This window comes from Pelobates fuscus, chromosome 9, assembly GCF_036172605.1.
Source record: "Pelobates fuscus isolate aPelFus1 chromosome 9, aPelFus1.pri, whole genome shotgun sequence".
Taxonomy (NCBI): domain Eukaryota; kingdom Metazoa; phylum Chordata; class Amphibia; order Anura; family Pelobatidae; genus Pelobates; species Pelobates fuscus.
In genome coordinates, this window is record NC_086325.1 from 170,131,973 (window position 1) to 170,204,061 (window position 72,089).

The 72,089-nt window shown below is 45.8% G+C and overlaps 2 protein-coding genes across 3 annotated transcripts in view; both read right to left on the minus strand.

Moving 5' to 3' along the window:
- Nucleotides 1-6,932: 6,932 nt before the first annotated feature.
- GATA1 (GATA binding protein 1) lies at nt 6,933-40,342 on the minus strand. Of its 2 annotated transcripts, none has more exons than XM_063431816.1 (6): nt 40,139-40,342; nt 18,200-18,324; nt 15,046-15,402; nt 9,228-9,373; nt 8,260-8,385; nt 6,933-7,607 (listed from the first exon to the last, which is right to left on the minus strand). In XM_063431816.1, the coding sequence occupies exons 2-6, from the start codon at nt 18,300-18,302 to the stop codon at nt 7,311-7,313; spliced, it is 1,029 nt and encodes a 342-aa protein (XP_063287886.1). In that variant the 5' UTR covers nt 18,303-18,324; nt 40,139-40,342; the 3' UTR covers nt 6,933-7,310. The 2 variants fall into 2 exon arrangements, with proteins under 2 accessions (XP_063287886.1, XP_063287887.1); XM_063431817.1 differs by having other exon boundaries at nt 18,200-18,424.
- A 25,776-nt stretch (nt 40,343-66,118) lies between these two features.
- The window catches only part of CDK20 (cyclin dependent kinase 20), a 14,593-nt gene continuing 8,622 nt past the window's right edge, over nt 66,119-72,089 (minus strand). The window contains exons 4-9 of the mRNA XM_063431818.1: nt 72,019-72,089; nt 71,801-71,922; nt 71,616-71,678; nt 71,416-71,539; nt 71,147-71,302; nt 66,119-66,431 (exon numbers count right to left, since the gene is read on the minus strand). The exon at nt 72,019-72,089 is cut by the window's right edge and continues 11 nt beyond it. Of these exons, the coding sequence (XP_063287888.1) occupies nt 66,258-66,431; nt 71,147-71,302; nt 71,416-71,539; nt 71,616-71,678; nt 71,801-71,922; nt 72,019-72,089 (710 nt within the window). The 3' untranslated portion in view covers nt 66,119-66,257. The remainder of the gene's footprint in view (nt 66,432-71,146; nt 71,303-71,415; nt 71,540-71,615; nt 71,679-71,800; nt 71,923-72,018) is intronic.

A 72,089-nucleotide genomic window follows, 5' to 3' on the forward strand; every position in this document is an offset into this window, starting at 1 on the left:
CTCTATACTGACTGCCAGGTGCAAAGGGCGGAGCTTATAACAATGATTGACAGGGAGCTAAGATGGAGGTGGCTCTCTCTATACTGACTGCCAGGTGCAAAGGGCGGAGCTTATAACAATGATTGACAGGGAGCTAAGATGGAGGCGGCTCTCTATACTGACTGCCAGGTGTAAAGGGCAGAGCTTATAACAATGATTGACAGGGAGCTAAGATGGAGGTGGCTCTCTCTATACTGACTGCCAGGTGTAAAGGGCGGAGCTTATAACAATGATTGACAGGGAGCTAAGATGGAGGTGGCTCTCGCTATACTGACAGCCAGGTGTAAAGGGTGGAGCTTATAACAATGATTGACAGGGAGCAACGATGGAGGAGGCTCTCTCTATACTGACTGCCAGGTGTAAAGGGCGTAGCTTATAACAATGATTGACAGGGAGCTAAGATGGAGGCGGCTCTCTCTATACTGACTGCCAGGTGTAAAGGGCGGAGCTTATAACAATGATTGACAGGGAGCTAAGATGGAGGTGGCTCTCTCTATACTGACTGCCAGGTGTAAAGGGCGGAGCTTATAACAATGACTGACAGGGAGCTAAGATGGAGGTGGCTCTCTCTATACTGACTGCCGGGTGTAAAGGGCGGAGCTTATAACAATGATTGGCAGGGAGCTACGATGGAGGAGGCTCTCTCTATACTGACAGCCAGGTGTAAAGGGCGGAGCTTATAACAATGATTGACACGGAGCTAAGATGGAGGTGGCTCTCTCTATACTGACTGCCAGGTGTAAAGGGCGGAGCTTATAGCAATGATTGACAGGGAGCTAAGATGGAGGCGGCTCTCTCTATACTGACTGCCAGGTGTAAAGGGCGGAGCTTATAGCAATGATTGACAGGGAGCTAAGATGGAGGCGGCTCTCTCTATGCTGACTGCTAGGTGTAAAGGGCGGAGCTTATAACGATGATTGACAGGGAGCTAAGATGGAGGTGGCTCTCGCTATACTGACAGCCAGGTGTAAAGGGTGGAGCTTATAACAATGATTGACAGGGAGCTAAGATGGAGGCGGCTCTCTCTATACTGACTGCCAGGTGCAAAGGGCGGAGCTTATAACAATGATTGACAGGGAGCTAAGATGGAGGTGGCTCTCGCTATACTGACTGCCGCCCTAAACTAAACACAGCCGGTGAATTCCAATATTTAATTGTATTTATATTACTTTATTTTGGTTGAATTTTATTGCTGTGGAGCTCCGTGATACCCTCATACACACTGCACATTACTGTGAGTTTTATTACTGTGGAGCTCTGTGATACACTCTTACACAATGCACATTACTGTGAGTATTATTACTGTGGAGCTCTGTGATACACTCACACTGCACATTACTGTGAGTTTTATTGCTGTGGAGCTCTCTGATACACTCTTACACAATGCACATTACTGTGAGTTGTATTGCTGTGGAGCTCTGTGATACACTCACACTGCACATTACTGTGAGTATTATTACTGTGGAGCTCTGTGATACACTCACACTGCACATTACTGTGAGTATTATTACTGTGGAGCTCTGTGATACACTCACACTGCACATTACTGTGAGTATTATTACTGTGGAGCTCTGTGATACACTCACACTGCACATTACTGGGAGTATTATTACTGTGGAGCTCTGTGATACACTCGCACTGCATGACCCATGATTGATTTTCCAGTCTTTCTATATTTGTGAATCACGTGCCAGTATTATTACAGTGACATAGTTTAAATGGTTTATTCATCAAATATCACAATTGTTCAGGTATCCATATAATAAGATTGCACGCAAGCGACAGAAAGTGACACTTTGATCCTGAGCGGGTATTTACGTTGTATTCATAGATCGGATTGATATACACAGCACAGTGTACGGCTCTCTGCACCCCTGCCACAGTCGGCGACACTAACCCAGACTGCTTTCAGAACGCAGTTTATTATTCATTTCTCTACATATTAGTAGTCACATAACCTCTGGGACACAATACGCAGGAAATCCCTGTCAGCTTAGCTATGGGAGCCTTCTCCATGTTACTATGTGGTAGTATGTGGCCCCTGGGAGCCTTCTCCATGTTACTATATGGTAGTATGTGGCCCCTGGGAGCCTTCTCCATGTCACTATGTGTTAGTATGTGGCCCCTGGGAGCCTTCTCCATGTTACTATATCTTAGTATGTGGCCCCTGGGAGCCTTCTCCATGTTACTATGTGGTAGTATGTGGCCCCTGGGAGCCTTCTCCATGTTACTATGTGTTAGTATGTGGCCCCTGGGAGCCTTCTCCATGTTACTATGTGTTAGTATGCGGCCCCTGGGAGCCTTCTCCATGTTACTATGTGTTAGTATGTGGCCCCTGGGAGCCTTCTCCATGTTACTATGTGTTAGTATGCGGCCCCTGGGAGCCTTCTCCATGTTACTATGTGTTAGTATGTGGCCCCTGGGAGCCTTCTCCATGTTACTATGTGTTAGTATGTGGCCCCTGGGAGCCTTCTCCATGTTACTATGTGGTAGTATGTGGCCCCTGGGAGCCTTCTCCATGTTACTATGTGGTAGTATGTGGCCCCTGGGAGCCTTCTCCATGTTACTATGTGTTAGTATGTGGCCCCTGGGAGCCTTCTTCATGTTACTATGTGTTAGTATGTGGCCCCTGGGAGCCTTCTCCATGTTACTATGTGTTAGTATGTGGCCCCTGTGTGCCTTATCCATGTCACTATGTGTTAGTATGCGGCCCCTGGGAGCCTTCTCCATGTTACTATGTGTTAGTATGTGGCCCCTGGGAGCCTTCTCCATGTTACTATGTGGTAGTATGTGGGCCGTGGGTGCCTTATCCATGTCACTATGTGTTAGTATGCAGCCCCTGGGAGCCTTCTCCATGTTACTATGTGTTAGTATGTGGCCCCTGGGAGCCTTCTCCATGTTACTATGTGTTAGTATGCAGCCCCTGGGAGCCTTCTCCATGTTACTATGTGTTAGCATGTGGCCCCTGGGAGCCTTCTCCATGTTACTATGTGTTAGTATGTGGCCCCTGGGAGCCTTCTCCATGTTACTATGTGTTAGTATGCAGCCCCTGGGAGCCTTCTCCATGTTACTATGTGTTAGCATGTGGCCCCTGGGAGCCTTCTCCATGTTACTATGTGGTAGTATGTGGCCCCTGGGAGCCTTCTCCATGTTACTATGTGGTAGTATGCGGCCCCTGGGAGCCTTCTCCATGTTACTATGTGTTAGTATGCGGCCCCTGGGAGCCTTCTCCATGTTACTATGTGGTAGTATGCGGCCCCTGGGAGCCTTCTCCATGTAACTATGTGTTAGTATGTGGCCCCTGGGAGCCTTCTCCGTGTAACTATGTGTTAGTATGTGGCCCGTGGGTGCCTTCTCCATGTAACTATGTGTTAGTATGCGGCCCCTGGGAGCCTTCTCCATGTAACTATGTGTTAGTATGTGGCCCCTGGGAGCCTTCTCCGTGTAACTATGTGGTAGTATGTGGCCCATGGGTGCCTTCTCCGTGTAACTATGTGTTAGTATGTGGCCCCTGGGAGCCTTCTCCGTGTAACTATGTGGTAGTATGTGGCCCATGGGTGCCTTCTCCGTGTAACTATGTGGTAGTATGCGGCCCCTGGGAGCCTTCTCCATGTTACTATGTGTTAGTATGTGGCCCGTGGGTGCCTTCTCCGTGTAACTATGTGTTAGTATGCGGCCCCTGGGAGCCTTCTCCATGTAACTATGTGGTAGTATGTGGCCCCTGGGAGCCTTCTCCGTGTAACTATGTGTTAGTATGCGGCCCCTGGGAGCCTTCTCCGTGTAACTATGTGGTAGTATGTGGCCCATGGGAGCCTTCTCCATGTTACTATGTGTTAGTATGCAGCCCCTGGGAGCCTTCTCCATGTTACTATGTGTAGCATGTGGCCCCTGGGAGCCTTCTCCATGTTACTATGTGTTAGTATGTGGCCCCTGGGAGCCTTCTCCATGTTACTATGTGTTAGTATGCAGCCCCTGGGAGCCTTCTCCATGTTACTATGTGTTAGCATGTGGCCCCTGGGAGCCTTCTCCATGTTACTATGTGGTAGTATGTGGCCCCTGGGAGCCTTCTCCATGTTACTATGTGGTAGTATGCGGCCCCTAGGAGCCTTCTCCATGTTACTATGTGTTAGTATGCGGCCCCTGGGAGCCTTCTCCATGTTACTATGTGGTAGTATGCGGCCCCTGGGAGCCTTCTCCATGTAACTATGTGTTAGTATGTGGCCCCTGGGAGCCTTCTCCGTGTAACTATGTGTTAGTATGTGGCCCGTGGGTGCCTTCTCCATGTAACTATGTGTTAGTATGCGGCCCCTGGGAGCCTTCTCCATGTAACTATGTGTTAGTATGTGGCCCCTGGGAGCCTTCTCCGTGTAACTATGTGGTAGTATGTGGCCCATGGGTGCCTTCTCCGTGTAACTATGTGTTAGTATGTGGCCCCTGGGAGCCTTCTCCGTGTAACTATGTGGTAGTATGTGGCCCATGGGTGCCTTCTCCGTGTAACTATGTGGTAGTATGCGGCCCCTGGGAGCCTTCTCCATGTTACTATGTGTTAGTATGTGGCCCGTGGGTGCCTTCTCCGTGTAACTATGTGTTAGTATGCGGCCCCTGGGAGCCTTCTCCATGTAACTATGTGGTAGTATGTGGCCCCTGGGAGCCTCCTCCATGTTACTATGTGTTAGTATGCGGCCCCTGGGAGCCTTCTCCATGTAACTATGTGGTAGTATGTGGCCCCTGGGAGCCTTCTCCGTGTAACTATGTATGTGGCCTGTGGGAGCCTTCTCCATGTAACTATGTGGTAGTATGTGGCCCCTGGGAGCCTTCTCCGTGTAACTATGTGTTAGTATGTGGTCCCTGTGTGCATTCTCCATGTTACTATGTGGTAGTATGTGGTCCCTGTGTGCATTCTCCATGTTACTATGTGGTAGTATGTGGCCCCTGGGTGCCACCCAATAGTATGGCTGCATTCTCTGAGTTTCACCATAATAACGTGGCTTCGGTACTGAGAATCCTTATTATTTATTGGATATATTACCATATATCTTATGTATCCAGTGTATCTGTGTGCTGGATGGGTAGGGACTTAAGGGCCACCCTTTACAGTCACGGGAAAAAGAAAGCACACCCTCTTTGAATTCTATGGTTTTACATATCAGGACATAATAACAATCACCTGTCCCTTAGCAGGTCTTGAAATTAGATAAATAGAACTTCAGATTAACAACAACACATGACATATTACATTGTGTCATGATTTATTTAACAAAAATAAAGCCGAGAAGCCATGTGTGAAAAACTAAGTACACCCTTACTGCTTCCATAGGAATTAAGGCTAAGTAGCAGACAGGTGCTGCTAATCAAATGTCATTGGTTAATTGATCATCAGCCGGTGTGACCACCTCTATAAAAGCCAACGTTGTAGCAGTCTGCTGGTCTGGAGCATTCAGGTTGTGTTAACACAATGTCAAGGAGGATAAACATCAGCAATGATCTCAGAGAAGCAATTGTTGCTGCCCGTCAAACTGAGAGGCGTTATGAGGCAATGTTCAAATAATTGATAAGTCCATCATTTTACAGTGAGAAAGATTATTCAAAAGTGGAAAACGTTCATTGTTGTCAATCTTCCCAGGAGTGGACTTCCCAACAAATTCATCCCAAGGTCAGACTGTGCAATGCTCAGAGAAACCCTTGCAAGAAACCCAAGAGATACATCTCAGACTCCACAGGCCTCCGTTATCAATTTAAATGGTAAAGTTCACAACAGTAAAATTTGAAAAAGACTGAACAAGCATGGTTTGTTTGAACGGGTTGCCATGGCAGTATGGCTTAGGTTTGCAAAGTTACATCTGAACAAACCACAAGACTTCTGGAACAATGTTCTTTGGAGATGTTTGGCCAAAATCCACAGAGCCAGCACCATGTTGGATGAAAACCACATACAGCATTTTAGTGCAAACACCGCATACCAACTGTCAAGCACAGTGGCGGTGGGGTGATGATTTGGGCTTGTTTTGCAGCCACAGGACCTGGATCCTTGCTGTCATTGAGTCAGTCACGAATTCCACTGTATCCCGAAGTATTCTAGAGTCAAATGTGAGGCCATCTGTCCAACAGCTTTGGCCAAAATTGGGTCATGCCACAGGACAGTGATCCCTCGCACACCAGCAAATCTACAACAGATTGACTGAAAAATAAAATAATCAAGGTGTTGCAATGGCCCAGTTAAAGTCCAGACCTCGATTAAATGCTGTGGTGGGACCTGAAGAGAGCTGTGCGTAAACAAATGGCAGCAAACCTCAATGAACTGAAGCCACTTTGTAAAGAAGAGGGAGTCAGAATTCCTCCAAAATGATGTGAGAGATTGGTAATATCACACAGAAAATGATTACTACAAGTTTTTACTGCTAGCGGTGGTTCTACAAGGTATTGAGTTAAAAGGTGTCACACACGGCTTCTCCATTTTGACTTTATTTTTGTTACATAAATCATGACATGGTGTAATATGTCATGTGTTTGTTTTTAATCTGAGGTTGTATTTACCTAATTTGAAGACCTGCTAAAGAACAGATGATTGTTATTATGTCCTGATATGTAAATTCATAGAATTCAAAGAGGGTGTACTTTCTTTTTCCCATGACTGTATATAAAGTGGTTACCCTGGGGGATACAATGCCTGTACATCTCCACTCCTTCTGCAGGAATCATTTCACTGGGTTCCTAATTCTAGCCAGTGATGACATTCACTGTACATCCAGCAAGGCACACTCCCCTCTCAGAAATGGACATTATAGTGGGCGGAGGGTGGTAAGAGGTGTCTTTAACCCCTTAAAGACACATGACATGTGTGACATGTCATGATTCCCTTTTATTCCAGAAGTTTGGTCCTTAAGGGGTTAAGTGGCAAGGGATATCTGTAGAGATGGCACAGCTGGTGATAATGGGGTTGGGGTAGAGGGCTCCTGGTTACAGTCACTGGCCTATTATTAAGTTCCTTTTGGCAGGTGTGAAGGCAGTTGGTACGTGGGGAGCTGGGAATACAGTAAAAATGATAGTTTAATCTCTTTCCAGTCAGTATCACGGTGTGCAAAGCCGTACATGTTACCACGAGTCACCAAGCAGTAGTAATATGTGGCACACATGGGCAGACGACAGGAACTTTTACTGCATTTGTGACCGCCAGGGGCAGAATTGGACACATGGCACGTGTCACAGTGGCAAAGGGGAGGCGCTGCAGGTGGCATTGTGCGAGAAGCGTGCCAGGATGCTCCTCCAATTCTTTAGCCGAGAGCTGATGAGGCTCCTGACATCATGTGCGGTCGGTAGGCGAGAGGTGGAGAATGTTGAACTCTTGGTGTCATCATGTGAGGTTGAGGAGAACCTGGCATTAGGTGTCCCATGGAAGAAATTCCTCCAGAAAGGAAAAGGGACCCAAGGGAGTACAGGCCAGGCTCCTCGCTGGCCCCCTTCGGTAGTTCAAAAGCATTTTCCCCTTGCTTCTTCTTTTTGGACTTGTTGGTTACCTTACGATTCCGCGTCTGAATTCCATCTTTTTTCATTGTCAGAGGACGATTAACCTACAACAGAGAAAGAACCTAACTTTACTGTCAACCCATATCTTCTTACACCAACAAAACTAAACATAGAAAATGTTACCGGATACGCACAATACAGAGTGGGGACATTTAGCCAGGTAGAGGGGATTAGTCAGGTGGGGGAGGGATTTAGCCCAGTTGGGGGATTTAGCCAGGTAGAGGGGGTTAATCAGTTGGGGGCGGGGATTTAGCCAGGTAGAGGGGGCTAATCAGGTGGGGTGGATGAGAAAGCCAGGTAGAGGGGGCTAATCAGGTTGGGGGGAGATTTAGCCCAGTTGGGGGTTTAGCCAGGTAGAGGGGGCTAATCAGGTGAGGTGGATGGGAAAGCCAGGTAGAGGGGGCTAATCAGGTTGGGGGGAGATTTAGCCCAGTTGGGGGTTTAGCCAGGTAGAGGGGGCTAATCAGGTGAGGTGGATGGGAAAGCCAGGTAGAGGGGGCTAATCAGGTTGGGGGGAGATTTAGCCCAGTTGGGGGTTTAGCCAGGTAGAGGGGGCTAATCAGGTGAGGTGGCTGGGAAAGCCAGGTAGAGGGGGTTAATCAGGTGGGGTGGATGGGTAAGCCAGGTAGAGGGGTTAATCAGGTGTGTGGGAGGGTAAGGCGGTAAGCCAAGTAGAGGGGGTTAGCCAGTTCTTACATTGTGCAGCTTGTAGTACAGTCCGCAGGCATTGCACACAGGGTCCCCGCTTGCGTTGCGTCTCCACAGGGTGGTGGTGGTTGTGTGGCAGTTACTGCACTGCGTCCCGGCCCTCTTACTGATGATCTGCAGGACAGAGACATTAAATATTCTAATACTGATATTTTTACAAAATGCAATAAATGACGGGGTTTGTCAAATTACAGGGTTAGAGGAGAAAAGGGTGAGGAAGGAGAGATATTATTATTATTATTATTAATACTATTATAAAAATAGTCAGATGTAAAACAAATAAGGGAAAAAGGAGACGTGTACGCTCTTAGTACCATGTGTCTAATGTACAGAGTGTTTAATTTACCTCCATCTCCCTCCCCAGAGTGTGCAACCCCTTCCTCCCCATCTCCCCAAAGTGTGCAACCCCTCCCCATCTCCCCAAAGTGTGCAACCCCTCCCCATCTCCCCAAAGTGTGCAACCCCTCCCTCCCCAGAGTGTGCAACACCTCCCCATCTCCCCAAAGTGTGCAACCCCTCCCTCCCCAGAGTGTGCAACCCCTCCCTCCCCAAAGTGTGCAACACCTCCCCATCTCCACAAAGTGTGCAAGCCCTCCCCATCTCCCCAAAGTGTGCAAGCCCTCCCTCCCCAGAGTGTGCAACCTCTGCCTCCCCATCTCCCCAACGTGTGCAACCCCTCCCCATCTCCCCAGAGTGTGCAACCCCTCCCCATCTCCCCAGAGTGTGCAATCCCTCCCTCCCCAGAGTTTGCAACCCCTCCCCTTTCCTCACCAGAGTGTGCACTCCTCACTCACCAGAGTGTGCAACTCCTCACCTTTACTCATCAGTGTGCAACACCTCCCCTTTACTCATCAGAGTGTGCAGCCCCCCTACCCCCCAGAGTGTACAGCCCTGCCCCCTCGCTCCCAAATCATGTGTCTCCTGTGGAAAGTGTGCACTTTCTGTATCGTTCATACCAGGCGCTTCTTGGGTCGGATTAGGGGACGGTTCTGTCCATTCATCTTGTGATATAGGCCACAGGCATTGCACAGATAGTGACCGCTTACATCGCGTCTCCAGAGGGGAGTCACAGTGGCCCCACAGTTCACACACTCACGGTCCTCTGCAGAGCAACAAGATATATTTTTAGTATCTCCACTTGATCCAGCCACGCTTACCTTCACCACTATCCCAGGTTTCCAGCCACGCTTACCTTCACCACTATCCCAGGTTTCCAGCCACGCTTACCTTCACCACTATCCCATATTTATTATCCCCTCACCACTAATATCCCAGGTACATACCACCCCATCATTATCACCCCCCACCATTAATATCCCAGGTCCCTACCATCCCAATCATTATTATCCACCCACCTTTAATATCTCAGGAACATACCTTTCCCTCATTATCATCCCCCCACTGTTAATATCCCAGGTACATACAATACCCATCATTACCATCCCCCCACCGTTAATATTCCAGGAACATACTATGACGGACCGCCTGGCACCCTGACTGGGTACCTCCGTCAGTCACTGCTTCCTAGTACTACTTGCGAGCACCATAAGCACTGCACTGGAACACCATAACCACCGTAAACCCCCAAAAAAGCAGCAGCTTGGTTGGTGTCTCGCTGTCCTCCACCCACCCTGGACCCAAGATCCAGCTTCCAGTGGGTAGACCTCTCCTAGTCCAGAGAGCGAAGCAGGCTGCACTTACAAGAGCAATCGTTGTGATCCAATGGAGTATAGTTATTATAGCAATCCCCAGAGTGTAGTTCTCGAATCCTCCAAACATAAGCCAAGACTTCATGAAGGGGTAAACTGTTCTGTTTAATGGCAGCCACAACTGACCTTTTATGACAGTCCCCGTGCAAGAGGCACTCCCCCCTTGGACCTGAGAGTAGACTATAGTAAAAACATACACACAATTGCATTGGCTCTCTGGTCCAGGACACTCCCATACAAAACAAGACAATCCCTCCCCTATGCCTGGGAGATAATTGAGTCAGGAACTGAACTAACTCAATTATCTCTAGGCACAAAAAACACAACTTTTAACAACACCCTGAAAGTACCCCAAAAACCCATGGAAACCCCACAAAAGTTACATCCCCTGACAGCCCCTGATTCAGGGGTTCAGGATTTCCATGGAAGTCATAATTTTGACCGACCGTGCACATGGTCCTATGCCCAAAACAGTTTCAGGGAATCAGGGCTAACGGTCGGTCTCAAAAGTACATAACGCACATGAACAGAGCCTTTTAAAGTGCATTGGGCAAGGTATTTTGCAGGGCCCATAGTCCTGAGGCAAGAGGCTGGCCAGCAGGCAACTCCAAGAACCCGTGACGAGGTTCAGTTCATCACACATACCATACCCATCATAGTTATCCCACTATCACTGATAATATTCGAGGAACATACGATCCCCACCATTATCATCCACACCATCCCAAGAACATATCATCCCCCCATCCTTAATATCTCAGGATTATACAGTCCCATCATTGTCATCCCCCCACCGTTAATATCCCAGGAACATACCATCCCCAGCGTTATCATCCCCCCACCATTAATATCCCAGGAACATACCATCCCCATCATTATCATCGCTGACCACCATTAATATCCCATGAACATACCATCTCCATCATTATCATCGCTGACCACCATTAATATCACAGGAACATACCATCCCCATCATTATCATCCCTCCCACCATTAATATCCCAGGAACATACCATCCCCATCATTATCATCCCTCCCACCATTAATATCCCAGGAACATACCATCTCCATCATTATCATCGCTGACCACCATTAATATCACAGGAACATACCATCCCTATCATTATCACCCCCCCCCCCACCACCATTAATCTCTCAGGAACATACCATCCCCATCATTATCATCCCTCCCACCATTAATATCCCAGGAACATACCATCCCCATCATTATCATCCCTCCCACCATTAATATCCCAGGAACATACCATCCCCATCATTATCATCCCTCCCACCATTAATATCCCAGGAACATACCATCCCTATCATTATCATCCCCCCACCATTAATATCCCAGGAACATACCATCCCTATCATTATCATCCCTCCCACCATTAATATCCCAGGAACATACCATCCCTATCATTATCATCCCCCCACCATTAATATCTCAGGAACATACCATCCCCATCATTATCATCCCCCCACCATTAATATCTCAGGAACATACCATCCCTATCATTATCATCCCTCCCACCATTAATATCCCAGGAACATACCATCCCTATCATTATCATCCCTCCCACCATTAATATCCCAGGAACATACCATCCCTATCATTATCATCCCCCCACCATTAATATCCCAGGAACATACCATCCCCATCATTATCATCCCCCCACCATTAATATCTCAGGAACATGTCATCCCCATCATTATCATCCCCCCCACCATTAATATCCCAGGAACATACCATCCCTATCATTATCATCCCTCCCACCATTAATATCACAGGAACATACCATCCCTATCATTATCATCCCTCCCACCATTAATATCTCAGGAACATACCATCCCTATCATTATCATCCCTCCCACCATTAATATCTCAGGAACATACCATCCCTATCATTATCATCCCTCCCACCATTAATATCTCAGGAACATACCATCCCTATCATTATCATCCCTCCCACCATTAATATCACAGGAACATACCATCCCTATCATTATCATCCCCCCACCATTAATATCACAGGAACATACCATCCCCATCATTATCATCCCCCCACCATTAATATCCCAGGAACATACCATCCCTATCATTATCATCCCTCCCACCATTAATATCTCAGGAACATACCATCCCCATCATTATCATCCCCCCACCATTAATATCTCAGGAACATACCATCCCCATCATTATCATCCCCCCACCATTAATATCTCAGGAACATACCATCCCTATCATTATCATCCCTCCCACCATTAATATCTCAGGAACATACCATCCCTATCATTATCATCCCCCCACCATTAATATCCCAGGAACATACCATCCCTTTCATTATCACCCCCCCCCCCACCACCACCACCACCATTAATATCACAGGAACATACCATCCCCATCATTATCATCCCCCCACCATTAATATCCCAGGAACATACCATCCCTATCATTATCACCCCCCCCACCACCACCACCACCACCATTAATATCCCAGGAACATACCATCCCTATCATTATCATCCCCCAACCATTAATATCCCAGGAACATACCATCCCTATCATTATCATCCCCCAACCATTAATATGCCAGGAACATACCATCCCTATCATTATCATCCCCCAACCATTAATATCTCAGGAACATACCATCCATATCATTATCATCCCTCCCACCATTAATATCTCAGGAACATACCATCCCTATCATTATCATCCCCCCCACCATTAATATCTCAGGAACATACCATCCCTATCATTATCATCCCTCCCACCATTAATATCCCAGGAACATACCATCCCTATCATTATCATCCCCCCACCATTAATATCCCAGGAACATACCATCCCCATCATTATCATCCCCCCACCATTAATATCTCAGGAACATGTCATCCCCATCATTATCATCCCCCCCACCATTAATATCCCAGGAACATACCATCCCTATCATTATCATCCCTCCCACCATTAATATCACAGGAACATACCATCCCTATCATTATCATCCCCCCACCATTAATATCTCAGGAACATACCATCCCTATCATTATCATCCCTCCCACCATTAATATCTCAGGAACATACCATCCCTATCATTATCATCCCTCCCACCATTAATATCCCAGGAACATACCATCCCTATCATTATCATCCCCCCACCATTAATATCTCAGGAACATACCATCCCTATCATTATCATCCCCCCACCATTAATATCTCAGGAACATACCATCCCTATCATTATCATCCCTCCCACCATTAATATCCCAGGAACATACCATCCCTATCATTATCACCCCCCCACCATTAATATCTCAGGAACATACCATCCCTATCATTATCATCCCTCCCACCATTAATATCTCAGGAACATACCATCCCTATCATTATCATCCCCCCACCATTAATATCCCAGGAACATACCATCCCCATCATTATCATCCCTCCCACCATTAATATCCCAGGAACATGCCATCCCTATCATTATCATCCCCCCACCATTAATATCCCAGGAACATGTCATCCCCATCATTATCATCCCCCCACCATTAATATCCCAGGAACATACCATCCCCATCATTATCATCCCCCCACCATTAATATCCCAGGAACATACCATCCCTATCATTATCATCCCCCAACCATTAATATCCCAGGAACATACCATCCCTATCATTATCATCCCCCAACCATTAATATCCCAGGAACATACCATCCCTATCATTATCATCCCCCAACCATTAATATCTCAGGAACATACCATCCCTATCATTATCATCCCTCCCACCATTAATATCTCAGGAACATACCATCCCTATCATTATCATCCCCCCACCATTAATATCTCAGGAACATACCATCCATATCATTATCATCCCTCCCACCATTAATATCCCAGGAACATACCATCCCTATCATTATCATCCCCCCACCATTAATATCTCAGGAACATACCATCCCTATCATTATCATCCCCCCACCATTAATATCTCAGGAACATACCATCCCTATCATTATCATCCCTCCCACCATTAATATCCCAGGAACATACCATCCCTATCATTATCATCCCCCCACCATTAATATCTCAGGAACATACCATCCCTATCATTATCATCCCTCCCACCATTAATATCTCAGGAACATACCATCCCTATCATTATCATCCCCCCACCATTAATATCCCAGGAACATACCATCCCCATCATTATCATCCCTCCCACCATTAATATCCCTGGAACATGCCATCCCTATCATTATCATCCCCCCACCATTAATATCCCAGGAACATGTCATCCCCATCATTATCATCCCCCCCACCATTAATATCTCAGGAACATACCATCCCTATCATTATCATCCCCCCACCATTAATATCTCAGGAACATACCATCCCTATCATTATCATCCCCCCACCATTAATATCCCAGGAACATGCCATCCCTATCATTATCATCCCCCACCACCTGTAGTATCCCAGGAACATACCATCCCTATCATTATCATCCCCCACCACCTGTAGTATCCCAGGAACATAACATCCTCATCATTATTATCCCACCATTGTTAAAGGACCACTATAGTGCCAGGAAAACAAACTCGTTTTCCTGGCACTATAGGGTCTTTAGGCCCCCCCCCCACCCTAAGGGTTCCACTCCCGTTGTATTCAAGGGGGCTGAAGGGGTTAAACTCTTACCTTTCTCCAGCGCTGGGCTCCCTCGGCGCTGGGGAACTCTCCTCCCTCTTCCGACGTCAGCTCTGAATGCGCTTGCAAACCGCCCATTGGAAAGCGTTTCTCAATCGACGTTCAGTGTCTTCTCACTGTGATTTTCACAGTGAGAATCGCGGAAGCGCCTCTAGTGGCTGTCAATGAGACAGTCACTAGAGGCTGGATTAACCCTAGTGTAAACATAGCAGTTTCTGTGAAATTGCTATGTTTACAGCTGCAGGGTTAACCCTAGATGGACCTGGCACCCAGACCACTTCATTGAGCTGAAGTGGTCTTGGTGCCTATAGTGGTCCTTTAATTTCCCAGGTACATACCACCACCATCATTACCTGTGCCTTGGAAATATCCACTGTTGAAATCCTGCATCCCTGTAATGTACCCCATCTGAGGTAGGTTTTGGCTACTGGGGCTTCTTGGCTCAAGGGTCAGAAGATCAGGTGTCAAGGGGCTCATCCTCTCTGTCTTCAGTGTCTCCAGGAACTTTGGGCTTCCATCAGGCTCAGTTGGGGGAGCTGAGCTTAGCAGAAATGAGGCAGAGGTATACAATGGGGGTGAGGACAGGGTGCCCAAAGGAGAAACACTTGACTGATACAGCGGGAACGTCCCAGGGCTTCTGCCATATGCAGCAATACTGTGAGAGAGTCCGGAACCCATCTCCGGCCAGTGAGGGGGGAATGTCTGTGGCACTGAAGGAAAGAAAATAAGTTGACAGTGAGGAGGGAATGTCAGTGACAATGGGGAAAAGGACTGAAAGTCAGAGACACCGGGAAAAAGGACAGAAGGTGACAGTGAGGGAGGAATGTCGGTGACACTGGGGAAAGGACAGAAGGTGACAGTGAGAAGGGAATGTCGGTGACACTGGGAAAAAGGACAAAAAGTGACAGTGAGGGGGGAATGTCGGTGACACTGGGAAAAAGGACAGAAAGTGACAGTGAGGGGGAAATGTCGGTGAAACTGGGAAAAAGGACAGAAAGTGACAGTGAGGGGGAAATGTCGGAGACACTGGGGAAAAGGACAGAAAGTGACAGTGAGGGGGAAATGTCGGAGACACTGGGGAAAAGGACAGAAAGTGACAGTGAGGGGGAAATGTCGGAGACACTGGGGAAAAGGACAGAAAGTGACAGTGAGGGGGGAATGTCAGTGACACTGGGAAAAGGACAGAAGGTGACAGTGAGTCGGGAATGTCTTTGACAATGGGGAAAAGGACAGAAAGTGACAGTGAGGGGGGAATGTCAGTAACTACTGAATAAGAGGTGGCTGTGCTTTTCCTTTCCTCTCACCCCACCACTTGCCTGCTCGATCCTGTCCCATCTCACCTTATCAGATCTCTCTCCCCTTGTCTTGTGCCTTCCTTAACACACATCTTCAACTGCTCTCTCTCTTCTGGTGTTGTCCCTGCTAACCTTAAACATGCCACTGTAGTACCTATCCTGAAAAAAACATCTCTTGACCCATCCTCCCCCTCTAACTATCGTCCCATATCCCTGCTCCCTTTCTCATCAAAGCTTCTAGAAAGACTCGTCTTTACCCGTGTGACACTGTCCTTTCTTGGTTTTCCTCCTCTCTCTCCCAATGCTCATTCATTGTCTCCTTTTCTAATTATACCTCCACCACTCGTCCTGTCTCAGTTGGAGTCCACCAAGGCTCTGTCCTTGGTCCACTTCTATTTTTTCTTTATACTACCTCTATTGTAAAACTTATTGCCTCATTTGGATTCCACTACCACCTGTACATTTATGACACCCAGCTATATCTCTCCTCCCCGGACCTCTCCCCTGCTGTCCTGCAATGTGTTACTGCTTGCCTTTCCTCCAACTCTGACTGGATGTCCTCCCGCTTTCTGAAACTAAATCTCTCTAAGACTGAGCTCCTTGTCTTTCCTCCTCCTAAAACTGATCGTCCTCTTTTGCTCTCCTTTCACGACAGTGGTATCCACATCAGTCCATCCTTGCAAGCGCGCTGTCTTGGCATCATACTTGACTCTGAGCCTTTGAGCCTCACATCCAGTTCGTTGCCAAATCCTGTAGATTCCATCTTACAAATATAGACCCCACCCGCCCCTTTCTTATGCAAGATGCTACCAAGGAGCTTGTCCATGCTCTAGTAATTTACCACATAGATTTTTGTAACCCTCTTCTAATTGGTCTTCCCAAAAGCCGTATTGCCCCGCTACAGTCTGTAATGAATGCTGTCGCCAGACTTATTTTCCTATCCAGTCGGTCCTCTCACACCTCACCCCTCTATCAGTCCTTACATCCTGTATCCTATAGGAGTCAATTCTAAATGCTAACCCATACCTATAAAGCACCGAACAACTCTAGCCCCACTTATATCTCTTCACAGATCCATAGGTAGGCCCCTTCTTGGTCTCTCCGCTCTGCCCGTGACCTTCTCCTGTCCGTTCGCACCCATACGGCCAACTCACACTTGCAGGACTTCTCGCGGGCGGCTCCCTTCCTATGGAATAGCCTGCCTACCGCCATCAGACTCTCCCCTAGTCTTCAATCCTTTAAAGGACCACTATAGTGCCAGGAAAACAAACTCTTTTTCCTGGCACTATAGTGCCCTGAAGGTGCCCCCACCCTCAGGGTCCCACTTCCGTGGCGCTGAAGTGTTAGGAAGGGGTTAATCCCTTACCTTTTTTCCAGCGCCGGGCTCCCTCGGCGCTGGGACTCTCCTCCCTCTTCTGACGTCTCTGGCTGCTTTCCTATGGACACTGGGGTCTTCTCACTGTGAAAATCACAGTGAGAAGTGCGGAAGCGCCTCTAGCGGCTGTCAGAGACAGTCACTAGAGGCTGGATTAACCCATAGGTAAACATAGCAGTTTCTCTGAAACTGCTATGTTTACAGCAAAAAGGGTTAAACCTAGCTGGACCCGACACCCAGACCACTTCATTAAGCTGAAGTGGTCTGGGTGCCTATAGTGGTCCTTTAAGAAGTGCCTTAAAACCCATCTCTTTAGGAAAGCTTATGGCCTCCCAGAGTAACCTCTACCTCACATACCTGTCTCTTGCTCTCTCCTAAAGGGCAGCACTCTACTCTCTCCTCCCCAGCTCTGCTTCACTCCCACCTTATTTGATTGCGATTTCCTGTCCTAATGTGTTTTATACCCCACCTCCTATACTGTAAGCTCGTTTGAGCAGGGTCCTCTTCAACCTATCGTTCCTGTAAGTTTTCTTGTAATTGTCCTATTTATAGTTAAATCCCCCCTCTCATAATATTGTAAAGCGCTACGGAATCTGTTGGCGCTATATAAATGACAATAATAATAATAACACTGGGGAAAAGGACCGAAGGTGACAGTGAGGGGGGAATGTCAGTGACACTAGGGAAAAGGACCGAAGGTGACAGTAAGGGGGGAATTTATACGGCACTGAGGGAGCTTACAAAGGGACAAAAGATCCTATTAATGTAAAAAATATAAGTACGGTAAAGGGTGACAGAGAGGGGAGTTGGAGGTGTCTTGTGCCAGTTGGTCCTCACCTCCCATTCCATAGAAGAAGTCTGATTCCTCCGCTGGAGATGCCAGAGCCGAATCAGTATAGTGTTGGAGGGACTCGTGCCCGGACAGTGTTGTGTACTCCATCTTGCTAGTGATACCCGGGAACCTAGAACAGAGAGTACAGGGTATAACGGATAAACCAGGACAGAGCTGGGCTAACAGGCACCGTCCCAGCCCAGTCCCAGATGATCACAGTGTATGTTTCACTGCAAAAATGGAAAAAGAACCACGCTCAGTACACTGAAGACAGGGTGCTTAACTGAACCAAGGGCCAGCACAAGCCCAGAAGATAATAAATACCAGTATTAGAAAAATACCGACTCCAAGTTCTGATTTTGTGATCAAATCCTTAGAGAAAGGCTTAAAGAAAAACTTGAGTTACAAATTCCATAGTATCACTATTGCAGAATATTCTAAAAGCCAAAGATTACCGAGAGGCATGCACATGCACGTACAATCTACTCTATTCAGGGAAGAGTTATTGTTCTAGGTTGGAAGCGATCCTAAATAAATGTTCAATGGGTTGGATGCTCCTAAATTTAGAATTTTTGCTACAACTACGGCTGAATGTGCTCAATTGGAAACCGAATTTGTTAAAATTGTACACGGCGACACCCGAACAGATTCAAGAAAGATAGAGGAGTAAATTTCAAAGGGATCTCGATGACTAGACGGCATGCAACTGGAAGAACACGAAGACACTTAACTCAGAATGAACCGACTAGAACTGCTATCCTGACTAACGACATCTCTCGACACAGTGTTACACAGCTGACATTTCACACTATTGAGCATTACTGAGAGTAATGTCAAGATCCCAGTGTAAAACCCAATGAGCCAAATACCAGCGCCAAATGGATTGAAAAAATCTGGAAAAACCAAAAAGTGAAATAAAATAAAATTATTATTGAAAAAAAAAAAAGATATTTGTTTCTTTTTAAAATCACATACTCAGATTAGAGGGCTAAGATCATAATCATAGTTGAGGGTATAAAGTGTCTAATTCACGGATCCAATATGCTTCACGCGGGATTATTGTCTGCTGTATTTATTTACCTGGATTATTGTATGCCGTATTTATTTACCTGGATTATTGTCTGCTGTATTTATTTACCTGGATTATTGTATGCTGTATTTATTTACCGGGATTATTGTATGCTGTATTTATTTACCGGGATTATTGTATGCTGTATTTATTTACCTGGATTATTGTATGCCGTATTTATTTACCTGGATTATTGTATGCCGTATTTATTTACCTGGATTATTGTCTGCTGTATTTATTTACCTGGATTATTGTATGCTGTATTTATTTACCGGGATTATTGTATGCTGTATTTATTTACCGGGATTATTGTATGCTGTATTTATTTACCTGGATTATTGTATGCCGTATTTATTTACCTGGATTATTGTATGCCGTATTTATTTACCGGGATTATTGTATGCCGTATTTATTTACCGGGATTATTGTATGCCGTATTTATTTACCTGGATTATTGTATGCCGTATTTATTTACCGGGATTATTGTATGCTGTATTTATTTACCGGGATTATTGTATGCTGTATTTATTTACCGGGATTATTGTATGCCGTATTTATTTACCGGGATTATTGTATGCTGTATTTATTTACCGGGATTATTGTATGCCGTATTTATTTACCGGGATTATTGTATGCCGTATTTATTTACCGGGATTATTGTATGCCGTATTTATTTACCGGGATTATTGTATGCCGTATTTATTTACCGGGATTATTGTATGCCGTATTTATTTACCGGGATTATTGTATGCCGTATTTATTTACCTGGATTATTGTATGCCGTATTTATTTACCGGGATTATTGTATGCCGTATTTATTTACCTGGATTATTGTATGCCGTATTTATTTACCGGGATTATTGTATGCCGTATTTATTTACCTGGATTATTGTATGCTGTATTTATTTACCTGGATTATTGTATGCTGTATTTATTTACCTGGATTATTGTATGCTCTATTTATTTACCGGGATTATTGTATGCTGTATTTATTTACCTGGATTATTGTATGCCGTATTTATTTACCTGGATTATTGTATGCTGTATTTATTTACCTGGATTATTGTATGCTGTATTTATTTACCTGGATTATTGTATGCTGTATTTATTTACCTGGATTATTGTATGCTGTATTTATTTACCGGGATTATTGTATGCTGTATTTATTTACCGGGATTATTGTATGCCGTATTTATTTACCTGGATTATTGTATGCCGTATTTATTTACCTGGATTATTGTATGCTCTATTTATTTACCTGGATTATTGTATGCTGTATTTATTTACCGGGATTATTGTATGCTGTATTTATTTACCTGGATTATTGTCTGCTGTATTTATTTACCTGGATTATTGTATGCCGTATTTATTTACCTGGATTATTGTATGCTGTATTTATTTACCTGGATTATTGTATGCCGTATTTATTTACCGGGATTATTGTATGCCGTATTTATTTACCTGGATTATTGTATGCTGTATTTATTTACCTGGATTATTGTATGCCGTATTTATTTACCTGGATTATTGTATGCTGTATTTATTTACCGGGATTATTGTATGCTGTATTTATTTACCTGGATTATTGTATGCTGTATTTATTTACCTGGATTATTGTATGCTGTATTTATTTACCTGGATTATTGTATGCTGTATTTATTTACCTGGATTATTGTATGCTGTATTTATTTACCTGGATTATTGTATGCTGTATTTATTTACCGGGATTATTGTATGCTGTATTTATTTACCTGGATTATTGTATGCCGTATTTATTTACCTGGATTATTGTATGCTGTATTTATTTACCTGGATTATTGTATGCCGTATTTATTTACCGGGATTATTGTCTGCTGTATTTATTTACCTGGATTATTGTATGCTGTATTTATTTACCTGGATTATTGTATGCTGTATTTATTTACCTGGAATATTGTATGCTGTATTTATTTACCTGGATTATTGTATGCTGTATTTATTTACCTGGAATATTGTATGCCGTATTTATTTACCTGGATTATTGTATGCTGTATTTATTTACCTAGATTATTTTATGCTGTTCCTGTTACCCAGCGGAGATACTGTGGATTATACTACCTCTCCGCTACACATAGTAATACAGTAACATGGTAACATAGTAATATAGTAACATGGTAACATAGTAATACAGTAACATGGTAACATAGTAACATAGTAATACAGTAACATTATTACTATGTTACTATATTACTATGTTACCATGTTACTGTATTACTATGTGTAGCGGAGAGGTAGTATAATCCACAGTAATATAGTAACATAGTAAAATAGTAACACGGTAACATAGTAATACAGTAACATGGTAACATAGTAATACAGTAACATGGTAACATAGTAATATAGTAACACGGTAACCTAGAATATAGTAACATGGTAACATAGTAATATAGTAACATAGTAAAATAGTAACACGGTAACATAGTAATACAGTACCATGGTAACATAGTAATACAGTAACATGGTAACATAGTAATATAGTAACACGGTAACCTAGAATATAGTAACATGGTAATATAGTAACATGGTAACATAGTAACACGGTAACCTAGAATATAGTAACATGGTAATATAGTAACATGGTAACATAGTAACACGGTAACCTAGAATATAGTAACATGGTAATATAGTAACATGGTAACATAGTAACACGGTAACATGGTAACATAGTAACACGGTAACCTAGAATATAGTAACATGGTAATATAGTAACATTGTAACATAGTAATACAGTAACATGGTAACATAGTAACACGGTAACCTAAAATATAGTAACATGGTAACATAGAATATAGTAACATGGTAATATAGTAACATGGTAACATAGTAATATAGTAACATGGTAATATAGTAACATGGTAACATAGTAATATAGTAACATGGTAATATAGTAGTAACATGGTAACATAGTAATATAGTAACACGGTAAACAAGTAATATAGTAACACGGTAACCTGGAATATAGTAACATAGTAACATAGTAATTGTGGCAAACCTAGCCACTGTGGAACTATAATCTGGGAAGGTTGTCTGGAGGCTGTATTATGTGCCATGTATATTTGCTGTGTATGTGTTATGTTAGGGCGATTCGCATGCTGGCAGCCGTAAGCTACCAGCATACAAAGACTTTGTTCGACGAACAGCGGTGACTTAAGCCGTTCGCCGAACGAATAAGGGCTCCCCTGATAGACCACACACTTAGGGTCGTGTGGCAATTGTTAACCGATTGCAACAATGTTGCAATCGGTAATTATAGACTATTCTGGGTGGCCGTCGTTCGACTACCGACCATGCGGCGGTCGGCCATCTTGGATTCGTCTATTTGGCAGCGGTGCTTGGTCGTCGAGTGCCTGGAACCAAAAACGGCTACTCGATGATGCGAGCACCGCTGCACTTCCAAGCCATTCGGGAGCCCGGTTTTTCGGTAGAATCGTTCCCCTGGATATGTTCGACAGATTGAGGGGAACTTCTATGTAAAGTTATATTTGTGCGGCGTTCGGTCAATTCCGCCGGGATCTGAGCGGTATTCTCACGAAAGGTGCGCTCAGACCCCAGCTACCTGCCGAACGTTCGGTCATTTAAATCTACCGAATAAAATGTGAAAACCGTATTTTAATATAGATTGTCAGTTCTGCTGCACGAGGGGATAATCCACTTAATCGTCCATTTTAGTGGGTGTATCCTTCTCGTGCAGCACAGCCTGTTGGGAAAGTTACAATGTATGATGGGAGAAATCCCCTGGATTTACTGTCTGGAAACCCCTTGCATGGGGAACTGTATAAATATGCCAGCTGTGAATAAAACGAGTTAGTTGACTCCCAGACTGTGTTTCGTCCGGTTATTGGGAGGATTTGGGGATTTGTCTTACCCTTCAGCGCTGACTGTGGATGTACTCGTGGAACCAGCGGAGATTGTGGTCTTTAATACCTGCCCTCCGCTACAATTGGTGGCAAGCGACGGGATCCGACCTTACAGCCGAAAGAGCGCAATTCGTGCAAATCGTAACTGCTGAAGGAGGAAAAGGGAATGGCAAGCAGAACCCAACGAAAGAACCGACTACCGAAGTGAATGGAGACGGATTATTCTAAATTAAAGAAACAGACACTAAAAGATCTACTGGAAGCCAGGGGTAAAGTAGCCAGCAGCAAACCTAAGGCTGTACTAATTGCCGAGCTAATGGAGGGAGACCAAGCCCGCAGCGCTACACCCCCAGTAGTCATGGAAGAAACGCTCTATGAGAGAGAAATGAGGACCAGGCTGGCATTTTTACCACAGCCTATATCAGCGGACATGATGAACCTAGTAATGGCGAATGTGCAGGAGTACGTGATGGCACACAGCCCACAGTATGCAACCCCTCGGACCGGGACCACGACCGAGTCATCACACAGCCAGGTACCACCCAAAGTTCCTTATCAAGCATTTAAAGTATTTTGCGAGGAGAAGGAGGAAATCGATGGGTTTTTACAAGATTTTGAGAGGCTGTGTGATTTACATGACTTGGCACGACCCACATGGGTCCCCCTGCTGGCAAGCAGACTAGCAGGGCGGGCAGCCGATGCATACCGCGCTGTACCCAGCGAGGACAGCAAGGACTATGAGAAAGTAAAACGAGCGATACTAGACCGGTACGCCATCACCCCAGAAGCCTACCGGCGAAAATTTAGAGACCTAAAGAAACCAGAGAAAGACTCACATGCCGAGTGGGCACACAAGTTAGACCAAGCATCCAAAGGGTGGATACAAGCGAGCCAAGCCACGACCATGGAAGGATTGCGGCAGTTACTACTGCTGGAGCAATTTTTTGATGGACTAGCTCCAATGACCCAAGAATGGGTAAGAGACAGGAAACCTCTCACCCTAACCGAGGCGGCACAATTGGCCGACCAGCATTTTGACGCAAGGAGACATCAGGTAACCCTCTCCAAGGGCTACCCACGACCCACGGGGTCACCCAGCACTCCCATTACCCCAAGTCCCACTACAACCCCTTTTCGCACGGCCCCAGGGAATGTACCACCGGCTTCCCGGTACAACGGCCGTGCCAATATCCAGTGCCACTCTTGCAAACAGTGGGGGCATATAGCCCGGGAATGCACCCAAAACCGGGGCAGACCCACCTGGAACCAAGCCCGACCAAACCCAGCCCCAAGGGCTGCAGCCCACTATTATCAGCGGGAACCAGCGGCCCAAGAACTGTGGAGTGTACAACCGGAGGAACCACTAGGAGTATTACATGAGGTGATGTCGGTCAGAGCTACTGACAACAGACAACATCATCGGCAGCTGGTAACGCTGGAGGGGAAAGAGTTACAGGGGCTTCGCGATTCCGGAGCCACCCTCACTTTGATTGCACCCCACCTAGTTTCCGGGACCGCTCACACTGGGGGATCAGTGGCCGTGAGGGTAGCAGGGGGAGCAGTGTACCGTTTGCCCACTGCTAAAGTACATTTGAATTGGGGTGTGGGGGAGGGAGTTGTAGAAGTAGGTCTCATGCAAAACCTACCTGCGGATGTGGTACTGGGGAATGACCTAGGACAGATGACCTCTGCTTTTGTTCCCCAAGCTCCCTACCAAGAGGCACAACCAGTCACCACCCGGCAACAAGCCCGCACCACGGCTCCACCTACACACTCTGAGGCTCAGGTAAGAGACCAAGACCCTCACCCGATACGTATGTCCTGGGATACCCCAGCTAAGTTTGAAGCCGAGGTAAAAGCAGATCCCACATTACAGGTGTATAGGGACAGGGTACGCAATGACCAAGCGGGGACAGAGGGGGAGCGGTATACGTGGGAAAAAGGGCTACTATATCGCATTGCAGAACGAGGAGTGGGGGGGTCCGCCACAGTGTCTACCAAACAGTTAGTGGTTCCCCAAAAGTACCGGCCCGAGCTACTTAAGATTGCGCACGATATACCCTTATCCGGACATCTAGGGGTGACTCGCACCCGATATAGATTGACACATGCATTTTTCTGGCCAGGGATTTCTAAAGATGTGAGACACTACTGCACGTCCTGTGATATATGTCAGCGAGTAGGCAAAAGAGGTGACCGCCACAAAGCGAAATTATGTCCCCTCCCGATCATTTCCGAACCGTTCAGTAGAGTGGCCGTAGACATAGTGGGGCCACTATCCAAACCCAGTCCCTCCGGTAAAAAGTATATCTTGACGGTAGTGGACTATGCCACCCGATACCCCGAGGCCGTAGCTATCTCAAATATCCATGCCGAGACAGTAGCCGAGGCATTGATGAAAATATTCTCCCGGGTAGGGTTTCCCCAAGAAATAATATCTGATAGGGGCACCCAATTCACCGCCGAGGTCACTCAGCAACTATGGAAAATATGTGGCATTAAGCCCATAATAAATTCCGCATACCATCCCCAGTCCAATGGTTTATGCGAAAGATTTAATGGTACGTTAAAGCAAATGCTCCGTACGTTTGGGGAGGCACACCGAGACTGGGAACGTTTTCTACCCCATTTACTTTTCGCCTATAGAGAGGTACCCCAAGAGTCCACCGGATTTTCCCCGTTTGAATTGTTATTCGGGAGGAGGGTGCGGGGACCATTAGATCTCATTAGAGAGCATTGGGAGGGAGAGAGTAGCCCAGATGGAACCCCTATCGTATCCTACGTGCTGGAGTTCAGGGACCGTCTGGAGGCGCTGACTCAGGAGGTGCGCACCAACCTTCAGGCGGCCCAGCAACGCCAGCGCCGTTGGTACGATAAGGGAGCCAGGGACCGCAGCTTTCAGGTGGGACAGAAGGTTTTGATTTTAAAACCTGTCCGCACAGACAAGCTGCAGGCCATCTGGCAAGGCCCATACCAGGTGGTGGAACAGAAGTGTGACACCACCTACGTGATTGGCCCCTGCTCAGGGGTAGGGAAGAGACGCATGCTCCATGTGAACATGCTCAAACCCTACCATGAGAGGATAGAGGACGTGGCGGCGATATGCGCCTCAGCCTCGGAGGATCAGGAGAATTTACCCCTACCCGACCTATTGGAACCGGAGGAGCAGACCGAGCCCTCCAAGGGGGTTCAGCTGGGGGAGCGGCTAAGCCCACAGGAGCGTGCCCAGGTACAAGAGTTGATCGTAGCGAAAGGAGCTACCTTCTCCAATTTACCAGGGTACACTCAGCTGGCCACCCACCGAGTTGAAACCCCAGGACAGCTACCCATGCGGCAGACTCCGTACCGCGTTCCTGAAGCCGTCAGGGCTCACATGGAAAAGGAAATAGCGGAAATGTTACAGCTAGGGGTGATCGAGCATTCAGATAGCCCCTGGGCATCGCCGGTAGTGTTGGTACCCAAAAAGGACGGCACGACACGTTTCTGTGTCGACTACCGGAGGCTAAATGACAAAACGGTGTCTGATGCCTACCCGATGCCCCGGATAGACGAGCTGCTGGATAAGATGGCACGGGGTCAGTATCTCACTACCATAGATCTATGCAAAGGATACTGGCAGATTCCACTAGCCGAGGATGCCATCCCTAAGTCGGCGTTTGTCACCCCGTTTGGCTTGTATCAATTTAGGGTCATGCCATTCGGGATGAAAAACGCTCCGGCAACCTTCCAGCGGATGGTAGATCGGCTACTGGATGGATTCCAGGAATACGCCTGTGCCTATTTAGACGATATAGCTATATTCAGTCAGACCTGGGCCGAACATCTACAACACATAGGGGCCATACTCGATCGCATTGGAGAGGCAGGATTGACGCTGAAACCCAGTAAATGCCATATAGGGATGGCAGAGGTGCAGTACTTGGGCCACAGGGTGGGAAGCGGGCGACAGAAACCCGAACCTGCTAAAGTAGAAGCGGTAGCTAAATGGCCAACCCCTAGAACGAAAACCCAGGTGTTAGCATTTCTAGGTACCGCCGGGTACTATAGGAAGTTTGTACCCAATTATAGCGCCCTGGCCAAACCCCTGACTGACTTGACCCGTAAAAATCTTCCTCGACAGGTTATCTGGGCCCCAGAGTGTGACCAGGCCTTCCAACAACTAAAAACGGCACTAATCAATGCTCCAGTACTGAATGCTCCTGATCCAACTAAACGATTTCTTGTCCACACAGACGCTTCAATGTTTGGATTGGGGGCAGTGCTGAGCCAAGTTGGACCTGATGGCGGAGAACACCCCGTAGCATACTTGAGCCGAAAGCTATTACCACGCGAAGTAAGCTACGCCGCCATTGAGAAGGAGTGCCTGGCCGTGGTGTGGGCCCTTAAGAAATTACAGCCCTATTTGTACGGACAACCTTTCTCCCTACTCACAGATCACAACCCGTTGGTGTGGCTTAACCGTGTAGCAGGAGACAACGGCCGGCTGCTGCGCTGGAGTTTGGCGCTGCAGCCCTTTGACTTTACGATACACTATCGCCCAGGGAAGCAAAACGGTAACGCCGACGGGTTATCTAGACAAACTGAACTTGAAAAGTGATCTGTGAGTATTTTCCCGGACCTCCCCAAGCCGATCCGTTGGGATCAGACTGTGTATGCCGGCTTGATTTTGGGGGAGCATTGTGGCAAACCTAGCCACTGTGGAACTATAATCTGGGAAGGTTGTCTGGAGGCTGTATTATGTGCCATGTATATTTGCTGTGTATGTGTTATGTTAGGGCGATTCGCATGCTGGCAGCCGTAAGCTACCAGCATACAAAGACTTTGTTCGACGAACAGCGGTGACTTAAGCCGTTCGCCGAACGAATAAGGGCTCCCCTGATAGACCACACACTTAGGGTCGTGTGGCAATTGTTAACCGATTGCAACAATGTTGCAATCGGTAATTATAGACTATTCTGGGTGGCCGTCGTTCGACTACCGACCATGCGGCGGTCGGCCATCTTGGATTCGTCTATTTGGCAGCGGTGCTTGGTCGTCGAGTGCCTGGAACCAAAAACGGCTACTCGATGATGCGAGCACCGCTGCACTTCCAAGCCATTCGGGAGCCCGGTTTTTCGGTAGAATCGTTCCCCTGGATATGTTCGACAGATTGAGGGGAACTTCTATGTAAAGTTATATTTGTGCGGCGTTCGGTCAATTCCGCCGGGATCTGAGCGGTATTCTCACGAAAGGTGCGCTCAGACCCCAGCTACCTGCCGAACGTTCGGTCATTTAAATCTACCGAATAAAATGTGAAAACCGTATTTTAATATAGATTGTCAGTTCTGCTGCACGAGGGGATAATCCACTTAATCGTCCATTTTAGTGGGTGTATCCTTCTCGTGCAGCACAGCCTGTTGGGAAAGTTACAATGTATGATGGGAGAAATCCCCTGGATTTACTGTCTGGAAACCCCTTGCATGGGGAACTGTATAAATATGCCAGCTGTGAATAAAACGAGTTAGTTGACTCCCAGACTGTGTTTCGTCCGGTTATTGGGAGGATTTGGGGATTTGTCTTACCCTTCAGCGCTGACTGTGGATGTACTCGTGGAACCAGCGGAGATTGTGGTCTTTAATACCTGCCCTCCGCTACAGTAATATAGTAACACGGTAACATAGTAACACGGTAACATGGTAACATAGTAACACGGTAACCTAGAATATAGTAACATGGTAATATAATAACATGGTAACATAGTAACACAGTAACCAAGTAATATAGTAACATGCTAATATAGTAACACGGTAACCAAGTAATATAGTAACACGGTAACCAAGTAATATAGTAACATGGTAATATAGTAACACAGTAACCAAGTAATATAGTAACATGCTAATATAGTAACACGGTAACCAAGTAATATAGTAACATGGTAACATAGTAATATAGTAACACGGTAACCAAGTAATATAGTAACACGGTAACCTAGAATATAGTAACATGGTAACATAGTAATATAGTAACACGGTAACCAAGTAATATAGTAACACGGTAACCTAGAATATAGTAACATTGTAACATAGTAATATAGTAACACGGTAATATAGTAACACGGTAACCAAGTAATATAGTAACACGGTAACCAAGTAATATAGTAACATGGTAACATAGTAATATAGTAACACAGTAAACAAGTAATATAGTAACACGGTAACCAAGTAATATAGTAACATGGTAACATAGTAATATAGTAACACAGTAAACAAGTAATATAGTAACACGGTAACCAAGTAATATAGTAACATGGTAACATAGTAATATAGTAACACGGTAACATAGTAACACGGTAACATGGTAACATAGTAACACGGTAACCTAGAATATAGTAACATGGTAATATAATAACATGGTAACATAGTAATACAGTAACATGGTAACATAGTAACACGGTAACCTAAAATATAGTAACATGGTAACATAGAATATAGTAACATGGTAATATAGTAACATGGTAACATAGTAATATAGTAACACGGTAACCAAGTAATATAGTAACATGCTAATATAGTAACACGGTAACCAAGTAATATAGTAACATGGTAACCAAGTAATATAGTAACATGGTAACCAAGTAATATAGTAACATGCTAATATAGTAACACGGTAACCAAGTAATATAGTAACACGGTAACCTAGAATATAGTAACATTGTAACATAGTAATATAGTAACACGGTAACCAAGTAATATAGTAACACGGTAACCAAGTAATATAGTAACATGGTAACATAGTAATATAGTAACACAGTAAACAAGTAATATAGTAACACGGTAACCAAGTAATATAGTAACATGGTAACATAGTAATATAGTAACACGGTAACATAGTAACACGGTAACATGGTAACATAGTAACACGGTAACCTAGAATATAGTAACATGGTAATATAATAACATGGTAACATAGTAATACAGTAACATGGTAACATAGTAACACGGTAACCTAAAATATAGTAACATGGTAACATAGTAATATAGTAACACGGTAACCAAGTAATATAGTAACATGCTAATATAGTAACACGGTAACCAAGTAATATAGTAACATGGTAACCAAGTAATATAGTAACATGCTAATATAGTAACACGGTAACCAAGTAATATAGTAACACGGTAACCTAGAATATAGTAACATTGTAACATAGTAATATAGTAACACGGTAACCAAGTAATATAGTAACACGGTAACCAAGTAATATAGTAACATGGTAACATAGTAATATAGTAACACAGTAAACAAGTAATATAGTAACACGGTAACCAAGTAATATAGTAACATGGTAACATAGTAATATAGTAACACGGTAACATAGTAACACGGTAACATGGTAACATAGTAACACGGTAACCTAGAATATAGTAACATGGTAATATAATAACATGGTAACATAGTAATACAGTAACATGGTAACATAGTAATACAGTAACATGGTAACATAGTAACACGGTAACCTAAAATATAGTAACATGGTAACATAGAATATAGTAACATGGTAATATAGTAACATGGTAACATAGTAATATAGTAACACGGTAACCAAGTAATATAGTAACATGCTAATATAGTAACACGGTAACCAAGTAATATAGTAACACGGTAACCAAGTAATATAGTAACACGGTAACCAAGTAATATAGTAACACGGTAACCTAGTAATATAGTAACATGGTAACATAGTAATATAGTAACACAGTAAACAAGTAATATAGTAACACGGTAACCTAGTAATATAGTAACATGGTAACATAGTAATATAGTAACACGGTAACATAGTAACACGGTAACATGGTAACATAGTAACACGGTAACCTAGAATATAGTAACATGGTAATATAGTAACATTGTAACATAGTAATACAGTAACATGGTAACATAGTAACACGGTAACCTAAAATATAGTAACATGGTAATATAGTAACATGGTAATATAGTAGTAACATGGTAACATAGTAATATAGTAACACGGTAAACAAGTAATATAGTAACACGGTAACCTAGAATATAGTAACATAGTAACATAGTAATATAGTAACACGGTAACATAGTAACACGGTAACATGGTAACATAGTAACACGGTAACCTAGAATATAGTAACATGGTAATATAATAACATGGTAACATAGTAACACGGTAACCAAGTAATATAGTAACACGGTAACCAAGTAATATAGTAACATGGTAATATAGTAACACAGTAACCAAGTAATATAGTAACATGGTAACATAGTAATATAGTAACACGGTAACCAAGTAATATAGTAACACGGTAACCTAGAATATAGTAACATTGTAACATAGTAATATAGTAACACGGTAACCAAGTAATATAGTAACACGGTAACCAAGTAATATAGTAACATGGTAACTGTGGCGAAACCAGCTTCGCCACTGTGAACTGGAGAGGCCTGGCTGCTAGCCTCCTGCCCGCTGACTATGGCCCCTGGACATATTGCACATTAAAGACTATATTTGGGCATGTACTAATTTATATTGCTGCTACTGGCCCTTTAAAATCAGCAATGGACATTTTGGGACTACTGTCCCTTTAAGACTGTGGAGCGTAGTACAGTAATCCTGCCTTTAATACTTTCATGTAATGTATTATGTGTCCTCTGGGTGGCCGCCATTCGGGAAACAACCACGTGGCGGCGGCCATCTTAAACTACCGAACAGCGGTGTTTTGCCGTCGAGTGTCTGGAACTAAAATCGGACACTTGACTAGGCAAACACCGCTGAGACCTCCATACTTCCAGAAATTCGTATGGAAACTACCGAATGACCCGCCGTTCGGTAGAAAGAACCCCACAAACAAGGGAATTCATTCAAACCCTCTCCAGGCTCTATAACACAGGCAATTCGTCTGTTTCATTCACTTGTTTGTGACCGACCGCAGGGCCAAAATGCATGGAACTGTTTTCGGATACTTTACCCATGCGGTCGGTCAATACTTTAAAGTCCCATAACTCCCGAACCGTTTATCCGAATGGGCTGATTCTTGCATATGTTGTCCCCCTGAATAAGGGCTATCAGGGGATACCTGTTTTGGAGGTGTAGCCTATGTATTTGGGGTACATCCAGGAATTGGGGAAAAAGGTGTACGGTATAATTGTGTTAAGTGTTAATCTAAGGGGAGGAAATGTGTGGGAGGTACATCCATGTGATTGGTTAATTTCATCCTCCCCCTGGGAGTGTCCTGTATGTACTTGTTTGTAATAAAAGCCAGACTGGGTGTCCCAGTCTTGAGTCTTGCTTAACCCTCAAAGCGATGTGTCGTCTCGGTCTTTGGGGGAATGGGATTGTATGCTGACTGCCAAGAGTGTAAGCCGATGTCTGCTTTTCTTGTTCAGCTGTTCCAGTGTTCGTGTGGTTCCAGTCGGGAGAATGGTGTTTGCAGTAGCTGCCTGTGCATCTGGAAAGGGGATTATCGCCTAAACTGGGTTTTATCCTCTTGTAAGTGAAACGGTCCGTTACAATTGGTGGCAGCGGTGGGATCGTTCCTACAACCAGAGGGACAGCTACAGACAACACCATTTCTGGATTACAAATTGAGGGCAACGCTAGTATCCGTACAGCGACCCTATCTACAAAGGAACTCAGAAAATGGAGGAGGAGTTTCAAGTTAGATTGGACGATTACCTCCCGGAGTCTGGAGCAGTCCCAGAGAAGAACATGTTGATGTACAGACAGTCTGTCAGAGCCGAATTGTGGGACGAAGCCCTAGAGGAAGTACAGTATTCACGAGGGGATCAGCGCCGCAGCAGAAGGCAGCGAATTCTGGCTAGAATGGCAGAGCGGATGCCCCTCCTGAGAAAACAGACCACAGAAAAGTGGGTGACTAGACTCGAGATTCTAGTATACGCAGAACTGGTGCTCGACGACGCATACCAGGCGCTACAGTGGTACGCGGCTCAGTGTGTCCCCAGGATGGCAGAGTATGAGTTCCCAGAAGGCGGAGATTACACTGGCCCCGGTCTATTTTGGGATAATAGTGGTGACGGGGACTTTGGGGAAGATGCCGACTATCGTTTTTGGGACCTGTACGGCATCCGGGAGAACATGCTGGGTCTCTTTGGCGCTGTGGACCTCGAGGCAGACCTACGATATTTGGTCACCGAGGAATGGAACCTAGAGGGGGATTACCTGCGACTCATCAATGAGGCCTGGGAAGAGACAACCGGTCCTCCCGCCCAACAGCAACCAGCAGTACCCGAGGTAGCAGAGTTCCTAGACTGGTCCTGTGAGCAACCCCAGGGAGATGAAGGTGTCGTCCTTCCTCCCCAGCGGCAGGCTGAGTTACAGGGGGCAGAGGTTGTTATTCCTGCCCCCCAGCAGCAAAGTGATGTGCCGGGAGGGCAGTGTGAAGTGAAGGGAGAGGAGAGCATCGTCCTTCCTCCCCAGTGGCAGCGTACACCCCAGGGAGATGAAGGTGTCGTCCTTCCTCCCCAGCGGCAGGCTGAGTTACAGGGGGCAGAGGTTGTTGTTCCTGCCCCCCAGCAGCAAAGTGATGTGCCAGGAAGGCAGTGTGAAGTGAAGGGAGAGGAGAGCAGCGTCCTCCCTCCCCAGCGGCAGTGTGTGCCCCAGGGAGCTGATGGTGTCGTCCATCCTCCCCAGCGGCAGTGTGTCCTGCAGGGAGCAGAGACAGTCAGTCTCGCACCCCAGCAGCCGGAAAAGAGAATGAAAGGGGAGACAGCTGGTCCCCCTTTCCACCAGCAGAGAGAGTGGCAGGGAGAGGAGCCTGCTAACCCCCCTCCCCAGCGGCAGTTTACCGTCCAGAGAGAGGAGCTTGTTACACCCTCTCTCCAGCGGCAGCCTAACTCACCAAGGGGAGATGTTACGCCCCACAACTGTGCAGATGGGACCGTAGTCTCTGCACTTACAGCACAAGGAGTAGGGACGGTCGGTCCTGTTCCACAGCCTCAGAGTGATGTATCCAAAGGGGAGACAGTCGGTCTCTCCCTCCGACAGCCGAGATGTGCACCTAAAGGGGAGACAGTCAGTCTCCAGCAACCCGGCGCTCACCAGACTACTCCCGTGGTAGTGCTGGCAACAGGACAGAGTACCGCTGGTCTCTGCCCCCTCAGCGACCCACCAAGGCAGCCTACCGGTCTCCCACACAGCAGTGGTGAGACACCAGAACCAGGACAAAATTCTTCCTCACCCAGATGTAGTAACCGGTTAGTGTGGGTGGGCTGCTCTGTTATTTCTGTTTTGTGGGTGGGTTGCTGGACTAACCAGGGCACTGACCGGCAGAAAGTCAGGTACCCTGTTAGTCTAATTGGCAAAGGGGAGAAATGTGGCGAAACCAGCTTCGCCACTGTGAACTGGAGAGGCCTGGCTGCTAGCCTCCTGCCCGCTGACTATGGCCCCTGGACATATTGCACATTAAAGACTATATTTGGGCATGTACTAATTTATATTGCTGCTACTGGCCCTTTAAAATCAGCAATGGACATTTTGGGACTACTGTCCCTTTAAGACTGTGGAGCGTAGTACAGTAATCCTGCCTTTAATACTTTCATGTAATGTATTATGTGTCCTCTGGGTGGCCGCCATTCGGGAAACAACCACGTGGCGGCGGCCATCTTAAACTACCGAACAGCGGTGTTTTGCCGTCGAGTGTCTGGAACTAAAATCGGACACTTGACTAGGCAAACACCGCTGAGACCTCCATACTTCCAGAAATTCGTATGGAAACTACCGAATGACCCGCCGTTCGGTAGAAAGAACCCCACAAACAAGGGAATTCATTCAAACCCTCTCCAGGCTCTATAACACAGGCAATTCGTCTGTTTCATTCACTTGTTTGTGACCGACCGCAGGGCCAAAATGCATGGAACTGTTTTCGGATACTTTACCCATGCGGTCGGTCAATACTTTAAAGTCCCATAACTCCCGAACCGTTTATCCGAATGGGCTGATTCTTGCATATGTTGTCCCCCTGAATAAGGGCTATCAGGGGATACCTGTTTTGGAGGTGTAGCCTATGTATTTGGGGTACATCCAGGAATTGGGGAAAAAGGTGTACGGTATAATTGTGTTAAGTGTTAATCTAAGGGGAGGAAATGTGTGGGAGGTACATCCATGTGATTGGTTAATTTCATCCTCCCCCTGGGAGTGTCCTGTATGTACTTGTTTGTAATAAAAGCCAGACTGGGTGTCCCAGTCTTGAGTCTTGCTTAACCCTCAAAGCGATGTGTCGTCTCGGTCTTTGGGGGAATGGGATTGTATGCTGACTGCCAAGAGTGTAAGCCGATGTCTGCTTTTCTTGTTCAGCTGTTCCAGTGTTCGTGTGGTTCCAGTCGGGAGAATGGTGTTTGCAGTAGCTGCCTGTGCATCTGGAAAGGGGATTATCGCCTAAACTGGGTTTTATCCTCTTGTAAGTGAAACGGTCCGTTACAGTAACATAGTAATATAGTAACACGGTAACATAGTAACACGGTAACATGGTAACATAGTAACACGGTAACCTAGAATATAGTAACATGGTAATATAATAACATGGTAACATAGTAACACGGTAACCAAGTAATATAGTAACACGGTAACCAAGTAATATAGTAACACGGTAACCAAGTAATATAGTAACATGGTAATATAGTAACACAGTAACCAAGTAATATAGTAACATGCTAATATAGTAACACGGTAACCAAGTAATATAGTAACATGCTAATATAGTAACACGGTAACCAAGTAATATAGTAACACGGTAACCTAGAATATAGTAACATTGTAACATAGTAATATAGTAACACGGTAACCAAGTAATATAGTAACATGCTAATATAGTAACACGGTAACCAAGTAATATAGTAACATGGTAACATAGTAATATAGTAACACGGTAACCTAGAATATAGTAACATTGTAACATAGTAATATAGTAACACGGTAACCAAGTAATATAGTAACACGGTAACCAAGTAATATAGTAACATGGTAACATAGTAATATAGTAACACAGTAAACAAGTAATATAGTAACACGGTAACCTAGAATATAGTAACATTGTAACATAGTAATATAGTAACACAGTAAACAAGTAATATAGTAACACGGTAACCTAGTAATATAGTAACATGGTAATATAGTAACACGGTAACCAAGTAATATAGTAACATGGTAATATAGTAACACGGTAACCAAGTAATATAGTAACACAGTAAACAAGTAATATAGTAACACGGTAACCTAGTAATATAGTAACATGCTAATATAGTAACACGGTAACCAAGTAATATAGTAACATGGTAATATAGTAACACGGTAACCTAGAATATAGTAACATGGTAACATAGTAATATAGTAACATGGTAATATAGTAACACGGTAATATAGTAACACGGTAACCTAGAATATAGTAACATGGTAACATAGTAATATAGTAACACAGTAAACAAGTAATATAGTAACATGGTAATATAGTAACATGGTAACATAGTATTACAGTAACATGGTAACATTGTCTATTACTGTGACAGTGTATGAGAGAGTGTCTGTTACTGTGACAGTGTATGAGAGAGTATCTATTAGTGTGAAAGTGTAAGAGAGTGTCTGTTAGTGTGACAGTGTAAGAGAGAGTGTCTGTTAGTGTGACAGTGTAAGAGAGTGTCTGTTAGTGTGACAGTGTAAGAGAGAGTGTCTGTTAGTGTGACAGTGTATGAGAGAGTGTCTGTTAGTGTGCCGGTGTAAGAGAGTGTCTATTAGTGTGCCGGTGTAAGAGAGTGTCTGTTATTGTGACAGTGTATGAGAGAGTGTCTGTTAGTGTGACAGTGTAAGAGAGTGTCTGTTAGTGTGACAGTGTATGAGAGAGTGTCTGTTAGTGTGACAGTGTAAGAGAGAGTGTCTGTTAGTGTGCCGGTGTAAGAGAGTGTCTATTAGTGTGCCGGTGTAAGAGAGTGTCTGTTATTGTGACAGTGTATGAGAGAGTGTCTATTAGTGTGACAGTGTAAGAGAGTGTCTGTTAGTGTGACAGTGTATGAGAGAGTGTCTATTAGTGTGACAGTGTAATAGAGTGTCTATTAGTGTGACAGTGTAAGAGAGTGTCTGTTAGTGTGACAGTGTATGAGAGAGTGTCTATTAGTGTGACAGTGTAAGAGAGTGTCTATTAGTGTGACAGTGTAAGAGAGTGTCTGTTAGTGTGACAGTGTAAGAGAGTGTCTATTAGTGTGCCGGTGTAAGAGAGTGTCTGTTAGTGTGACAGTGTATGAGAGAGTGTCTATTAGTGTGACAGTGTGAGAGAGTGTCTATTAGTGTGACAGTGTAAGAGAGTGTCTGTTAGTGTGCCGGTGTAAGAGAGTGTCTGTTAGTGTGACAGTGTATGAGAGAGTGTCTGTTAGTCTGACAGTGTAAGAGAGTGTCTGTTAGTGTGACAGTGTATGAGAGCGTGTCTTTTAGTGTGACAGTGTAAGAGAGTGTCTGTTAGTGTGAGTGTATGAGAGAGTGTCTGTTAGTGTGACAGTGTATGAGAGAGTGTCTGTTAGTGTGACAGTGTAAGAGAGTGTCTATTAGTGTGACAGTGTAAGAGAGTGTCTATTAGTGTGAGAGTGTAAGAGAGTGTCTATTAGTGTGACAGTGTAAGAGAGTGTCTGTTAGTGTGACAGTGTAAGAAGGAGTGTAATAATTAAGAGACAGGTACTCAGACAGATTAAGATGTTCTACACGTCTCTTAGAACATGGCTGCCGAGCGTCATATGATCCCTTAGCGTGTGACTGAGCACAGATTACAGGCCTGTACCATATTCTCTAACATGCAAAGTGTGACCACAAATGGCAAAGCTACCGGTTACTGTGAATGATCCGTTTAACGGGCACAGATACACACGTAATATTACACGTACATTCATTCCACATGTAGACAGCCACTGCGGCCATTTGCTTTACTGCCGCCATAGTCTCACTAATAAATTCAGCTTAGATCGGGAAACGTCCAGCGTGGGGAGATCTCAGTGTCTGGGATTCAACTCGCTATGAGCAGCAGGATACACACCCCATTACCCCCCCCCCCCCATGAGATCGATCTCCGAGTTACTGCACACAGACAGAGATTTTTACTATAACCTCACAATGCAATATATTTACAGGACAGAAAGCCCATTTGCAGTCAGGGGACATTGCTCCGGCTGCTCCGCATCATACAAGTGCATTTCACCAACTCTAGCGACCTTCTTTGTAGAAACAGCTAACTTTAAAATGTGATCCACAGGCGTAGGACGCCGGGGGTTAATGGTCTAAAAATTCATCAATTCTTACACATGGGGGTGAGTGTGAGTATACTGCCATGGGGTGAGTGTGAGTATACTGCCATGGGGTGAGTGTGAGTATACTGCCATGGGGTGAGTGTGAGTATACTGCCATGGGGGGGTGAGTGTGAGTATACTTCCATGGGGGGTGTGAGTGTGAGTATACTGCCATGGGGGGGGGGTGAGTGTGAGTATACTGCCATGGGGGGGTGAGTGTGAGTATACTGCCATGGGGGGGGTGAGTGTGAGTATACTGCCATGGGGGGGTGAGTGTGAGTATACTGCCATGGGGGGGTGAGTGTGAGTATACTGCCATGGGGGGGTGAGTGTGAGTATACTGCCATGGGGTGAGTGTGAGTATACTGCCATGGGGTGAGTGTGAGTGTGAGAATATTTCCATGGGGGGTGAGTGTGAGTATACTGTCATGGAGGGTTAATGTGAGTATAGTGCCATGGGGGGTGAGTGTGAGTATACCGCCATGGGGGGTGAGTGTGAGTATACTTCCATGGGGGGTAAGTGTGAGTATACTGTCATGGGGGGGTGAGTGTGAGTCTACTGCCATGGGGGGTGAGTGCGAGTATACTGCCATGGGGGGGGGGGGTGAGTGTGAGTATACTGCCATGGGGGGGGGGGGTGAGTGTGAGTATACTGCCATGGGGGAGGGTTGAGTGTGAGTATACTGCCATGGGGTGAGTGTGAGTATACTGCCATGGGGTGAGTGTGAGTATACTGCCATGGGGGGTGAGTGTGAGTATACTGCCATGGGGTGAGTGTGAGTATACTGCCATGGGGGGGTGAGTGTGAGAATATTTCCATGGGGGGTGAGTGTGAGTATACTGTCATGGGGGGTTAATGTGAGTATAGTGCCGTTGGGGGTGAGAATACTGCCATGGGGGGGTGAGTGTGAGAATACTTCCATGGGGGGTAAGTGTGAGTATACTGTCATGGGGGGGTGAGTGTGAGTCTATTGCCATGGGGGGTGAGTGTAAGTATACTGCCATGGGGGGGTGAGTGTGAGTATCCTGCCATGGGGGGAGGGGGGTGAGTGTGAGTATACTGCCATGGGGCAGGGTTGAGTGTGAGTATACTGCCATGGGGCAGGGTTGAGTGTGAGTATACTGCCATGGGGGAGTGAGTGTGAGTCTACTGCCATGGGGGGGGGGTGAGTGTGAGTATACTGCCATGGGGGGGTGAGTGTGAGTATACTGCCATGGGGGGGTGAGTGTGAGTACACTGCCGTTGGGGGTGAGTATAGTGCCATGGGGGGGGGGTGAGTGTGAGTATAGTGCCATGGGGGGGGTTAGTGTGAGTATACTGCCATGGGGGGGGGGTGAGTGTGAGTATACTGCCATGGGGGGATGAGTGTGAGTATACTGCCATGGGGGGTGAGAATGAGTATACTGCCATGGGGGGTGAGAATGAGTATACTGCCATGGGGTGAGTGTGAGTATACTGCCATGGGGTGAGTGTGAGTATACTGCCATGGGGGGGGGTGTGAGTATAGTGCCATGCAGTGTGTGAGTATGAGTATACTGCCACGGGGGGTGAGTGTGAGTATACTGCCATGGGGGGGGTGAGTGTGAGTATACTGCCATGGGGGGGGTGAGTGTGAGTATACTGCTGTGAGTGTTTGGACAATATCCGGCATTACATATTGATATAGATATACACCCACCAACCAATCTCCACTCACCTTCAGAAAGCAGACTGAAATGTAACTGCACTCCACTCACACTCAGCTCCTGTAGGTCCTTTGAAGTGTCGCTGTGAGAGTTTAATCCACTCTATGAGTCACTGCTGTCACTTTACCACCAACTAAACTTCTTCCACGCTCACTCCATCCCTGCCCTCACTGCGGCTGCTCCACTCCACCGAGTCCCCTCTTCCTCCACCTCCCTGTCATATAACTGCCTTTAGTGTCACCAATGTCCCTTGACACGGCCAGATCCCTCCTGCAGCCCCGCCCTGGCTACAGAAAGGCAGGACATGGGGTAACTTCATGTCCACTAATGCCCCACATGGCTATTACCCCGGGAGGGTACGTCACTTAGCATTTACTCTAACCTCCCGTTATTTGAGTAAAACCCCATATTCTAACCAAAAGGGATTATAGAAATGTAGGAATGATTTTCTGCTAAAATAATGTAAAAAAAAACAAAACAAAAAAAACTAACCATGAACCCAGTAATATGAAAAGTCTCACATTCACACTCTATATAGAACTTACTGGAACAATGCCTGACGCTGTGCAGGGCTCCAGCATGAAAAGGGTTAAATCATGCCTTAGAATGCTGTGACATAGAATAGGATTAGGGGTGATGTGACGGTAGGTGACAGGGAAAGGGTTAAATCGTGCCTTAGAATGCTGTGACATAGAATAGGATTAGGGGTGATGTGACGGTACGTGGCAGGGAAAGGGTTAAATCGTGCCTTAGAATGCTGTGACATAGAATAGGATTAGGGGTGATGTGACGGTACGTGACAGGGAAAGGGTTAAATCGTGCCTTAGAATGCTGTGACATAGAATAGGATTAGGGGTGATGTGACGGTACGTGACAGGGAAAGGGTTAAATCATGCCTTAGAATGCTGTGACATAGAATAGGATTAGGGGTGATGTGACGGTACGTGATAGGGAAAGGGTTAAATCGTGCCTTAGAATGCTGTGACATAGAATAGGATTAGGGGTGATGTGACAGTACGTGGCAGGGAAAGGGTTAAATCGTGCCTTAGAATGCTGTGACATAGAATAGGATTATGGGTGATGTGACGGTACGTGGCAGGGAAAGGGTTAAATCGTGCCTTAGAATGCTGTGACATAGAATAGGATTAGTGGTGATGTGACGGTACGTGGCAGGGAAAGGGTTAAATCGTGCCCTAGAATGCTGTGACATAGAATAGGATTAGGGGTGATGTGACGGTACGTGGCAGGGAAAGGGTTAAATCGTGCCTTAGAATGCTGTGACATAGAATAGGATTAGGGGTGATGTGACGGTACGTGGCAGGGAAAGGGTTAAATCGTGCCCTAGAATGCTGTGACATAGAATAGGATTAGGGGTGATGTGACGGTACGTGGCAGGGAAAGGGTTAAATCGTGCCTTAGAATGCTGTGACATAGAATAGGATTAGTGGTGATGTGACGGTACGTGGCAGGGAAAGGGTTAAATCGTGCCTTAGAATGCTGTGACATAGAATAGGATTAGGGGTGATGTGACGGTACGTGGCAGGGAAAGGGTTAAATCGTGCCTTAGAATGCTGTGACATAGAATAGGATTAGGGGTGATGTGACGGTACGTGATAGGGAAAGGGTTAAATCATGCCTTAGAATGCTGTGACATAGAATAGGATTAGGGGTGATGTGACGGTACGTGATAGGGAAAGGGTTAAATCGTGCCTTAGAATGCTGTGACATAGAATAGGATTAGGGGTGATGTGATGGTACGTGACAGGGAAAGGGTTAAATCATGCCTTAGAATGCTGTGACATAGAATAGGATTAGGGGTGATGTGATGGTACGTGGCAGGGAAAGGGTTAAATCGTGCCTTACAATGCTGTGACATAGAATAGGATTAGGGGTGATATGACGGTACGTGACGGGGAAAGGGTTAAATCGTGCCTTAGAATGCTGTGACATAGAATAGGATTAGTGGTGATGTGACGGTACGTGACAGGGAAAGGGTTAAATCATACCTTAGAATGCTGTGACATAGAATAGGATTATGGGTGATGTGACGGTACGTGATAGGGAAAGGGTTAAATCATGCCTTAGAATGCTGTGACATAGAATAGGATTATGGGTGATGTGACGGTACGTGATAGGGAAAGGGTTAAATCATGCCTTAGAATGCTGTGACATAGAATAGGATTAGGGGTGATATGACGGTACGTGACGGGGAAAGGGTTAAATCATGCCTTAGAATGCTGTGACATAGAATAGGATTAGGGGTGATGTGACGGTACGTGGCAGGGAAAGGGTTAAATCGTGCCTTAGAATGCTGTGACATAGAATAGGATTAGTGGTGATGTGACGGTACGTGGCAGGGAAAGGGTTAAATCATGCCTTAGAATGCTGTGACATAGAATAGGATTAGGGGTGATATGACGGTACGTGACGGGGAAAGGGTTAAATCGTGCCTTAGAATGCTGTGACATAGAATAGGATTAGGGGTGATGTGACGGTACGTGGCAGGGAAAGGGTTAAATCGTTCCTTAGAATGCTGTGACATAGAATAGGATTAGGGGTGATGTGACGGTACGTGGCAGGGAAAGGGTTAAATCGTGCCTTAGAATGCTGTGACATAGAATAGGATTAGGGGTGATATGACGGTACGTGACAGGGAAAGGGTTAAATCGTGCCTTAGAATGCTGTGACATAGAATAGGATTAGTGGTGATGTGACGGTACGTGGCAGGGAAAGGGTTAAATCATGCCTTAGAATGCTGTGACATAGAATAGGATTAGGGGTGATGTGACGGTACGTGACAGGGAAAGGGTTAAATCATGCCTTAGAATGCTGTGACATAGAATAGGATTAGGGGTGATGTGACGGTAGGTGACAGGGAAAGGGTTAAATCATGCCTTAGAATGCTGTGACATAGAATAGGATTAGGGGTGATGTGACGGTACGTGACGGGGAAAGGGTTAAATCGTGCCTTAGAATGCTGTGACATAGAATAGGATTAGGGGTGATGTGACGGTACGTGGCAGGGAAAGGGTTAAATCATGCCTTAGAATGCTGTGACATAGAATAGGATTAGGGGTGATGTGACGGTACGTGACAGGGAAAGGGTTAAATCATGCCTTAGAATGCTGTGACATAGAATAGGATTAGGGGTGATGTGACGGTACGTGACAGGGAAAGGGTTAAATCGTGCCTTAGAATGCTGTGACATAGAATAGGATTAGGGGTGATGTGACGGTATGTGGCAGGGAAAGGGTTAAATCGTGCCTTAGAATGCTGTGACATAGAATAGGATTAGGGGTGATGTGACGGTACGTGACAGGGAAAGGGTTAAATCGTGCCTTAGAATGCTGTGACATAGAATAGGATTATGGGTGATGTGACGGTACGTGATAGGGAAAGGGTTAAATCGTGCCTTAGAATGCTGTGACATAGAATAGGATTATGGGTGATGTGACGGTACGTGACAGGGAAAGGGTTAAATCATGCCTTAGAATGCTGTGACATAGAATAGGATTAGGGGTGATGTGACGGTACGTGACAGGGAAAGGGTTAAATCGTGCCTTAGAATGCTGTGACATAGAATAGGATTAGGGGTGATGTGACGGTACGTGGCAGGGAAAGGGTTAAATCGTGCCTTAGAATGCTGTGACATAGAATAGGATTATGGGTGATGTGACGGTACGTGATAGGGAAAGGGTTAAATCGTGCCTTAGAATGCTGTGACATAGAATAGGATTAGGGGTGATGTGACGGTACGTGGCAGGGGAAGGGTTAAATCGTGCCTTAGAATGCTGTGACATAGAATAGGATTATGGGTGATGTGACGGTACGTGACAGGGAAAGGGTTAAATCGTGCCTTAGAATGCTGTGACATAGAATAGGATTAGGGGTGATGTGACGGTACGTGACGGGGAAAGGGTTAAATCGTGCCTTAGAATGCTGTGACATAGAATAGGATTAGGGGTGATGTGACGGTAGGTGACAGGGAAAGGGTTAAATCGTGCCTTAGAATGCTGTGACATAGAATAGGATTAGGGGTGATGTGACGGTACGTGGCAGGGAAAGGGTTAAATCGTGCCTTAGAATGCTGTGACATAGAATAGGATTATGGGTGATGTGACGGTACGTGACAGGGAAAGGGTTAAATCGTGCCTTAGAATGCTGTGACATAGAATAGGATTATGGGTGATGTGACAGTACGTGATAGGGAAAGGGTTAAATCGTGCCTTAGAATGCTGTGACATAGAATAGGATTAGGGGTGATGTGACGGGGAAAGGGTTAAATTGTGCCTTAGAATGCTGTGACATAGAATAGGATTAGGGGTGATGTGACGGTACATGACAGGGAAAGGGTTAAATCGTGCCTTAGAATGCTGTGACATAGAATAGGATTAGGGGTGATGTGACGGTACGTGATAGGGAAAGGGTTAAATCGTGCCTTAGAATGCTGTGACATAGAATAGGATTAGGGGTGATGTGACGGTACGTGGCAGGGAAAGGGTTAAATCGTGCCTTAGAATGCTGTGACATAGAATAGGATTAGGGGTGATGTGACGGTACGTGGCAGGGAAAGGGTTAAATCGTGCCTTAGAATGCTGTGACATAGAATAGGATTAGTGGTGATGTGACGGTACGTGACAAGGAAAGGGTTAAATCGTGCCTTAGAATGCTGTGACATAGAATAGGATTAGGGGTGATGTGACGGTACGTGACAGGGAAAGGGTTAAATCGTGCCTTAGAATGCTGTGACATAGAATAGGATTAGTGGTGATGTGACGGTACGTGACAGGTAGAGGGTTAAATAGGATGCAATGCCATAGAATACAGTGGTAGCAAGGGGTTTAATGCAATGTCATGGAGAGCTGTGATAGGGAAGGGGTTAATGCAATAGAGTACAGTGGCAGGGAAGAGGTTAATGCAATTCCACTGAGAGCAGTGGCAGGGAAGGGGTTAAGGAGACAGTTGCCCCTGTTTGCACATGTCTCATGTTCGGTTATAGCATTTTGTTCACCCCTCTCCCTCCCAAACTCTAACTGATGTCAGTCTTTCACCAAAACATCTCTTCCAAATCAGATAGCATCTTATCATCTGAATGCAGCCAGCGGGACGGGCCGCACACTATAGCCACAGCCTCTGCTGAGTGACAGTTACAGAATTAACCTGCTCCCTGCCACAGCTAACATTTTGCTGCACATTATACATAGAAGTGGGCGCTGAAACGGTTAAGGGCATACCTGGACAGCGCAGTCATGCGACAGGTATCCAGATCTCCAGGTGCAAAGGGTCTGATAGATTTAACTAACATTTGGACGAGCAATGCTTACTCATAAAGTGCTACCAATATCATGGTTTAATTATATTGTACATGGCAACTGTCTATGCAGAGCCATACCTCCCCCAATCTGTCTGGTTTTCAGCTGTCAAAGTGCTGAGACATCGACTCTCTGCACACCCACTGCTGAGGCCTGAGTAACATGTCTTATCTCTGACACCCAGATACAGCCCAGCAATAGCACATCACACACAGTGTGTAATAACACGTTCTATCATGCATTCAGCATATCACACAGTCTGTAATAACACGTATCACGGATTCAGCACATAACACACAGTGTGTAATAACACGCCGTATCACGGATTCAGTACATCACACACGGTGTGTAATAACACGCCTGTAACGGCACCCCGGGTATAGAAGCGGTTAACGCCGCCAAAGATGTTTCCTTTCCCGAATGAGAAGTCAGCTACCGAACACTCCTAAGCGCCGAACGGGAAACACACGAATAATCCCCCCAAGTATGAGACGAGGCTCTGTATTGAGGGTCAAGCAGGTTGCGGGTTGCGTGCCCGTCTTTTATGCAGGTCTTCCAGCAAGGGACAAGACTGGGACAAGTTTGTACATTAACCAATCAGTTTAATACAGTGATAAACACTCCCACATGAACATAACAAACCCTCCTCTCTATCCTGGAGATAATTGGGTTAAGTGCTAGAAGTAACTCAATTACCTCCAGGGATAGAGCATATCCTCCATTTCACAGGAACAGTAAAACACAATAAAAATATGTATTCCCAAAACTACCGAACAGAATCCCCACATTCAATGTATCCCCAGATAGCTTAGATCTGAGCACACAATATAACCGAATAGCGCTCAGACATACACACAGTTCAATCGCCATGGAGCCAAAGTCTTGTACAAAGTGCGTTCGTCAAAACGAATGGGCTCCATGGGATGGCTATCTGGGGCAGCTCTGTTCGGATATAGTCTGTGGCAAAACTAGCCACTTAAGACTGTATTTCCATTCATGTGATGTTGTAGCTTTAAGGCTATCTGAACTGTGCATGTTCCCTTTTCTGTGTTTGATGTGAACGAGAGCATTCGTATGCTGGCGGCACGAAAGCCACCAGCATTCATACAGTAGTTTCACAAACAGTGAATTTCAACACTGTTCGTGAAACGAACAAACTACCAAATGGGAGACCACACACAGGAGGTCGTGTGGCTCCCATTACGGATCACAACATTGTATCTTTCAGTAGTTAATAGGTGTTCAGGGTGGCCGCCGTTCGGATACCGACCACGCGGCGGTCGGCCGTTTTGGATCCTTTGTTAGCCCAGCGGTATTTTGTTGTCGAATGCCTGGAACTAAAATTGGCTACTCGACGGCACGAATACCGCTGGACTTCCAGGCCGTTTGGGAGCCCCGGTCTTTCGGTAGTTTATCCCTGTATGTGTATTCGTGACTTTGGTGAAAAATGGATGTTCAAGTGTGTTTCGTGCGGCGTTTGGCTAATTGTGCTGGGATCTGAGCGGTACTTTCACAAAGTATGCGATCAGACCCCAGCTATCTGCCGAACAGTCATTCGGTATAATAGCTTGAATAATGTTCAAGTTATATATTTTTATGTAAAAAGCCAGTTCTGCTGCACGGAGGGATAATCCACTTAACTGGATATTCTAGTGGGAGTATCCCTCTCGTACAGCAGTGCATGTTGGGAGAAATGCCCTGGTTGTTAAGTCCCCTACTGTACAACCCATGTAGAGTCAGTAAGGAAACCCCTTGCATGGGGAAGCACATAAATACTGTGACCTGTGATTAAAACCTCAGTTGACTCCCAGCCTATGTGTCGTCTAGTTCTTGGGAAGGAAGGATTTATATAACGCTACCAGGATTATTGTATGCTGTACTTGTTCTACCTGTATTATTCAATGCTGTTCCTGTCTACCAGCAGAGATATTGTGGATTATACTACCTCTCCACTACATAGTCAATTTACCGAATGGCACGGCATTCGTATGAATCTAGAACGGAACGAGGAAGGGTCGGCGACTTCAGCGGTGTTCGTGGGAAATAGTGTCCGATTTTAGTTCCACGGGTTTGTCGATGAATACCGCTGGGCGTTCGACTGTCCAAGATGGCCGCCACCACGTGTTCGTTCATACGAACTACGACCACCCAGCTGACCATTCGGGAGTTGGAAGTGTCTGCGGTTAACCACAATGTTAATGAGGGCAGAAAGGTTAACGAGCAGCACACTTCCCTGCTGGGTGGCCTGCCATTCGGTAGTTCTTTTGTATGTAAGGAAATTAAACTTAGGGCCGTACGGACAAGTGGAAAATACCGAACAAACAGACGAATCCAGGGCAAATAATAGTAATCCAAAGACAGAGAGGTCTTGGACCACATGACTCCCTCTTTGTAGGACACTCTGGCAGTCCCGGCTTGATCCTTCTCGGGTCAACTTGGGGATGTCCGGAACTAGGAAGCCGGAGTGATGTCTTTTTGCCGGGACAACCCATCAGCATTGCCGTTCTGCTTACCGGGTCGGTAGCTGATGGTGAAGTTAGAAGGTTGCAGGGCTGAGCTCCACCGCAGCAACCTGCCATTGTCTCCTGCGACCCGGTTAAGCCAGCCCATGGGATGTGGTCGGTGACCAGTGAAGATTCTTGTCCGTACAGGTAAGGGTTAAATTTCTTAAGTGCCCAAACCAGTGCCAAACATTCCTTCTCCACTGCCGCATACCTCACCTCCCTGGGTAGTAACTTTCTGCTGACATATGCGACAGGGTGCTCTACTCCATCCAACCCAACTTGGCTCAGCACAGCCCCCAGTCCAAACATGGAAGCGTCTGTGTGGACAAGGAAACGTTTGTTAGGTACTGGGGCAGCCAAGACAGGGGCATTTTCAAGTGCTTGCTTAAGGGCTTGAAACGCGGCTTCTCGAGCTGGAGACCACAGCTGGCTTCTCGAGCTGGGACCTGCTTGTGTAAATTCTTTTTAGTCAGGTTAGTGAAGGGCTTGGCTATAGTGCTATAGTCTGGGACAAAGCGTCTGTAGTACCCTGCAGTCCCTAAGAAGGCTAGTAGCTGGGTCTTAGTGCAAGGTGTGGGCCAGTTGGCTACCACCTCCACCTTGGCCGGTTCTGGTCTCTGGTTCCCACACACTACTCTGTGACCCAAATACTGCACTTCAGCCATACCTACATGGCACTTATATGGCTTCAAGGTCAGGCCTGCGGCCCGAATCTTGTCCAGAACTACCCCTACATGAACCAGGTGGTCTTCCCAAGACTCACTGTGGATCGCAATGTCGTCCAGGTATACACATGCAAAATCCTGGAAGCCATCAAGGAGCCTATCCACCATACGTTGGAAGGTAGCCGGGGCATTTTTCATCCCGAATGGCATGACCCTAAACTGGTACAGGCCAAACGGGGTAACAAATGCCGACTTGGGAATAGCATCCTCGGCAAGGGGAATCTGCCAATAGCCTTTACACAGGTCTATTGTAGTTAGATAACGTCCCCTGGCTATACAATCCAGCAGTTTGTCGACCCTGGGCATTGGGTAGGTGTCAGTGATAGTCTTTTCATTGAGTCGCCTGTAGTGATGTCGCGAACACAAAATTTTCGGTTCGCGAACGGGAACTTCCGCAAACGTTCGCAACCCGGGCGAACCGCCATTGACTATTGACAATGGGCAGGCGAATTTTAAAACCCACAGGGACTCTTTCTGGCCACAAAAGTGATGGAAAAGTTGTTTCAAGGGGACTAACACCTGGACTGTGGGATGCCGGAGGGGGATCCATGGCATAACTCCCATGGAAAATTACACAGTTGATGCAGAGTCTGGTTTTAATCCATAAAGGGCAGAAATCACCTAACATTCCTGAATCACAATGGATATGGATTGACACCTGACATATGACATATTGACACCTTGACATATGGATTGACACCTGTCCTCAGAGCCCCTGATACACACTGACACAGAGCAGAATAGGGACTGTTCCCCCTACATGGGGTCACTTGGCAGATATGGATTGACACCTATCCTAAGGATCCCTAATACACACTGACACAGAGCAGAATAGGGACTGTTCCCCCTACATAGGGTCACTTGGCAGATATGAATTGACACCTGTCCTCAGAGACCATGATACACACTGACACAGAGCAGAATAGAGACTGTTCCCCCTACATAGGGTCACTTGGCAGATATGGATTGACACCTGTCCTCAGAGACCATAATACACACTGACACAGAGCAGAATAGAGACTGTTCCCCCTACATAGGGTCACTTGGCAGATATTGATTGACACCTGTCCTCAGAGACCATGATACACACTGACACAGAGCAGAATAGAGACTGTTCCCCCTACATAGGGTCACTTGGCAGATATGGATTGACACCTATCCTAAGGATCCCTGATACACACTGGCACAGAGCAGAATAGAGACTGTTCCCCCTACATAGGGTCACTTGGCAGATATGGATTGACACCGGTCCTCAGAGACCATGATACACACTGACACAGAGCAGGATAGAGACTGTTCCCCCTACATAGGGTCACTTGGCAGATATGGATTGACACCTGTCCTCAGAGCCCATGATACACACTGACACAGAGCAGAATAGAGACTGTTCCCCCTACATAGGGTCACTTGGCAGATATTGATTGACACCTGTCCTCAGAGACCTAATTGTGTAATAACGGTAATACTATTACCTATTATAAAATATTGGCAGGGGCAAGGAAATTCCCTCTAAATAGATGGGTATAGGCAGAGAGTATGGAGAACGGAGTGATAAAGTGTCAATAAGGTGATATAAAGTTAAATGTATCACACACACAGCCACCCTTTCTCTTAGCTAGTTTCCAGAAATGCTGGATAGGTAGAAGGGCTATAAAGACCCAAAAAGGTCTAAGAAGAATCCTCTAAACTAGCCCTAATCTCCTTAAACACCTTCAAGGGTGTTCTAAGCTAAAGCTAAATCTAAACGTTTAGATGACTGCCTGATTTCCCATCACAGATGCTGGCTAGGAATAACAGTGTGCAAGACAAAGAGTGGGTCAAAATGCCCATAGTGCAGTAAAGTGTCCCTAGTGAAGTGAAAAAGAGAATAACGAGCTGGCGCCCAAGAGAATAACGAGCTGGCGCCCTATCAGGGGACGTGTATATGACATCGATTTTAGGAACTGGGAGATGGAAAAAGATGCTTGGTCGGTCCTCCTACTTCAAATTTGGAGCACTGCGCGTGCAATCTAATGTGCCACCAGATAGGAGTGGTGTGTTAAGTAGTACTATTCCTATCAGTTTAATCCCTGTTATGTGCCTTTTTTTTGGTTTGGTTTTTGAAGCCACAGTGCAGCACCAGAGGGCCGAAAAATTAGGCATGTACACATGCCTGAAAAATTAGGTATTGTTGCAGCCGCTGCTGTAGCAGCAGCCATAAAAATTGATGTTTGTTTCCCAGGCAGAAAGTGCCCTAAAACATTGCGGCTTGAACCCTAGTTGGTGGCGGATAAGTCACGCAAGTCAACCGGCATTTAGAGCTAAAATACAGCAGCGTGTGGACCATTTTTAGCCCAAGGCAGCTCATCTCATCAGGCCTTTTTTAGTCGAATGTATCGCCCACTGTCAGTCCCTTCGGGATCCATCCCTCATTCATCATAATAAAGGTGAGGTAATCTAGACTTTTTTGACCTAGGCGACTTTTCTTCTCAGTGACAATACCTCCTGCTGCACTGAAGGTCCTTTCTGACAGGACACTTGAAGCAGGGCAGGCCAGAAGTTCGCAATTGGGATAGCTCAGGCCACAGGTTAAGCCTGCACACCCAGTAGTCAAGGGGTTCATCGCTCCTCAGAGTGTCGATATCTGCAGTTAAGGCGAGGTAGTCTGCTACCTGTCTGTCGAGTCGTTCTCTGAGGGTGGATCCCGAAGGGCTGTGGCGATGCGTAGGACTTAAAAAGCTCCGCATGTCCTCCATCAACAACACGTCTTTAAAGCGTCCTGTCCTTGCCGGCGTGCTCGTGGGAGGAGGAGGATTACTTTCACCTCTTCCCCTGTTAGATTCCCGTTGTGCTGTGACATCACCCTTATACGCTGTGTAAAGCATACTTTTTAATTTATTTTGCAAATGCTGCATCCTTTCCGACTTGTTATAATTCGGTAACATTTCCGACACTTTCTGCTTATACCGGGGGTCTAGTAGCGTGGACACCCAGTACAGGTCGTTCTCCTTCAGCCTTTTTATACGAGGGTCCCTCAACAGGCACGATAGCATGAAAGACCCCCTTTGCACAAGGTTGGATGCCGAGCTACTCATTTCCCGTTCCTCCTCAGTGATCTCAATGAAGGTATGTTCTTCCCCCCAGCCACGTACAACACCATGGGTACCAGATAGGTGACAACGAGCACCCTGGGATGCCTGTTGTGGTTGGTCTTCCTCCTCCTCCTCAAAGCCACATTCCTTCCTCACAATCCTCTTCCAGCGTTGCCGCAGGTCCAGCAAGCGATGCTGATAAGGCTGTTTCTGGTGGTGATGGTGACCACAACTCTTCCTCTTCACAATCATCTACGGCCTGATCCAGCACTCTTCGCAGGGCACGCTCCAGGAAGAAAACAAATGGTATGATGTCGCTGATGGTGCCTTCGGTGCGACTGACTAAGTTTGTCACCTCCTCAAAAGGCCGAATGAGCCTACAGGCATTGCGCATGAGCGTCCAGTAACGTGGCAAAAAAATTCCCAGCTCCCCAGAGGCTGTCCTAGCACCCCGGTCATACAAATATTCATTAACGGCTTTTTCTTGTTGGAGCAGGTGGTCGAACATTAGGAGTGTTGAATTCCAATGTGTCGGGCTGTTGCAAATCAAGCGCCTCACTGGCATGTTGTTTCGCCGCTGGATATCTGCAAAGTGCGCTATGGCCGTGTAGGAACGCCTGAAATGGCCACACACCTTCCTGGCCTGCTTCAGGACGTCCTGTAAGCCTGTGTACTTATGCACAAAGCGTTGTATGATCAGATTACACACATGTGCCATGCACGGCACATGTGTCAACTTGCCCAACTTCAATGCCTCCAACAAATTTGTTCCGTTGTCACAAACCACTTTGCCGATATCCAGTTGCTGCGGAGTCAGCCACTGTGCGTTCAGGGCAGACAGGAGTGCTTGTCCGGTGCGACTCTCTGCTTTTAAGCAAGTCAAACCCAAGACGGCGTGACACTTCCGTATCCGGGATGTGGAATAGTACCTGGGGAGCTGGGGGGGTGCCGTTGATGTGGAGCAAGACGCAGCAGCAGAAGAGGACTCAGCCGCGGAGGTTATGGAAGAGGATGGAGTAGGAAGAGTAGAGGAGGTGGCAGCAGGCTTGCCTGCCTGCAAGTCGTGGTGGTGTCACCAACTCCTCTGCAGAGCCACGCATTCCATGCTTGGCAGCCGTCAGCAGGTTTACCCAATGCACAGTGTAGGTGATATACCTGCCCTGACCATGCTTTGCAGACCAGGTATCAGTGGTCAGATGGACCCTTGCCCCAACACTGTGTGCCAGACATGCCATTACTTCCTTTTGCACAATCGAGTACAGGTTGGGGATTGCCTTTTGTGAAAAGAAATTCCGGCCGGGTACCTTCCACTGCGGTGTCCCAATAGGTAAAAAATTTTTGAACGCCTCAGACTCCACCAGCTTGTATGGTAAAAGCTGGCGGGCTAATAGTTCAGACAAGCCAGCTGTCAGACGCTGGGCAAGGGGGTGACTTTCTGACATTGGCTTCTTACGCTCAAACATGTCCTTGACAGACACCTGACTGTGGGCAGATGAGCGGGAACTGCTCAAGGCGAAAGACGGAGTGGCGGATGGTTGAGAGGGGGCAAGGAGGACAGCAGTGGTTGACGTGGCTGAAGATGCTGGACCAGGAGGAGGATGGCGGCTTTGAGTTTGTGTGCTGCTTGTACTCATGTGTTGATCCCATAGGTGTTTGCGATGTGCGATCATGTGCCTACGAAAAGCAGTTGTACCTAGGTGGGTGTTGGACTTCCCACGACTCAGTTTCTTTTGGCACAGGTTGCAAATGGCATCGCTGTTGTCAGAGGCAGAAACACACAAAAAATGCCACACTGCTGAGCTCTGCAATGACGGCATTCTGGTGGTGGACACAGCATGCGTTGATTGGCGTGCTGTTGGGCTGACCCCGGGTGCCGATGCATGCTGTCTGACTGCCACTAGCTCCTTGCGACGACCTCCCCCTGCTTCCAACTCGTCTCCTCCTCTCTGTCTCCCCATCTGAACTTTCGTCCTGTTCTTCTTCTTGCCAAGCGGGCACCCACGTGACATCCATGGACGCATCGTCATCATCAACCGCTTCACTTGTATCTGACAACTCAGCAAAGGAAGCAGCAGCGGGTACAACATCATCATCATCACACCGTACGTCCATGTGTGTAATGCTGCCTGCCTGAGACATATCCCTGTTATCTACATCCTCTGGCAATAATGGTTGCGCATCACTAATTTCTTCAAACGGATGTGTGAATAACTCCTCTGACATACCAAGTGAAGTGGCTGTGGTGCTAGTGTTGGTGGTGGCGGCAGGCGGGTGAGTGGTATCTTGAGAGGTGCCCAAAGCTAAGCTGGAGGAGGATCGTGCGTCAAGGTTCCGAGCAGAAGCTGTAGAAGATTGGGTGTCCTGTGTTAGCCAGTCAACTATGTCCTCAGAACTTTTCAAGTTCAGGGTACGTGGCCTCTGAAAACTGGGCATTATTCTAGGGCCAAAGGGAATCACAGCACCACGACCACGATGGCCCCTGTGGGGTGGCCTGCCTCTGCCTGTCTTTTTTTTGGATTAGTGGTACTATGCGTGCAAGCTACTGTGAGACCAGATATGAGTGGCACTGTGCAGTGGCAGAGTACACGCTGTAGGCCTGACACACCCGCTTGAAGACAACTAACTGCTATTCAATCTATAACAGTGAAAAAAGTTTTTTGTTTTTAAAGGCACGCTATAGTCACACCAGATATGAGTGGCAAAGTGCACTTGCAGAGGTTGGCAGAGTACACGCTGAAGGCCTGACACACGCTTTAAGGACACTGACTGTTATTAGCTTACAGTGAATAACCTTTTTTCTTTTTAAAGGCACGCTATTGTCACACAGATATGAGTGGCAAAGTGGACTGGCAGAGGTTGGCAGAGTACACGCTGAAGGCCTGACACACCAGCTTGAAGGACACTGACTGCTATTAGCTTACAGTGAAAAACTTTTTTTCTTTTTAAAGGCACGCTATTGTCACACCAGATATGAGTGGCAAAGTGCACTTGCAGAGGTTGGCAGAGTACACGCTGAAGGCCTGACACCCACTTGAAGTACACTGACTGCTATTAGCTTACAGTGAAAAACTTTTTTGCTTTTTAAAGGCACGCTATTGTGACACCAGATATGAGTGGCAAAGTGGACTGGCAGAGGTTGGCAGAGTACACGCTGAAGGCCTGACACACCAGCTTGAAGGACACTGACTGCTATTAGCTTACAGTGAAAAACTTTTTTTCTTTTTAAAGGCACGCTATTGTCACACCAGATATGAGTGGCAAAGTGGACTGGCAGAGGTTGGCAGAGTACACGCTGAAGGCCTGACACACGCTTTAAGGACACTGACTGTTATTAGCTTACAGTGAATAACCTTTTTTTCTTTTTAAAGGCACGCTATTGTCACACAGATATGAGTGGCAAAGTGGACTGGCAGAGGTTGGCAGAGTACACGCTGAAGGCCTGACACACCAGCTTGAAGGACACTGACTGCTATTAGCTTACAGTGAAAAACTTTTTTTCTTTTTAAAGGCACGCTATTGTCACACCAGATATGAGTGGCAAAGTGCACTTGCAGAGGTTGGCAGAGTACACGCTGAAGGCCTGACACCCACTTGAAGTACACTGACTGCTATTAGCTTACAGTGAAAAACTTTTTTGCTTTTTAAAGGCACGCTATTGTGACACCAGATATGAGTGGCAAAGTGGACTGGCAGAGGTTGGCAGAGTACACGCTGAAGGCCTGACACACCAGCTTGAAGGACACTGACTGCTATTAGCTTACAGTGAAAAACTTTTTTTCTTTTTAAAGGCACGCTATTGTCACACCAGATATGAGTGGCAAAGTGCACTTGCAGTGGTTGGCAGAGTACACGCTGAAGGCCTGACACCCACTTGAAGTACACTGACTGCTATTAGCTTACAGTGAAAAACTTTTTTGCTTTTTAAAGGCACGCTATTGTGACACCAGATATGAGTGGCAAAGTGGACTGGCAGAGGTTGGCAGAGTACACGCTGAAGGCCTGACACACCAGCTTGAAGGACACTGACTGCTATTAGCTTACAGTGAAAAACTTTTTTTCTTTTTAAAGGCACGCTATTGTCACACCAGATATGAGTGGCAAAGTGGACTGGCAGAGGTTGGCAGAGTACACGCTGAAGGCCTGACACTCGCTTGAAGGACACTGACTGCTATTAGCTTACAGTAAAAAACTTTTTTTCTTTTTAAAGGCACGCTAGAGTCACACCAGATATGAGTGGCAAAGTGCACTGGCAGAGGTTGGCAGAGTACACGCTGAAGGCCTGACACCCAGACGCTTGCAGACAACTAACTGCTATTCAATCTATTACAGTGAAAAAAAATGTTGTTTTTAAATGCAAGCTTAAGCTATTGTGACACCAGATATGAGTGGTGGCACTGGGCAAGTGGGCACAGTATCCACTGTGAGCCTGACACAGAAGCTGGCCGACAACTAACTGCTATTCAATCTATTACAGTGAAAAAAAATGTTTTTAAATGTCAAGCTTAAGCTATTGTGACACCAAATATGAGTGGCAGCACTGGGCAAGTGGGCACAGTATCCACTGTGAGCCTGACACAGAAGCTGGCAGACAACTTACTGCTATTCAATCTATTACAGTGAAAACAAATTTTTGTTTTTAAATGTCAAGCTTAAGCTATTGTGACACCAGATATGAGTGGTGGCACTGGGCAAGTGGGCACAGTATCCAATGTGAGCCTGACACAGAAGCTGGCAGACAACTAACTGCTATTCAATCTATTACAGTGAATTATTTTTTTTTTTTTTAAATGTCAAGCTTACGCTATTGTCACACCTGATATGAGTGGAAAAGTGGACTGGCAGAGATTGGCAGAGTACACACTGAAGGCCTGACACACCAGCTTGAAGGACACTGACTGCTATTAGCCTACAGTGAAAAACTTTTTTTTCTTTTTAAAGGCACGCTATTGTCACACCTAATATGAGTGGCAAAGTGGACTGGCAGAGGTTGGCAGAGTACACGCTGAAGGCCTGACACACCGGCTTGAAGGACACTGACTGCTATTAGCTTACAGTGAAAAACTCTTTTTCTTTTTAAAGGCACGCTATTGTCACACCAGATATGAGTGGCAAAGTGGACTGGCAGAGGTTGGCAGAGTACATGCTGAAGGCCTGACACACCAGCTTGAAGGACACTGACTGCTATTAGCTTACAGTGAAAAACTTTTTTGCTTTTTAAAGGCACGCTATTGTCACACCAGATATGAGTGGCAAAGTGGACTGGCAGAGGTTGGCAGAGTACACGCTGAAGGCCTGACACTCGCTTGAAGGACACTGACTGCTATTAACTTACAGTGAAAAACTTTTTTTCTTTTTAAAGGCACGCTATTGTCACACCAGATATGAGTGGCAAAGTGCACTTGCAGAGGTTGGCAGAGTTCTCGCTGAAGGCCTGACACCCAGACGCTTGCAGACAACTAACTGCTATTCAATCTATTACAGTGAAAAAAAAATTGTGTTTTTAAATGTCAAGCTTAAGCTATTGTGACACCAGATATGAGTGGTGGCACTGGGCAAGTGGGCACAGTATCCACTGTGAGCCTGACACAGAAGCTGGCAGACAGGCAACTGCAATTACATTACACAAAAAAAAAGCAGACTGATGTTCTAGCCCTAAAAAGGGCTTTTTGGGGTGCTGTCCTTACAGCAGAGATCAGATGAGTCCTTCAGGATTGTAGTGGACACTGAATACCCTAGCCTAGCTATCAATTTCCCTATCAAATGAGCAGCAGCTACACTTTCCCTCCTTTATCTAAGAATCATTAAAAGATCAGATCATCTTGTACCTTCATGAAGTTTCGGCTCATGTTTGGGGGATTGGAGAACTACACTCTGGGGATTGCTATAATCACTATACTCCCCAGGGTATGATCACTAAGCTCTGCTAAGTGCTTGTTCCTGTTCCTGCTCTCTGGGGAAAGAGAGGTTCACCCACTGGAAGCTAGACCCTGGCCTTGGGTCCAGGGTGGGTGGAGACGGCGAGACCCTGGCGTAGCTGCATCGTTGGAAGTGGGGTCTGCAGTGCTGATGGTGTCGGTTGGAGTGCTTGGAGTCCTCAGTGAGCACTAGGCGCATCGATTGGCGGAGGTACTCAGTCGGAGTGCCAGCGGTCCGTCACAGGTAATCCGTGCGTGTAGCTGCCTTGACCACAGGGGTGTCTTGCTTGCGGGCGTCGGTGTACTCGTCCGCCAACCGAGCTGCTTCAGGTAGGGTGAGCGGTCTCCTGTCACGGATCCATTCTCTAATCTTTAGCTTCTCGTAGAAGTGTTCCAGCAGGAACAACTGCAGCACCTCTTCCCCGGATACTGCCTTGCATCCATTGACCCAGTGTAGGCGGCATGCCCACGCTGTGTAAGAGTCCCCACTTTGCTTGGCAGTATACCCGTCGATCTCTCCATCCGCTTCTACAAAGTTTTTAAATGCTGCAAAATGTACCTTCCTTTTCTTCACTGGCACTGCTGTTACCTCTGCTGCTGCAGCACCTCTTTGCTGAGTCTGGAGACGGTTAGCATCCACGGCCGCCATTACTTGCGTTATAATCTCCATTGGAGAATTCGGTCCATAGTGTGCCAATCTTATTGCAACAATTAACAGATGAACAATTAGCACGCTGGGGTGAGAAATGTTCCAAGTTGTTAATAGGTGTTAACAAACTCCAGGGTGGTCTCTGGTGGGTGCGGTTGTTCGGGAGTTCGAAGTGTAGCCATACAAGTCGAAAAAGACACAAACAGTGTATTTAACAAAAGTCTATTACAGGTGCCATAGTCACAGGGTAGGATGCTGGCAAACGGGCTCCTCCAAAAGCCAGTGGCGAGGTTACTTTCGCTACACACGTGTCACGATATCATGAAGTCCAACAAATAGTCAATGGTTCAGTATTTTATTTGAGAATGAATACAGCTATTATATTGTTTGGCCTCTATAGGGGACATATTTATAAAAAGTATACAGATTTGACACTTTATATAATTACAATTTCAATACTTTATAACACCGCATGATGTACCTTCTCTTAGATTTGTAAAATCAGCATCAACCTACATAACTGCATCTCACTAGCCTAGAGAAAATGGGATTGCAGCAAAAACACACAAAATAACACGTAAAATAGACATGCGCACCAGTAAAATTTTTGTTTCATACGAATAAATTCGTACTAAATAAAAATGTAATTCATCCATAAAAAAAAAATTCGGACGAAATTCGGTAAAAAATTATTTGTTTTTGTCCATTAGGACGAAAATAACACTGCGCATGTGCAAGAAAAAAAAAGCAGGGAGGGAGCCAACAGCGCTACCAGCTCCCTCCTTGTAATAAATATTAACAATTCCTACTCCCCCTTGCATTAAAACCTATGGGGGTCACTACGACCCCCATATTAATATAAGGGAGGTAACATTTTCCCGCATTGGAAGGGAATTTCTTCATTTCAGGATACGAATGCTCCCCCTGTTCGTTACTACATTATCTCTCAAAAGTTGTTCGTATAAGGGGTCGGGAAATAGAACTGGCAGCCGTCTAAGTTTTACCGGCTTTTGCGCGAGTGCCTAGCCGGAAAGAGTTCCAGGCACTCTACGACCAAGTACCGCTGCCCAGGTTTGGGAGACAAGATGGATGTCATTCTTTTGTTGACTATGTGCGTTCGGCTAAACAAAATGGCGGCCACCCAGAGGTAGAATTAATCATTACTTTCCTTGCGGTTTCACACTTAAGTTGCTTGTGTGAACGTTCTAATGGGGTAAAGGGGTGGTCCTCATTCGGGAGACGAATGGATATTGTTTGTATGAAGTACTCCAGAATGGAAAATGGATAAAACATATGAAATAGGGGGGAAAACATACGAATAGGTGGTAAGTTCCGCCACAAGACTCTTACACGCACGGGTGAAGTCTCCTGTTTTTTTTGTTTCTCCTCAGTGCTGTGGGGGTTAATTCTCCTGCAGCACGGAGTCTATTCAATTAAAGAATTGAAACGAAAAGGTAATGCATTTTGCATTTGTTTTATGTATAATTTGTATGTAGGACTTTTGTTTCTTATAGTAAACGAACACTAGGGATGTGCATGGGCAAAAAATTTGTTTTGCTTCGGAAATTCAGGTAAGTAAAAAAATTGGTCTGCTTCGGAAATTCGGTTCAGCTCGGCACTTCGGAAAGAATGGGATTCGGTTTGGGCATTCAGGCACGCGGCATTCAGGCATGTCATTTGTTTCAGGCATTCGGCAGTGCTGAATGATGTTTGTTTCGAAAAAATAAACATTTGTGTTTTTTTTTTCTTAAACAGCAATGTTTTACATTGCATAGTGGACCACATTAGTTAATAATTGTATGTATACAATTACAACATATATACAATTTACAAAATGATATTTTTACTGCACAGATAGTGCAGCCAATCAGGGAGCATTACCAGCATGCAACACTTCTGCACACTATATAATCCCACCCTCGTGACACCATCTTTGTGGAGAGTTTACGAGTAGAGAGTGAGAGCAGGGAGAAAGCAATTTGTGTGTGAATAAGCAAGTGAGTGTGTGTGAGAGGGGGAGAATGTGAGGAGGACATTATCCATTATGGTTTCTTTTGTTTTAATAAATGTTTATTTAAATTAAATCACAGAAAGTTAAAAAAACACAAAATTAATCACTGTAGCAAAGTCACAGTGCAGCAGAGAGACACCATGGCAATCAGGCTACCTGGCTTGCCCAGCCACACACTCTCTCACCTCCCCCTTCAAAAAAAAAAGAAACAAAATGCATAAGGAAAAAAAGACAAAACTCACTCTCTCTCTCCTTGGTCCACACACTTAAAAGCAATGTGGCTCCCCAAGGTTGCAACAAGTAAAGTACAATAAACGTAATGCGCTTCTCCTTTCCTCTTGCCCCACCACTTGCCCGCTTGATCCTGTCCCATCTCACCTTATCAGATCTCTCTCCCCTTGTCTTGTGCCTTCCCCAATGCACATCTTCAACTGCTCTCCGTGTTCTGGCGTTGTCCTTGCTGACCATAAACATGCAACTGTAGTACCTACCCTGGAAAAAAACATCTCTTGACCTGTCCTCCCCCTCTATCGTCCTAGATCCCTGCTCCCTTTTTCCTCAAAGCTTCTGGAAAGACTTGTCTTTACCCGTGTGTCTCGCTTCCTCAATTCTAACTCTCTCCTTGACCCTCTTCAATCTGACTTCTGCCCTCTCCATTCTACTGAGACTGCGCTTAGCAAAGTTACTAACGACCTAATCACAGCTGAAACCAAAGGCCACTACTCCATACTAATTCTTCTTAAACTCTCTGCTGCCTTTGACACCGTTGATCATGCTCTCCTTCTTCAAACTCTTCAATCAGTCTCTGTGACTCTGTCCTCTCGTGGTTTTCCTCTTATCTCTCCCAACTCTCATTCAGTGTCTCCTTTTCTAATGATACCTCCTCCCCTCATCCTGTGTCGGTTGGAGTCCCCCAAGGCTCTGTCCTTGGTCCCCTTCTATTTTCTCTTTATACTGCCTCTCTTGGCAAACTTATCACCTCATTTGGATTCCACTACCAACTGTACACTGATGACACCCAGATGTATCTCTCCTCCCCGGACCTATCTCCTGCTGTCCTGCAACGTGTCGCTGCTTTCCTTTCTTCCATCTCTGATTGGATGTCCTCCCGCTTTCTGAAACAAAATCTCTCTAAAACTGAGCTCCTTGTCTTTCCTCTTCCTTATACCCTCCCAGAGTAACCTCTACCTAACACACCTGTCTCTTGCTCTCTCCTAAAGGGCAGCACTCTACTCTCTCCTCCAGCTCTACTTCACTGCCACCTATTTTGATTGCTATTCCCTGTCCTATAGTCTGTAAGCTCGTTCGAGCAGGGTCCTCCTGAACCTATCATTCCAGTAAGTTTTCTTGTAATTGTCCTATTTATAGTTAAATCCCCCCTCTCATAATATTGTAAAGCGCTACGGAATCTGTTGGCGATATATAAATGGCAATATTATTAATTTCTCTCTCAGTATCTTGTGCTATCACAACTAGTCTGTTCACATGAATGCAAGCCTACACCCTACCCTGACAGCCTGATTTATATACTATACCACTTCAATGACCCTGTGACAAAATCACCATTAACCCCTTAAGGACACATGACATGTGTGACATGTCATGATTCCCTTTTATTCCAGAAGTTTGGTCCTTAAGGGGTTAATTGGCTGTCCTCTAACATCAATCACAAAAATGTGCTCATTTCATTGGACAGGGAATAGTGAAACCGGATTGGGCAAGCAAGCATTTCATTGCACAAAAGGTTATTGGTCAAGATTCCTGTCATCATTCACATCATTTTCCCTACCTCTCTCGTTTTGCCACTTTTCAGAAATCGTGAGCATCCGAATGTCCGAATGGAATGAAATTCGCATGAATGTACATTCAGAACAAAACAAATTGCACATGTCTAATAAATACGGAAAATAAGGACGAAATCATATTCGTCCGATAACGAATGCACATGCCTAACATAAAACGAGCACACAAAACCAAATAAATCCAGGTTGCATGTTTTTAAGAAATGCTGGCAATGAGTCAGATTTCTAGGCCACGAGTTGTCTCATAATAATGGCCATGGGTACTGCAAACCCCCAGATATGCTGCGCTACTGTGAGTGAGGTGTCACGGAGTTATGATGAAACTGTTAGATTTTTTGGTAAGCTACCCCAAAATGGAATAAAATGGTATCTTTCACCCTCACACGTGAAGCATTATGATAGAGCTCTTTGTCCACTAAAGAAGGAATTATTTGGAATTCACTAATTTCCAATGAAAAGGCAGACTGAAAAACGATCCAAGTTGAGTAATCCTTCACATTCACTTGCTTCACATTAATAATTGCGCTTGCTGGTTTTGTGAATAGCCCCCACTACAGATAATGGGCTAGACTTGTGCATCGAATAAAACTTGCAGATAACTTGTGATTGGATGACTCGATACAAGGTACACAAGGTACAACAGCAGTTAATGAAAACTAATGTAAATAAGGCACCGGGGCCTAACGGTATTCACCCACGAGTACTTAAGGAGCTAAGTGGGGAAATAAGTGAACCTCTGTATTTAATCTTTCAAGATTCTTTTTTTTCAGGTATTGTACCAGAGGATTGGAGGGAGGCAAAGGGTTAAAAATCCTTGCCTGGAAATTATAGACCTTTGAGCTTAACTTCTGTGACTGGGAAAATATTTAAAGGGCTATTAATGGATAATATCCAGGAATTCATTGGGAAGAACTTTGCTATCAGCATGGTTTTATGAAACATAGGTCTTGTCAAACTAACCTAATTGCATTCTGCGAAGAAGTAAGTAGAAGTATAGATCAGGGTGTTGCAGTGGATATGATCTACTTGGATTTTGCCAAGGCATTCAATACGGTTCCTCACAATAGGTTAGTCTTCTAAAATAAATTGGTCTAGATTAATATTCTTGTTCTTGGGTAGAACATTTTCTTGAGGATAGAGTTCAACGAGTTGTCATAATGGTACATTTTCAAGCAGGACAAAAGTGGTAAGTGGTTTTGGGACCGCTTCTATTTAACATATTTATAAAAAAGGCATTTTGCTGCAGAGGGATTTAGATAGATTGGGGGACTGGGCACTACAATGACAGATGAAATTTAATGTAGAGAAATGCAAAGTTATTCACTTCAGGGTCAAGAATGCACAAGCAACTTACACACTAAATGGTAGTGAATTAGGGATAACCACACACGAGAAGGATTTGGGAATTGTTATAGACAACAAATTAAAACAGCAATATGCAATGTCAATCTGCCGTTGCTAAGGCCAGTCAGGTTTTGTCAAGTATAAATAGGGGCATAAATTCTGGGGATGAAAATATAATTTTGCCTCTTTATAAATCGCTGCTGTGCAATTTTGGGCACCTGTTCTAAAGAAGGATATATCATGTTACTAGAAAAAGTGCAGAGACGAGCTACAAAATTGATAAAAGGAACGGAGCATTTTAGTTATAAAGAAAGGTTAAAAAATTAAATCTCTTTAGTTTGGAAAAACGGCGCCTGAGAGGGGATATAATAACATTATACAAATATATTCGGGGCCAGTACAAACCATTATCTGGAAATCTATTCATAAACAGGGCTATACATAGGACACGAGGTCACACACACATTTAGGCTGGAAGAAAGGAGATTTCATCTAAGGTAAAGAAAAGTTTTTTTACAGTAAGAGCAATAAGGATATGGAATTCTCTGCCTGAAGAGGTGGTTTTATCAGAGTCAATACAGATGTTAAACTGCAATTGGATAAATACTTGCAAAAACATAATATCCAGGCATATAATTTCTAATTAGTGGGGTAATAGCTGCTTGGTCCATGGTGATATCTGACTACCATTTTGGGGTCAAGAAGGAATTTATTCCTAGTTTGTCACAAAATTGGAATGTTGACAAGGTTAAGACTAGGTTTTTTGCCTTCTTTTGGATCAACAGCAAAAACATATGTGAGGAAGGTTGAAATTGATGGACGCAAGTCTCTTTTCAGCTATGTAACTATGTAACATTCCTGTTAATTGATTCCGGAACAAATTGATTTACCTGTGCAGGTAAAACAAATCAGAATCAATTCAGTTGACACTTTCCACAGATTTTATTCAGGCGAATTGTCATAAAGAAATGTTTGTGCCACTGAATAGCAGACTAGAATGCCACGAGTGCCTGCAGTGTGAGTAGATTAGAATGCCACGAGTGCCTGCAGTGTGAGTAGATTAGAATGCCACGAGTGCCTGCAGTGTGAGTAGATTAGAATGCCACCAGTGCCCGCAGTGTGAGATTAGAATGCCACGAGTGCCCGCAGTGTGAGTAGACTAGAATGCCACGAGTGCCCGCAGTGTGAGTAGATTAGAATGCCACCAGTGCCCGCAGTGTGAGTAGATTAGAATGCCACCAGTGCCCGCAGTGTGAGTAGATTAGAATGCTGTGAGTGCCCGCAGTGTGAGTAGATTAGAATGCTGTGAGTGCCCGCAGTGTGAGTAGATTAGAATGCTGTGAGTGCCCGCAGTGTGAGTAGATTAGAATGCTGTGGGTGCCCGCAGTGTGAGTAGATTAGAATGCTGTGGGTGCCCGCAGTGTGAGTAGATTAGAATGCTGTGAGTGCCTGCAGTGTGAGTAGATTAGAATGCTGTGAGTGCCCGCAGTGTGAGTAGATTAGAATGCTGTGAGTGCCCGCAGTGTGAGTAGATTAGAATGCTGTGAGTGCCCGCAGTGTGAGTAGATTAGAATGCTGTGAGTGCCCGCAGTGTGAGTAGATTAGAATGCTGTGAGTGCCCGCAGTGTGAGTAGATTAGAATGTTGTGGGTGCCCGCAGTGTGAGTAGATTAGAATGCTGTGAGTGCCCGCAGTGTGAGTAGATTAGAATGCTGTGAGTGCCTGCAGTGTGAGTGTATTAGAATGCTGTGAGTGCCCGCAGTGTGAGTAGATTAGAATGCTGTGAGTGCCCGCAGTGTGCGTAGATTAGAATGCTGTGAGTGCCCGCAGTGTGAGTAGATTAGAATGCTGTGAGTGCCCGCAGTGTGAGTAGATTAGAATGCTGTGAGTGCCCGCAGTGTGAGTAGATTAGAATGCTGTGAGTGCCCGCAGTGTGAGTAGATTAGAATGTTGTGGGTGCCCGCAGTGTGAGTAGATTAGAATGCTGTGAGTGCCCGCAGTGTGAGTAGATTAGAATGCTGTGAGTGCCTGCAGTGTGAGTGTATTAGAATGCTGTGAGTGCCCGCAGTGTGAGTAGATTAGAATGCTGTGAGTGCCCGCAGTGTGCGTAGATTAGAATGCTGTGAGTGCCCGCAGTGTGAGTAGATTAGAATGCTGTGAGTGCCCGCAGTGTGAGTAGATTAGAATGCTGTGAGTGCCCGCAGTGTGAGTAGATTAGAATGCTGTGAGTGCCCGCAGTGTGAGTAGATTAGAATGCTGTGAGTGCCCGCAGTGTGAGTAGATTAGAAGGTGAGGTTTGCAGACCATTTTTTGTGGATCTTCTCTCCTCCAAGCCCCTGTCCTCATTTCTACCCCAACAACCTATTGATTCCTAATGGAAACCTATGCACCACGTGCACCCAAGAAGAGGACTCTGGAAGGAAGTAAACCGTCTATTAAGTAATAAGATTAATATCCAGTCTCCAGAGTCTGCTTGGAAATAGTGTGCTATTCTGTCCATCTACCACCAAGCAATCGCAGCGCCAATTAAGTATACCCAACGGGACTGGCGCCTTGCGATTAACCCAACGGGACTGGCGCCTTGAGATTAACCCAACGGGACTGGCGCCTTGCGATTAACCCAACGGGACTGGCGCCTTGCGATTAACCCAACGGGACTGGCGCCTTGCGATTAACCCAACGGGACTGGCGCCTTGCGATTAACCCAACGGGACTGGCAATTTGGGATCAATTTCCTATCATGTTCCACATTTGTTTCACTGCCCCAGCCTTGTCACAATGATGATGAAAGTTTCTGGTCACAAGCCGCAGAGATACTCCTGCAGATGTCCTGGCTCCACAAGGCTGTCATGCAATGGCTGCTCAGTATGAAAGTCTCTCTGGTGGCCTCTCCTCTTTCCTCTTTGTGGGATGGGGAGCTCAGAATGGTGCGCCGGCAGAGGCTCTAGAAAGAAGTATGGATGTAGCAGAGCCTAAAGGAGAGATGGGATATTAGTAGAGGAGTCATAGTGGATACTTAGTGTCTACTGTTATATGAACCAAGTAACAGGATATATTCAATGACCAAGGAGCATACTGTAAGTGTACCCAGTAGTAATCAAGGATAAGCTAGCATCTTTGCTTTGAGTTTGTTCAACTATACAGGGAGTGCAGAATTATTAGGCAAGTTGTATTTTTGAGGATTAATTTTATTATTGAACAACAACCATGTTCTCAATGAACCCAAAAAACTCATTAATATCAAAGCTGAATATTTTTGGAAGTAGTTTTTAGTTTGTTTTTAGTTATAGCTATTTTAGGGGGATATCTGTGTGTGCAGGTGACTATTACTGTGCATAATTATTAGGCAACTTAACAAAAAACAAATATATACCCATTTCAATTATTTATTTTTACCAGTGAAAACAATATAACATCTCAACATTCACAAATATACATTTCTGACATTCAAAAACATAACAAAAACAAATCAGTGACCAATATAGCCACCTTTCTTTGCAAGGACACTCAAAAGCCTGCCATCCATGGTTCTGTCAGTGTTTTGATTTGTTCACCATCAACACTTCTTCCTGTACCACTGCTTGAAGAAGGTGTCTTCCAGAAACTGGCAGTAGGACTGGGAGTTGAGCTTGACTCCATCCTCAACCCGAAAAGGCCCCACAAGCTCATCTTTGATGATACCAGCCCAAACCAGTACTCCACCTCCACCTTGCTGGCGTCTGAGTCGGACTGGAGCTCTCTGCCCTTTACCAATCCATCCATCTGGCCCATCAAGACTCACTCTCATTTCATCAGTCCATAAAACCTTAGAAAAATCAGTCTTGAGATATTTCTTGGCCCAGTCTTGACGTTTCAGCTTGTGTGTCTTGTTCAGTGGTGGTCGTCTTTCAGCCTTTCTTACCTTGGCCATGTCTCTGAGTATTGCACACCTTGTGCTTTTGGGCACTTCAGTGATGTTGCAGCTCTGAAATATGGCCAAACTGGTGGCAAGTGGCATCTTGGCAGCTGCACGCTTGACTTTTCTCAGTTCATGGGCAGTTATTTTGCGCCTTGGTTTCTCCACACGCTTCTTGCGACCCTGTTGACTATTTTTAATGAAATGCTTGATTGTTCGATGATCACGCTTCAGAAGCTTTGCAATTTTAAGAGTGCTGCATCCCTCTACAAGATATCTCACTATTTTTGACTTTTCTGAGCATGTCAAGTCCTTCTTTTGACCCATTTTGCCAAAGGAAAGGAAGTTACCTAATAATTATGCACACCTGATATAGGGTGTTGATGTCATTAGACCACACCCCTTCTCATTACAGAGATGCACATCACCTAATATGCTTAATTGGTAGTAGGCTTTCGAGCCTATACAGCTTGGAGTAAGACAACATGCATAAAGAGGATGATGTGGTCAAAATACTCATTTGCCTAATAATTCTGCACTCCCTGTAAATGCTTTAGATTTCATTACGTGAATGCAGTTTATACCACGTTTAATGTACAGAAAGGGTTTAACTTTATACCATATTTTACACAGAACTCGTTAATTACTACATATATATATATACACACACACACTCCTGTACGCTGGGAGAGGTGGGACACGCAGGGTTAAAGAGCAGAGCCCGGTGCAGTATAACCTGTACTCTGTGAGAGGTGGGACACACAGGGTTAAAGAGCAGAGCCCGGTGCAGTATAACCTGTACTCTGTGAGAGGTGGGACACGCAGGGTTAAAGAGCAGAGCCAGGTGCAGTATAACCTGTACTCTGTGAGAGGTGGGACACAAAGGGTTAAAGAGCAGAGCCCGGTGCAGTATAACCTGTACTCTGTGAGAGGTGGGACACACAGGGTTAAAGAGCAGAGCCCGGTGCAGTATAACCTGTACTCTGTGAGAGGTGGGACACACAGGGTTAAAGAGCAGAGCCCGGTGCAGTATAACCTGTACTCTGTGAGAGGTGGGACACACAGGGTTAAAAAGCAGAGCCCGGTGCAGTATAACCTGTGCTCTGTGAGAGGTGGGACACAAAGGGTTAAAGAGCAGAGCCCGGTGCAGTATAACCTGTACTCTGTGAGAGGTGGGACACGCAGGGTTAAAGAGCAGAGCCCGGTGCAGTATAACCTGTACTCTGTGAGAGGTGGGACACACAGGGTTAAAGAGCAGAGCCCGGTGCAGTATAACCTGTACTCTGTGAGAGGTGGGACACACAGGGTTAAAGAGCAGAGCCCGGTGCAGTATAACCTGTGCTCTGTGAGAGGTGGGACACAAAGGGTTAAAGAGCAGAGCCCGGTGCAGTATAACCTGTACTCTGTGAGAGGTGGAACACACAGGGTTAAAGAGCAGAGCCCGGTGCAGTATAACCTGTACTCTGTGAGAGGTGGGACACACAGGGTTAAAGAGCAGAGCCCGGTGCAGTATAACCTGTACTCTGTGAGAGGTGGGACACACAGGGTTAAAGAGCAGAGCCCGGTGCAGTATAACCTGTACTCTGTGAGAGGTGGGACACACAGGGTTAAAGAGCAGAGCCCGGTGCAGTATAACCTGTACTCTGTGAGAGGTGGGACACACAGGGTTAAAGAGCAGAGCCCGGTGCAGTATAACCTGTGCTCTGTGAGAGGTGGGACACACAGGGTTAAAGAGCAGAGCCCGGTGCAGTATAACCTGTACTCTGTGAGAGGTGGGACAAACAGGGTTAAAGAGCAGAGCCCGGTGCAGTATAACCTGTACTCTGTGAGAGGTGGGACACACAGGGTTAAAGAGCAGAGCCCGGTGCAGTATAACCTGTACTCTGTGAGAGGTGGGACACACAGGGTTAAAGAGCAGCGCCCGGTGCAGTATAACCTGTACTCTGTGAGAGGTGGGACACAAAGGGTTAAAGAGCAGAGCACGGTGCAGTATAACCTGTACTCTGTGAGAGGTGGGACACAAAGGGTTAAAGAGCAGAGCCCGGTGCAGTATAACCTGTACTCTGTGAGAGGTGGGACACGCAGGGTTAAAGAGCAGAGCCAGGTGCAGTATAACCTGTACTCTGTGAGAGGTGGGACACGCAGGGTTAAAGAGCAGAGCCCGGTGCAGTATAACCTGTACTCTGTGAGAGGTGGGACACACAGGGTTAAAGAGCAGAGCCCGGTGCAGTATAACCTGTGCTCTGTGAGAGGTGGGACACAAAGGGTTAAAGAGCAGAGCCCGGTGCAGTATAACCTGTACTCTGTGAGAGGTGGGACACGCAGGGTTAAAGAGCAGAGCCCGGTGCAGTATAACCTGTACTCTGTGAGAGGTGGGACACACAGGGTTAAAGAGCACAGCCCGGTGCAGTATAACCTGTACTCTGTGAGAGGTGGGACACAAAGGGTTAAAGAGCAGAGCCCGGTGCAGTATAACCTGTACTCTGTGAGAGGTGGGACACGCAGGGTTAAAGAGCAGAGCCCGGTGCAGTATAACCTGTACTCTGTGAGAGGTGGGACACAAAGGGTTAAAGAGCAGAGCCCGGTGCAGTATAACCTGTACTCTGTGAGAGGTGGAACACACAGGGTTAAAGAGCAGAGCCAGGTGCAGTATAACCTGTACTCTGTGAGAGGTGGGACACACAGGGTTAAAGAGCAGAGCCAGGTGCAGTATAACCTGTACTCTGTGAGAGGTGGGACACACAGGGTTAAAGAGCAGAGCCCAGTGCAGTATAACCTGTACTCTGTGAGAGGTGGGACACACAGGGTTAAAGAGCAGAGCCCGGTGCAGTATAACCTGTGCTCTGTGAGAGGTGGGACACGCAGGGTTAAAGAGCAGAGCCCGGTGTAGTATAACCTGTACTCTGTGAGAGGTGGAACACACAGGGTTAAAGAGCAGAGCCCAGTGCAGTATAACCTGTACTCTGTGAGAGGTGGAACACACAGGGTTAAAGAGCAGAGCCCGGTGCAGTATAACCTGTACTCTGTGAGAGGTGGAACACACAGGGTTAAAGAGCAGAGCCAGGTGCAGTATAACCTGTACTCTGTGAGAGGTGGGACACACAGGGTTAAAGAGCAGAGCCCGGTGCAGTATAACATGTACTCTGTGAGAGGTGGGACACACAGGGTTAAAGAGCAGAGCCCGGTGTAGTATAACCTGTACTCTGTGAGAGGTGGAACACACAGGGTTAAAGAGCAGAGCCCAGTGCAGTATAACCTGTACTCTGTGAGAGGTGGGACACGCAGGGTTAAAGAGCAGAGCCCGGTGCAGTATAACCTGTACTCTGTGAGAGGTGGGACACATAGGGTTAAAGAGCAGAGCCCGGTGCAGTATAACCTGTACTCTGTGAGAGGTGGGACACACAGGGTTAAAGAGCAGAGCCCGGTGCAGTATAACCTGTACTCTGTGAGAGGTGGGACACACAGGGTTAAAGAGCAGAGCCCGGTGCAGTATAACCTGTACTCTGTGAGAGGTGGGACACGCAGGGTTAGAGAGCAGAGCCCGGTGCAGTATAACCTGTACTCTGTGAGAGGTGGGACACACAGGGTTAAAGAGCAGAGCCCGGTGCAGTATAACCTGTACTCTGTGAGAGGTGGGACACACAGGGTAAAAGTTAAGCCTCTCAAATACAATTGAACTCTTAACAGTGGGGCAACGCCAATGAAATCCTGGCACTATGAACACGACAGTGATCATGATGCTTAGAGTGCCCCTGTAAGTTTACTATGAGAGGTGGGAAATACTCAACTCACCTCAGCTGCTCGAATCCTCTGATTGGACGGATACACCAAGAAACGCATGAGTAGCTGCAGAGCCTCGGGAGAGGTATCTGGGACAATGCTCTCAGCAGGAAGTGACTGGTGTTCTTTGAAAGAAATCTTATTATAATCTGGTAACTCCGTGATCTCCTACAGATAAAAGCAAGAGTAAAAGTATACAGTAAAGGGCCCTGGTCCTATGGTCAGAAGGTTCAGTACACAGTCCATGTTTGAGCTGGGAATAACACGAATCACATACTCACAGGCCAGGTTATGGGACTCGGCGTGCCAAGGGTCCGCAAGACACAACAAAGCTGCTCGATGTCATTCTCACCTGGGAAAAGGGGGGAACCATTCAGAAGTTCTCCAAATATACATCCAACAGCCCTGGTGGGAAAATAAATTACCAGTCACTGAACTGCCACAGTTCCACAGCAATGAGGAAAGAAAAGATTGTACTCACCACAGGTCTACTCCTTCATCATACTTGCGGGCCCCGTACAACAACTCTGGAGCTCGATACCACCTGTGACCACAGCAGACACCATATCAGCAATATCAGCAGGGGTAACATGCCCTACCTCCAGGGTGCATAAAGCAGACTCAAAATAGTTCACACACTAAGCTCCATCCACTCTCTGTACTGACCTGGTTGCTACTTGGTGGCTATACAAACGTCCCCGGTCACCGGAAAAGACCCGAGCCAAGCCAAAGTCCGCTATCTTGAGTAAGCCAGTAGAACTGATGAGAAGATTTGCTGGTTTTAAATCCTAATTGAGAAAGTGCAGAGTCATGTGTGTTCGAAATGTCTCCTCACACTGCCCCCCATAACTCTTCCCATTTCATACAGAACTTTCCATACATACCCTGTGCATGATCGAATTCTCATGACAGAACTTCACACCTTTTAAAAGCATCATCATGTAGCCTTTCACCT

Bases quoted from the DNA above. Each gene is read 5' to 3' on its own strand.
- GATA1 (XM_063431816.1), bottom strand. From the start codon at position 18,302: ATGGAGTACACAACACTGTCCGGGCACGAGTCCCTCCAACACTATACT. The intron at 15,403-18,199 runs GTGAGGACCAAC...TCTTTCCTTCAG, and splicing joins CTTCTTCTATGGAATGGGAG to TGCCACAGACATTCCCCCCT. The intron at 8,386-9,227 runs GTATGAACGATA...TCTGTCCTGCAG, and splicing joins TCCGACCCAAGAAGCGCCTG to ATCATCAGTAAGAGGGCCGG.